The sequence below is a fragment of the Haliotis rubra genome, unplaced genomic scaffold, assembly GCF_003918875.1.
Source record: "Haliotis rubra isolate DU_JTF1 unplaced genomic scaffold, ASM391887v1 Scf588, whole genome shotgun sequence".
NCBI lineage: Eukaryota > Metazoa > Mollusca > Gastropoda > Lepetellida > Haliotidae > Haliotis > Haliotis rubra.
In genome coordinates this window covers 27,312-86,768 of record NW_025767288.1, presented here as the reverse complement: position 1 = coordinate 86,768, position 59,457 = coordinate 27,312, and the positions used below count along the sequence as shown (strand labels likewise).

The 59,457-nt window shown below is 40.5% G+C and overlaps 3 protein-coding genes and 2 long non-coding RNA genes across 5 annotated transcripts; 3 read left to right on the top strand and 2 right to left on the bottom strand.

The window, feature by feature from the left end:
* Positions 1-1,213: 1,213 nt before the first annotated feature.
* On the top strand, positions 1,214-9,375 carry LOC124254941 (cell adhesion molecule 2-like). The gene is made up of 6 exons (XM_046688781.1): positions 1,214-1,256; positions 3,784-3,905; positions 4,624-4,789; positions 5,746-5,913; positions 6,803-6,934; positions 8,832-9,375. The coding sequence occupies exons 1-6, from the start codon at positions 1,214-1,216 to the stop codon at positions 8,906-8,908; spliced, it is 708 nt and encodes a 235-aa protein (XP_046544737.1). The 3' UTR covers positions 8,909-9,375.
* Positions 9,376-14,941: 5,566 nt separating this feature from the next.
* Positions 14,942-21,023, top strand: LOC124254948. The gene is made up of 3 exons (XR_006892585.1): positions 14,942-14,955; positions 15,637-15,641; positions 20,870-21,023. It is a non-coding gene; the product is annotated as an uncharacterized LOC124254948 (long non-coding RNA).
* A 192-nt stretch (positions 21,024-21,215) lies between these two features.
* Positions 21,216-22,965, bottom strand: LOC124254946. Its single transcript, XR_006892584.1, has 2 exons — positions 22,920-22,965; positions 21,216-22,311 (listed from the first exon to the last, which is right to left on the bottom strand). It is a non-coding gene; the product is annotated as an uncharacterized LOC124254946 (long non-coding RNA).
* Positions 22,966-24,942: 1,977 nt separating this feature from the next.
* Positions 24,943-38,766, bottom strand: LOC124254945 (probable lysosomal cobalamin transporter). Its single transcript, XM_046688785.1, has 13 exons — positions 38,694-38,766; positions 36,892-37,068; positions 35,774-35,837; positions 35,194-35,294; positions 33,223-33,290; positions 32,499-32,587; positions 31,614-31,687; positions 30,610-30,744; positions 28,707-28,915; positions 26,733-26,835; positions 26,528-26,632; positions 25,612-25,752; positions 24,943-25,053 (listed from the first exon to the last, which is right to left on the bottom strand). The coding sequence occupies exons 1-13, from the start codon at positions 38,751-38,753 to the stop codon at positions 24,958-24,960; spliced, it is 1,422 nt and encodes a 473-aa protein (XP_046544741.1). The 5' UTR covers positions 38,754-38,766; the 3' UTR covers positions 24,943-24,957.
* Positions 38,767-38,989: 223 nt separating this feature from the next.
* LOC124254961 (DNA primase large subunit-like) lies at positions 38,990-52,341 on the top strand (the record flags this gene model as incomplete). Its single annotated transcript, XM_046688801.1, has 9 exons — positions 38,990-39,221; positions 41,138-41,247; positions 41,580-41,674; positions 41,891-42,011; positions 45,188-45,274; positions 45,792-45,929; positions 46,953-47,096; positions 49,285-49,467; positions 52,215-52,341. Coding segments are annotated over exons 1-9 (1,162 nt in total), but the record flags the coding sequence as incomplete, so codon positions are not given.
* Positions 52,342-59,457: the final 7,116 nt, after the last annotated feature.

Here is a 59,457-nt window from a genome sequence, read left to right as displayed (position 1 = left end):
GGGTAAAAGATTCATTTAATGTATTTTTTTTATTCGAAGGAAACATGCTCATGTATGCTTACTTAAACGTGACATAAAACAGATCGTGTTTCCGTAAGCCGGAAATACGAGCTGGTTTTGTGTTTTTATTACCATTTTACGGAATGTGACTTTTATCCATGTGTGTGTGATTACATACGCTACACAAAGCGGTTGAAGAATAGCCCGTTGTTTCGTCGTTATAAGGTCAGCTAGGATCGGGCGTTTGAGAAGTATATTTTCGATAGTAGAAAAGTATAGAACATGCGATTAGATTGGAATCTATAATTCCAATTTCAGAAATACACTATAGCTATTTGACGGGCATCATTTCGATACAACGAATTTACACCTGCCTCTAACAGAAAACGAAACAATGAAGATCGGGGTTAGAGTTGGTCTTCAGCAACAAATGCTTGTTGTAAGAGGCGTCTAACAGGATCCAGTGGTCAGGCTCGCTAACTTAGTGTATCCCAATTCGTAGATCTTAGACTAGTGTGTCATACAGACCCTGAAACAAATATATCCAAGAAAGCCCATGTAAGTCTTGAATATGTGGTAAATCTTGATTTCCACAGTTTCAGGAAATGAAGAAAGTCTCAGGGCTCATTTTCATTATATACTCATGCCAATAATGGTTGTTCAAATTCATATGTTCTTTACCCAAAATACCGGTTCTCAGAAAAAATATTGCAATATATATCGTTTGAAAAGCGTATTGCGATATAGCGGTATACCGGTAATACCGTGCTGTCCTTGTAGTTGTTTGTCTAAATGTTTACTTAGGTTTAAGATCGCCATCTTGTCACCAAAATATATTTCATACACAAATAACTCAAGAAAAGTATCACTTTTATCCTAAAATATACAGAGAAATCCAAACATGTGTTCGTATGTCTTTTAATAGCTACGTGAATCAGCGCGAACCCTTGTCAAAAATATGTTGTTAAATAATCACTCGGGAAATTATTTTCGTATGATCGTGACAGAGACTATGCTTATTAGCTAATTACCCTCAGAACAGGGTAATTACTTGAATGAATAGCTGTAGCTTGTCCCCATCGAGCAGACACACCCATGTGCTTATATCATGTGCCTGGACACGGGAGGGTATATAATAGCCACGGGCACTGGTCAGTTTACAGTTGACCATAGTCCTCTCTCAACAACGGGTCAAGCTACACCAAACAACATGATGACGCTGTCCAGTATCATCGTCGGTCTTGCGATTGTCCACTGTAAGTGTATAATGGACTTGAATAAGCTTGTTTGATTACCTTGTTCTCAAATTATCTTATTTCTCTGCTGTCTTGTTACCAATTGTTTGTCTGTTGTTGTGTTGTCGAGGTGTCGTTGGGCACCATTGAGTAATCTCAGCTCTAAGACTATGGTTTCTCTTTGGTTATGAGAGGCGGTGAGGTAGCGTAGCGGTTTCAGCGTTCGCTCGTCACGCCGAAGACCCGAGTTCGATTCCCCATGTGATGTACAATGCGTGAAGCCCATTTCTGGTGTCCCCCGCCGTGATATTGTTTCATGGAATATTGCTAAAAGCGGCGTAAAAATAAACTCACTCACTTTGGACATGAGATTTATGATTTCTGTAGCATTAAGAGTCCCGTTGCCCAAATAACGAGGTAACCTACTACCCAGTTGCCCTTTCACCAAGCTGCACTGGTATCTAGTTATACCCTGATATCAGGCTGCTCATGAAACCGGTTGCCCCTTACCAGATTGTATCCCGCTGCCCTGCTATCATGTTTTGTTTGTTGTTTAACGTCGCCATCAGCAATATTCCCCCTTACCACATTGTATCCCGCTGCCCCGCTATCATGTATTGTTTGTTGTTTAACGTCGCCATCAGCAATATTCCCCTTACCACATTGTATCCCGCTGCCCCGCTATCATGTATTGTTTGTTGTTTAACGTCGCACTTAGCAATATTCCCCTTACCACATTGTATCCCGCTGCCCCGCTATCATGTATTGTTTGTTGTTTAACGTCGCCATCAGCAATATTCCCCTTACCAGCAATATTCCCCTTACCAGATTGTATCCCGCTGCCCCGCTATCATGTATTGTTTGTTGTTTAACGTCGCCATCAGCAATATTCCACCTTACCACATTGTATCCCGCTGCCCCGCTATCATGTATTGTTTGTTGTTTAACGTCGCCATCAGCAATATTCCCCTTACCACCATTGTATCCCGCTGCCCTGCTATCATGTATTGTTTGTTGTTTAACGTCGCCATCAGCAATATTCCCCCTTACCAGATTGTATCCCGCTGCCCCGCTATCATGTATTGTTTGTTGTTTAACGTCGCCATCAGCAATATTCCCCCTTACCAGATTGTATCCCGCTGCCCTGTATCATGTCCCGCAATATTCCCCTTACCAGATTGTATCCCGCTGCCCTGCTATCATGTATTGTTTGTTGTTTAACGTCGCCATCAGCAATATTCCCCTTACCCGCTGCCCCGCTATCATGTATTGTTTGTTGTTTAACGTCCCAGCAATATCCCCCTTACCAGATTGTATCCCGCTGCCCGCTATCATGTATTGTTTGTTGTTTAACGTCGCCATCAACCAATATCCCCCTTACCAGATTGTATCCCGCTGCCCCGCTATCATGTATTGTTTGTTGTTTAACGTCGCCATCAGCAATATTCCCCCTTACCAGATTGTATCCCGCTGCCCCGCTATCATGTATTGTTTGTTGTTTAACGTCGCCATCAGCAATATTCCCCCTTACCAGATTGTATCCCGCTGCCCCGCTATCATGTATTGTTTGTTGTTTAACGTCGCCATCAGCAATATTCCCCCTTACCAGATTGTATCCCGCTGCCCCGCTATCATGTATTGTTTGTTGTTTAACGTCGCCATCAGCAATATTCCCCCTTACCAGATTGTATCCCGCTGCCCCGCTATCATGTATTGTTTGTTGTTTAACGTCGCCATCAGCAATATTCCCCCTTACCAGATTGTATCCCGCTGCCCCGCTATCATGTATTGTTTGTTGTTTAACGTCGCCCTTACCTCAGCAATATTCCCCTTACCAGATTGTATCCCGCTGCCCCCAGATTGCTATCATGTATTGTTTGTTGTTTAACGTCGCCATCAGCAATATTCCCCCTTACCAGATTGTATCCCGCTGCCCCGCTATCATGTATTGTTTGTTGTTTAACGTCGCCATCAGCAATATTCCCCTTACCACATTGTATCCCGCTGCCCCGCTATCATGTATTGTTTGTTGTTTAACGTCGCCATCAGCAATATTCCCCCTTACCAGCATTGTATCCCGCTGCCCCGCTATCATGTATTGTTTGTTGTTTAACGTCGCCATCAGCAATATTCCCCGCTATCATGTATTGTTTGTTGTTACCAGATTGTATCCCGCTGCCCCGCTATCATGTTTTGTTTGTTGTTTAACGTCGCCATCAGCAATATTCCCCTGCCCCGCTATCCAGTTTGCTATCATGTATTGTTTGTTGTTTAACGTCGCCATCAGCAATATTCCCCTTACCAGATTGTATCCCGCTGCCCCGCTATCATGTATTGTTTGTTGTTTAACGTCGAACTCAGCAATATTCCAGCTATATGGCGAGGATCTGTAAATAATCGAGACTGGACCAGACAATCCAGTGATGACGTTAATCATGACGCTGTCATACACCCGAATGTTATGAACTCCTTACATGGCTGAAATATCATTGTACTCGAAACTGATAAAACTGAATCCGTAATGAAAAATGTTTCTTGCTTTTTGCAGCAAGTATGGCCGCCATATCGTTCTCCATTGCCCCTTTTAACACAACTGCCGGGGTAGGGCAGACAGCCACCCTGGCATGTATCGTCGCAGGGAAAACCTCAGAATCCGTAAAATGGAAAAAGGTATGTATGGCATGTTGTAGACATTTAGTCCCGGAAATACAATTATCGTGGAGCCGAGAACAACCATAGAGCAAAGTCAATCTAGACTTGCCAAATCATTCTAGACTTGAGTAGGATTCCTATTTAATTCATTCTCTTGGGTCTGGGAGACAAGACTTGGCTTGTTGTTCCAGTACATCTAGGATCTTACCTTAGGCATTGTCAGTTATTCACGTGTTTATATATACGACGTTCCCCCACCACTCCTTACCTAAGATCACTCCAAGGTGTAGATGTGACGTGTCTATTCTAAAGTTAGGTTATGCAACTATAAGCAACTCAAACGAGCACTAATTCGTGAAAGAATCCTGTGTCAGCGTAAGATCACTCCTGTGTCAGCATGACGAACGAACATTTTAACCAGTAGGCTACCCCATCGTCCCTTTCTATGTTGGGTGAGTGAGTGAGTTGAGTTTTACGCCGCACTCAGCAATATTCCAGCTATACGGTGGCGGTCTGTAAATAATCGAGTCTGGACCAGACAATCCAGTGATCAACAGCATGATGACATGTGTTAACCAAGTCAGCGAGCCTGACCACCCGATCCCGTTAGTCGCCTCTTACGACAAGCATGGGTTACTGAAGATCAATTCTAACCTGGATCTTCACTGTTGATGTAACTGCATTTGACCCTTGATCGAGAATTAATGAAATAATAAAATAATTTTTTTTATTGCAGACAGACAACACCCCGTTAACTGTTGACACCACCGTGGTGGCTTCCAGTCGGTACCAGGTTGTGGGGGCGTATAACCTCACCATCTCCACTGTCACCACATCGGATGAGGGGGGCTACATCTGTGACGCTGGGACATTGTCGAAAACTGCATACCTCAGCGTTGTCGGTGAGTTGTATTACCTGAATGCGTGCCTATGTACTAAAACGTAGCAGCAAAAGCAGCAGCAGAAGCAGCAGCAGTAGTAGTAGTAGCAGTAGTGAGTGAGTGAGTTTAGTTTTACGCCGCACTCAGCAATATTCCCGCTATATGGCGGCGGTCTGTAAATAATCGAGACTGGACCAGACAATCCAGTGATCAACAGCATGAGCATCGATCTGCGCTATTGGGAACCGACTGTAGTAGTAGTAGTAGCAGTAGCAGCAGTAGTAGTAGTAGTAGCAGCAGCAATAGTAGTAGTAGTAGTTTGTTTGCTGTCAAACACCACACTCAGCAATATTCTAGCTATATAACGGCGATCTGAAAATAATGGAGTCTGGACCAGACAACCCGGTGTTCAACAGCATGAGCACCAATTTACGCAATTGGAATACCATGACATGTGACAACCAAGTCAAACCTGATCCCCTGATCCCGACAAACATGGGTTACTGAAGACCTATTCTAACCCCTGATTTTTACGGTCCCATAGCAGTAATGCTTTGATGCTGAGGCAGGCAGGGAAACAACAATTACCTCCCTTTAACGTTTTTTTGGGTATGACGTTGCCTGGGATCGAACCACCTCCGTCATAGTGCTTAAATGTTTCTCATTGTGGCGTCAAACAAATCAAAATTATTAGCTTCCAGGTACGATTGGAATGTAACATATGTTATATTTGGTATTACACTTTCTTAGTAAAGTACAGATTCTAGTACGTTTTGGGTTGAGTCCCATCCGGGATTCGAACCCACACCCTCAGAGTCAGGCACCTAATCGCCAGTACACTTTACTAAGAAAGTGTAATCCCAAATATAACATATGTTACATTTGACCCCTTTCTAAAATGGCATTGTGTATTTCACGATTGGAATAGCATAACCAAAACAAACTCGCTTACATATTGGCACACTTCTTTGTTGCAGATCTGCCAACTAACGTGAGCCTTTACTGGAGTAACCCACCAGTCCCCGGGCTGCTGGCTAACCTGACGTGTAAGGCAACACACGCCAGCCCCGCGCCGAACTTCGCCTGGTATAAGGATGACCGCCTGTACACCGTGACGCCTGTGTACTACACCACGGGTACAACAGGTAAAGTGTTTAACATTTAACGTGGCCAGCGAGAGCTCACACCGGTGGGGTAGCCTAACGGTTAAAGCGCCCGCTCGTCACGCTGAAGACCCGGGTTCGATTTCCCACATGGGTACAATGTGTTCAACCCATTTCTGGTGTCCCCCGCCGTAATATTGCTTGAATAGTGCTAAAGGTGACGTAAAACCATATTCACTCGTTCATGCTTCTGATCTCACAAAGAGTCTTTGACTGTTTTGGTGTCTATTTTTTGTGTTGGTAGGTTTTAACACCGGTGTTCCATTACGACGTAATTAGATAACGTGTTACCTTAGATCTTCCAGTCTCTTGGTATCGATCGATGACTTCTTTTAAATACATGGAATTTCATTCATCTGCTGACAATACATGACGATCTGAAATGTTTCATACACACGCATACTGCCGTTGTAAGTAATGGTACAACGCCGTCCGTACCATAGTAGTCCTGACGTCACTTACAAGAGTATATTAATATTTATGTCTATCAGAGGCGGTGGGGTAGTCTAGTGGTTAAAACTTTCGCTCGTCACGCCGAAGATCCGGATTCGAGTCCCCACATGGGTACAATGTGTGAAGCCCATTTCTGGTGTCCCCCCGCCTTGATATTGCTGGAATATTGCTAAAAGCGGCGTAAAACTAAACTCACTCACTCTATCTATGAACTTTAATGCCGACTGAATGTCACTTTAATAAAAAATATACTACTCAAAAAAGTTAAAGAACACCGAATTTGTTCATCCGAATGAAATGGATTTGTCATGGCAAAAAACAGATTGTGTTTTGAGTAGTCTGTTTAGTTTTGTGTAGGCAGGTAATGTATATCGCAACTGCTTCTTAAACCTCACTCGTCATACACTCACTGTTACAGGGTACGTGGATGCTTACAGCGTGTTGCCAGTCCGTTTGACCACCACTGACCAGTCCTCCAGATTCCGATGCCAGCTGGAGTACACGGGACTGTCCAGGGCTATGGAGGCCGATCTGGTCGTGGTTCTCAGCAGTGAGTTTATATACATGTTCTTGATTTTAGAGAAACGTATGACATATTCGAACGTTGTGGAGTTCAATTAGAAATATTTGGGTTTAAGAATACGATTACATGTACCTTTCAAATCGTTAGCATTTTATTTTTATAATTGCGTGTACAGTGGAATCTGTCAAATCCGGACTCTGTGTAATTCGGTTTTCTCCATAATCCGGACTACTCTCCGAGTCCCGGCAATACTAAGAAAGTGTAATCCCAAAAATAACATATGTTACCCAACAATCAACTTGCTATGTATTTTAGGCGTTCCTTTCAAAGCATCTGTATCTGTGTAGCATATCTTAAATGGCATGATGACATGGCTCGTTGTTTCTACTACTGTCTTTGCCATACCTGTGGCTTTGATTCCGAGATCAGCCCACAGTATGACCTGATCATGGCCCATGCCTCATGACAATTTTACGGGGCGGTGGGGTAGCCTAGTGGTTAAAGCGTTGGCTCGTCACGCCGAAGACCCGGGTTCGATTCCCCACATGGGTGCAATGTGTTAAGCCCATTCCTGGTGTCCCCCGCCGTGATATTGCTGGAATATTGATAAAAGCGGCGTAAAACTAAACTCACTCACTCACTCATGACAAATTTACAATTCTTTGGAATAGGCCCATACCAGAGACTGTATACCCAGTCTGAGACAAATTCCTGCTTACAAACCTGATCTTGTCCTTTTGGATAAATCCATTGAATTTTCTGTCACTTTGGACAGCAATGTGATTGGCAAGATAGAAAAGTATGATAAAACGGGAGACCTCGCCTTTGAAGTGTCTCGTTTGCATCCCAAAGCCACTGTCGTCAGGCTCGCCGTTGTTCTCGGTGCTCTTGGTTTTGTACCTTCACGCCCAGAACAGGAGAGTGCCCGGGTTCTCCATCGGGAGCACAGCTCTTTGGACACTTTGGGTAATGCAGAAAGCTGCAGGGTTGGGGAATCTCCATATTCTCCGGAACGTTTTTGGTGGGTTCGACAAGGCAGAGCTTCCTGGGACAAGTCCCATTCGATGTCTAGGGTGCTTATAGAGGGGGCAAGGGTACTGAAGCTGATGATAAGCCTAACCAGCCTCACTGTGCCAGAAAACAATATCGCCACGATCAAAGGTAGACACCCTTTTCCCTCACAGGGGTGTGATCTCAGATTTCCAACCTCATATGTAATAAATACTCGCGTAAAATATATTTCATTCAACATTTTAAGCGCCACTCGTGGCATATCAAATCTTTTTTCGCCTCCATTACCCCTGCCAGCAACCCTATTTGCGCTACAGTTTGCCTGTGGCCAGAACCACCCGGCCTCTCTCTGGAGCATTTTTTAATCTGTAAAAGATAATAATATTCAGAGGTACAGATAAGCTGCGTATCTGCGTAAATTACGCAAATATGTATGTGAAATCTCACTTCCTATTAAGACTATTGCGTACAGGTACGCTTGAATGTTTGTAAATACTCAATAAATTTCATCTTACATGCGTACACACAAAAATGTCAGATCGTAGCTTGCGTACGGGTGGATATATAAAATAACTGAGGAATATTGAGAGGTTCTATTTCAACATATGAACTTGGCAACTTGCAGTCTTTCTTATAGTTTCTCATATTACAGATCAAATATAGATAACAAACACGTAAACCAACATTTAACCTTTATTATATTTTAAAAATTAATGGAAAATGGCAAAACACCCAACTGAGTTTAAGTGAAGTGGGTTCAAAGTTTTTGGTTACTCAAAGGAAAATTAGGATACCCAATTGAGATGAACACAAGCGAGTACATAACTCAGTGACCCAAAAAGTTATCTGTAACTCTGAAATATTAAGAAATGGTACTAATGTATATTTTCATGGGGTCGTGTCTCTTTTACAGGCGAAGGTCACATCCAAACCAGGAACATCTTTGTCATCGTGTTTGGAGTGTACTTCTCATTCCTCCTGTGGCAGTAACCGGGTGTTATGCGCATGCGCAATAAAACCAACCAGCAGACGACATCCGCGAGGTATCCATGGCAACACGATGTCGGAATAAATAATCGATCAGAATAGATATGGAAAGGGGTGATAATGAAAATATGGTTTATTTTAAGTTTCACAAGTAAATTTTAACTTAAAGTTTGACAGTTGTCACGGAAGTCTACAACGTAAACCGATCCTTCATCCACATACCCACCTGCTGTGACTTCTATATTTGGCAGTACACGCACGTCATCAGTCGATAGTACATGTTTGTTTTATCTCACGTTTAGTGTTAATTCGTCAACATATTTTCGTTTCGGAAGTGGCGTCATCAGCTCCATTTCACTTACGTCCAACATCATCACGAGTATATCACACATCTATAAGCAGAATCAATAAGGCAGAGAGTTTTTATGGATATCAACTTCTTTATGGGGAGGTGGGGTAGCCTTGTGGTTAAAGCGTTGGCTCGTCACGCCGAAGATCCGGGTTCGAATCCCCACATGGGTACAATGTGTGAAGCCCATTTCTGGTGTCCTCCGCCGTGATGTTGCTGGAATATTGCTAAAAGCGGCGTAAAACCAAACTCAGTCAGTCAGTCAACTTCTTTATTATGAGGAACACAACGTTTCGGGGTATATCCTTACTCCTTCATCAGGTGAATGAATGGTATGAGACAGAGAGCATATATATGTACATGTAAGAAATACTGAGAAACGTCGTGTTCCTCATAATAAAGAAGTTGACATCCATAAAACTATGTTCCTGATTGTGTGTGTTGACATCCATAAAAACTCTCTTCCTTGTATAGGGCGGTGGGGTATAGCCTAGTGGTTAAAGCGTTAGCTCGTTACGCCGAACTCCACATGGGTACAATGTTTGAAGCCCATTTTTGATGTCCCCCGCCGTGATATTGCTGGAATATTGCTGTATAAAAAGTGGCGTAAAACTAAACTCAATCAATCAATCTCTTCCTTATGTGCATCACTTCTACAAAAAATGCCATTCAAAGACCAGATTCAATTGGATTGATACAAAGAACGGTATACGGAAATCGGCCTTTCTTGAAAGTGTCAAAATCAGGAATAACGCACAGTGCTGTGTCTGGCGATACTACGTGCAGCACGTGTAAACCTATGTGATGTTTTTAGTTATGTTTTACAGTCTTCATTTCATTTAAACATATTTTATTCACAAATGTGAATTGGGATTGGGAACAAGTTATCCAACTACCTGGGATGCTTTTCGTCAACACTTATCTTTGATCTAACATTTGGTATTAACATACATATGTATATGATCCACTACTTGTTAAGGTTATAGAAAGGACATATGATCGACGGATAATCAAGGACAATCTGGACATGACAAGAGACTGTCCACTAAATGACGCCATCTTCAATGAAAATGTCACCGGCTCGTGTTGCTGCCTATGACCGGGTGCGCCTGCACCGATTTAGACGTCTGTGATATGATAATAGTTGTAGTTTCCAATCTATTATTCAATGATAAATAGCCATGTCTAATATATATATCAACCCTAGAATTATTTCAATAATTATCCTATTTCAAACGATTCATTCGAATAAGACTCCATCTTTCCAAGACAAGCGTGTCCTGTGACCATATCAATAGATACTAGTAGGATACCTATTTATAGCATGCCTGTGATGTATATCAATAAATATGATGATCTACATTACATTTCTGTTGTTGTTTTGATCGTTTTATATAAGTTGAAATAGTGGGTGATTTGTGCTTTACACAGCTGTTAACAGTATTCCAGTTATGAGTGATTGAGTGATTTTAGTTTTACGCCGCACTCAGCAATATTCCAGCTAGATGGCGGCGGTCTGTAAATAATCGAACAATGGAAAGAGCCATCGAACAATGGAAAGAGCCACTATTCCTTCCGTTTTCCATGTGAAAAGACAGATTTAGGCAGAAGAAATGTTCCGATCATTGTCATTATTGTACTGTGAAGCATTTCCAGTCAGGGTCATCTCAATTTTCCTTTTTTTAAATCTTTAATCCTCGCAAAGACACGAGGGACTGTGTGTGACCCCCGATGATATATATAATAGTCAGTGTATCAAGTTGGTCAATATCAGGATATACAGGTTCTGAAAAACATCATAGTTTTAACCATCTGATAAAGTGTCTGACAGTCAGACCGAGCCAGACCAATACAGGTCAACATTTATATATATGTATAATAGTTATTTACTTCCTCATACATACACGGAGATCCGAGTTAGAACTGATCTTCAGCAACCCATGCTCGTCATAAGAGGCGACTAATGGGATCAGGTGGTCAGGCTCGCTGACTTGGTTGACACAGATCGATGCTCATGCTGCTGATCACTGGATTCGATTATTTACAAACCACCGCGATATAGCTGGAATATTACTGAGTGCGGCGTAAAACGAAACTCACTCACTCCTAACGTGCTGCAATTTGCTGTGCAGAGTTGCATCTGTGCAGGTGTGCTGGGAACCTGGCATTATGGGGTTGTATCTCTGATTTGACCTGGTATGTTTCATAGCTTATCAGCACTATATTCATACACGCGGGTCTAGTAGCAATGTCTGCAGCCTGTTTCATTATTTCATTCCACATCAAACTGACACACTGTGATGCAAGTGTAACTGTCACTCACTAATTCATTGGTGGGGTAGCCTAGTGGTTAAAGCGTTCACTCGTCACGCCAAAGGTTCGATTCCCCACATGAGCCCAATGTGTGAAGCCCTTTTCTGGTGTCCCGCTCCGTGATATAGCCAGAATATTGCTGAGTGCGTCGTTAAAAAAACAATCAACCAACCAACATCCGGACATTTGGGGTCGCTGATGCATTGTTACCAGTTGATTATTCTCTCCAAGCCATGCACCTTTTCTAACACAACCCTACATTTCAAACCGAGAACTCACCCTGGGATACTTTATTACAATCAGACAAGAACTACCGGGGATATTTTCAAATAACGGCATCTGATGGGCATCCACCCTTCCTAGTGTCCCACTGATTAGGCAGCCTGGTTCCCTGGGTCTGTTGCGCCTGCGCTAACGCTCCGACACTGAGCATTAGCGCAGGCACAACAGACCCAGGGAACCAGGCAGGTGATGATAATGTTGAGGGAGGTCACCCATTTTGTTCTGGGGAGCTAGGTGGGGGCAGGGGGTTTTCAGCAATTTTGTACACACGTACTAGGGGGTCAGCAATTTTGTACATAAAAATATGTTTAAAAAATTTAGAAATTATGGGAAGGGGATGGGGTGTCATTGATTTTGTACATGACATGCAAGGGGGTGGGGGTGTTTTGTACATAAATTTTTATTTTGTAGGGTGTTATTATTGTGTGTTCATGTAATTCACATTGTACATGCTTCTCCATAAAAATCATCACCACCCCACCCCCTAGCCAGAAACTATGAACGGTCCTTTAGACCAGAGACCATATAATAGATTATATTATTAATTATGAGAGCTCTGCTTAGACTGTTGGCTGGAAACATTAATCGCTCTGGATCAGTGGCCCTTTAAACACATCCACATATGCAGACACGCAAGCAACAGTGTTTCCGTGAGAAACTATTTTCCAAAGAATCAGTTACTGTAAGTACAGGTAATCAGTAGCGCGAATAGGGTTCCGTAAAAGAGAGAAAATTGACCAGTCTTCCTATATGTGAGCGATAGGAAGACCGGTAATTTTTCTCTCTGTTGCGCAACCTTATTTGCGCTACAGTTTGCCTGTGTACTAATAGGTTCTGCTAGTCGCGGAACTGTCAACCTTGAAATAGCATGTGTCCTGACATGCGTTCTTAGATGTCAACAACTTCAGCTGTTCAACAATATTTTGTCATTTTTGAAACCACATCTACCATCTACTCTACATAAATGTTGAGTCTATACCTATTAAATACACTTGAGTAAACATATGTCGCCTTCAATGTGTGCAATAACCTTACAAACCACAGTAAATTAACACATGTGTATATTTTTCGCATAAAATGTGCTCACATAGATTGGTCTGGTGGTGTACTGGTGCCTTTTGGTAGTTTTGGTATTCTGAATAAAATATTTTTGGCGTTTCCATGGCAACAAGTTTGACTTAGACTGAAATTGGTGGTAGTGCTCTTTTCCGGAGCAGAACTCTAAAACCGTTCACTATTTCTTCACCAAACTTGGCACATAGATTGGTCTGGTGGTGTACTGGTGCCTTTTGGTAGTTTTGGTATTCTGAATAAAATATTTTTGGCGTTTCCATGGCAACAAGTTTGACTTAGACTGAAACTGGTGGTAGTGTTCCTTTCTGGACCAGAACTTTAAAAACCTTTCAATACTCTACTTCCACTTTTCTATATACACATCTAAACAATTGACATAATCATAACTCGTAGACATATTCATGAAGAGTATTTTGCCATTGCGGGGATATTGATGACTTTGTCTTCTTGTTATACTTGATTTGAAAAACAAATTCCGGGTATTAAAACTGTGACTGTAACATATTTTATTAAAAAACAAAATTGAAATTGAAATTTACAGTCTGGGAGGAACAGACAAAATGTGAATATTAACACTGCCGGAAAGTTTAGTCACCATGACTACGCCAAACAGGATTATATATAGGTGTTACAATGCCGAAAGGATGTAAGGTGTGAGCTCCCACGGAGTCTTGAAAATAACTTGTAGTGCATCGCACTACCTCCCGAACAGCGTCTTCTACACCGATGACAAATGCCAACTCGGGAGAAGGATGAGAACCGTGGTGGTCTTGTTGAAACCCTAAACAGTCCCCACGTTTAACTTCAACACTTAAAGGTCACATGCAACGTAAAACACAACTTTGCAGATTCTGATACCTTTCGGTATGGACTTACAGTAACAAATGATTAAATCGGAGTTCAAACGATTCAATAAATTCACCCCAGCTGGGGTGAAAAGTGGTTTCAAAAGCTGTGCGCTGCGCTGCACTGCTCTCATGGCGCATGCGCGGTGAATAGGTTCGCACAGCTTATATGTGATTATAAGGTAACCTCCCAAAACCCCTACATCCCATAACCCATACATCTCCTGCCATTTACTTATTTCAAACAATGGACCAGCCCAAACACTTAGCAATTGAGAGAATGATAACAAAAATATTTTAACAAAAGTTTAATGATATTGAACTTGAGGTTTAATTCTGGGCTGTAGGGGTTATGGGCTGTAGGGGTTTTCTGAAAGAGCTTGTTTTGGAGACACTACCCAGCCCCTTTCAGATAACGTAATCATAAGGACATAGCTTGTTCCCTCATGTTTTCACTTCATACATCATACATTTTTCATATTGTGATATATTATTGCGAATGCATATTTTCATATTGCGATATATTGCGATGCGAAAGCATATATTGAGATATGTATTGCAATATATTATAAGTTGTTCACTGGTCACGAGGGCTCATGGGTTGATGTACCCTCGATGTTTGTTTATGTTCCCCATCGATTCTTTCAGGGAACATAAACAAACATCGAGGGTACATCAACCCCTGCACCCCTCGTGACCAGTGAACAACGTATTTATCTTACAGAAGACCTTAATGTTAATTTTGAATTGTTTGAAACACGGGTACAAATCTTTTTGTAGCCATCGCTAGATTTTGCTGACAAGAAATACAGATTTAGGTTTATCTCCCTTCCATCGATTTGCATTCGCAAAACATCGGTAATTTCCGTACATCATACGTGATTCAATGTAATTCGAGATAAAGAATTACTACCACGATGTACCAAATGAGTTGCCATAGACAGCGGGGTAACATTGAAATGTTACTCGCTTGTAAGCGGGGTCCATTGAAATAATAGAAGAGCGCTCAGCCAATCAGAAAGCGACATTTATGTGTGAGGTAAGATAATGCAAGATGTTTTTGTTAATGCTCGATCAATACGTATCGTTTTCATGTGTGAACCGGTAAACTGGTTATATTGCGCAGCCCTATTCAAACTAAATATTGAATGGTCACACAAATGTCAGCTCTCAATATATTGTAAACAGTACCAGCTTGAATATCTGGACACAGTTTTTGAAAGATTAAAATGGGGGTGTCCTTGAAAAACAGCCCCCGTCTAAATGTAAATCAAACAATACAAATCTTTGAACATTGATTATGACGGGTAGTCATTAAATACTATACTGAACATATATGACATTATCTGAGGGCATGCCATTATCCAAGAGGTACCAAATGACAGATCGTTTTTCATTTTTTGCAATTTTTTAAAGAAATACTATACCCCAATGTGTTGTGATATGTGAAATTTTGGGTATGGCTTAGCTAATAATTTCTTCAAAATAAAATGGAAGCTTTTCAAACATTGGACATCGCGAATATAGTTAGGCTGACTACTTTTTGAACGCCCCTCGTAAATATCACCCAAAATCATCTCATATTATTTATCTCAGTTTACTATCTCCAACACTCTTACAACTGATATTATTACGATTTGCAAAATGAATTATTAAACCCTAATAACAACAGCACAATCTTAATCCCTTCTCATCTGTATACTCTATGCAGCTCACACTGTATACTTCACCCTGCAGTATCTCCTTGGGTCAGTTCATTATGCCAGACAGGTAATGGCTGGGTGTTGTTTTAACTAATTGTAGGGGTACTGGGTTGTAGGGGTTATGGGATGTAGGGGTTTTGGGAGACAACCTTATAAGGTCGTGAGCAGGAGTAGTCTAATCTTGGTTGTGTACACAAACAAATTAATAGTAAATAATCTACTCGTTACATAAAAGAACCTTGTTAAGGATCTAGATCTACTCAGCTATGTGTCAACCAGTGAATCGTTCGACATTTCAAGACGGAAAACCTTCGCTGGCGGTGTGTACTCGGAGTAGGCTTTGATGTGAGCCATTTTTCTAATGTTTTGACTTTTGTTGATATTTCACAGGCGTAAGCTTTTCATATGTTATGACAGTAGATTACCGATTTAACTGTTCATTTGACTATTTCACCACACGTTCTTCTTCGCGGAGTCACTTTCTCAGTTCGATACTAAAATGCAACGTCATTAGTTAACATTGTCAGAATTTCTAGGATATAGATATGCCTCTGTAACAGACAAAACGCAATGTCTGTTTTATTGACACCTACGTGTCTGCCTGCCTGTCTGCTAATGACAATATGCAATACACAACTTCGATCACTGACCTCATGCAATTTGAACTTAACACCAATCAGGCTATACACCATAAACAAAACGCATTGCTTTATTGCTCGTGCACCCGAGTTCTGTCTCTGTCACATTATGTAATTACACAGACAGGCAGGTGTGATACTTTACACATGACATGTTATGATGTCTGTTGATTGCAAAATGTTATGCCAAAAAATGAGCATGTATTTACAAAACCCATCATCTCTATACACACACAATGAGCCCTGAGTGTATCAGCAAAGAACCAGCCAATGAAAGGCTTCGTTACACTTCAGTGCACGCCCACCCGCTCTGACTGGGTGCTTTATTTCGAGGGAAGTAAACCCAAGTACAAAATATTGCACTTTTGATTTGCGATTGTACGCTTATAATTTTTGATTATTTGTTTTTTCCTAATCAGCAATGTATATTATATGTCATGAATAAGTGATTATTGTGTTTAATTATGTTTGTTTTTGCATGTGATCTTTTAACACTATTTTGTTTATTTGTTGTGTAATGCCGCACCCACCAATATTCCAGCCATATGGCGGCGGTCTGTAAATAATCGAGTCTGGACCAGACAATCCAGTGATCAACAGCATGAGCCTCGATCTACCACGGTAACAGATACCAGTGACCAAGCCACCAAGGCGTATGCGATGGAACATCCTGCGTGATCCCCACATTATCACAGATCTGTCAGGCAGTATGATGGTCCATGACAAGCTCACGCACCCGCTGCCAAGACGAACACGACCTCTGAATGGTCCGCATGGACCCCTTTCCACAAGGCGATCTTATCGTTACTACAATTTTAAGCTAATGTTAAAGTAAGGGAGTTACCTTAGCGCTAAAATCGCTTTGAAGAACCGGACCCTGTTTCACAAAGTGATCGTAATCCTATGACTGTCGTAGCTCTCAAGGGAGTTACCTTAGCGCTAAAATTGCTTTGAGGAACCGGACCCTGTTTCACAAAGTGATCGTAATCCTATGACTGTCGTAGCTCTCAAGGCTCTCAAGGGAGTTACCTTAGCGCTAAAATCGCTTTGAGGAACCGGACCCTGTTTCACAAAGTGATCGTAATCCTATGACTGTCGTAGCTCTCAAGGCTCTCAAGGGAGTTACCTTAGCGCTAAAATTGCTTTGAGGAACCGGACCCTGTTTCACAAAGTGATCGTAATCCTATGACTGTGCTCTCAACGCTCTCAACACTGTTAAACCGGACCCTGTTACACTTGATCGCTAAATCCTATCGCTGTTAAGGGAGTTACCTTAGCGCTACAATCGCTTTGAGGAACCGGACCCTGTTTCACAAAGTGATCGTAAAATCCAATGACTGTCGTAGGTCTCAACGCTGGTCGTAGCGCAACGGTCTTTTGTTTGATTGATTGATTGTTGTTTAACGCCGCACTCAGCAATATTCCAGCTATATGACGGCGGCCTGTAAATAATCGAGTCTGGAACAGACAATCCAGTGATCAACAGCATGAGCATCGATCTACGCCCTTGGTATACGATGACGTATCACCCATGTCAGCGAGCCTGACCATCCGATCCCGTCCCTCTTACGAGAAACATGGGTTACTGAAGAACAATTCTTACCGGTTACTGAAGACCAAATATTTATGTAGGCTTCACCAGATATATGGTAGTCTTTTTGAGGGTATTCGTAAGTTATTGATGTATCAAATGTCCTTCAAAGGAGAGAATCTGTGTGGAACTTCTGATAAACTCAAAACAAGAGTCATCAGAAGATGACATATCCCCCCGGCCCCCACATCTTTGAAAGAACAAATCATCTGACAGTTACTTAAAGTCTAGCTTGATTTTAGACTAAGTGCAAATCGTTTCCATGGAAATCATGAAAAAAATAAATGACAAAAATCTGCAAATAGCAAAAGGCACCACTTTAGGATCTGCCTCACATATCTGCTAAGTTTTGCTGAAAGATATTAAGAAGTTTTCGCGTTGTGCTCCGGAAACAAAACCTACCCCTCCCTTTTGAGACTAAGTCCAAATTGTTTCCATGGAAACTGAGAAAATAATAAATCACAAATATCTGCAAATAGCAAAAGGCACCACTTTAGGATCTGATTGATATATCTACCAAGTTTTGTTGAAAAATATTATACGGTTTTTGAGTTGTGCTCCGGAAACGAAAGCAATGATTACTTTTTGAGACTAAGTCCAAAATGTTTCCATGGAAACCAGGAAAATTAAAAATGCCAAAAATCGGCAAATAGCAAAAGGCACCACTTAAGGTTCTGTTTCATACATCTACCAAGTTCTGTTGAAAAATATTGAACGGTTCTTGAGTTATGCTCCGGAAACGAAGCCCACCCCTCACTTTTGAGACTAAGTCCGAATCGTTTCCATGGAAACCGGGAAAAGTAAAAATGCCAAAAATCTGTAAATAGCAAAAGGCACCACTTTAGGATCTGATTGATATATCTACCAAGTCTTGTTGAAAAATATTTAACGGTTCTTGAGTTATGCTCCGGAAACGAAACCCACCCCTTCCTTTTGAGAATAAGTCTGAATCATTTCCGTGGAAACAGAGAAAATAATAAATCACAAATATCTGCAAATAGCAAAAGGCACCACTTCAAGATCTGCCTCACATATCTGCCAAGTTTTGCTGAAAGATATAGAGAAGTTTTCGAGTTGTGCTCCGGAAACGAAGCCCACCCCTCACTTTTGGGACTAAGTCTGAATCGTTTCCATGGAAACCAGGAAAATTAAAAATGCCAAAAATCTGCAAATAGCAAAAGGCACCACTTTAGGATCTGTTTGATATATCTACCAAGTTTTGTTGAAAAATATCAAACGGTTCTTGAGTTATGCTCCGGAAACGAAAGCAATCCTTACTTTTTGAGACTAAGTCCAAAATGTTTCCATGGAAACCAGGAAAAATAAAAATGCCAAAAATCTGCAAATAGCAAAAGGCACCACTTTAGGATCTGTTTGATATATCTACAAAGTTTTGTTGAAAAATATTGAACGGTTCTTGAGTTATGCTCCGGAAACGAAAGCAATCCTTACTTTTTGAGACTAAGTCCAAAATGTTTCCATGGAAACCAGGAAAAATAAAAATGCCAAAAATCTGCAAATAGCAAAAGGCACCACTTTAGGATCTGTTTGATATATCTACTAAGTTTTGTTGAAAAATATTGAACGGTTCTTGAGTTATGCTCCGGAAACGAAGCCCACCCCTCACTTTTGGGACTAAGTCTGAATCGTTTCCATGGAAACCGGGAAAAATAAAAATGCCAAACATCTGTAAATAGCAAAAGGCACCACTTAAGGATCTGTTTGATATATCTACCAAGTTTTGTTGAAAAATATTGAACGGTTCTTGAGTTATGCTCCGGAAACGAAGCCCACCCTTCTTTAAGACTAAGTCCAAAACGTTTCCATGGAAACCGAGAAAATAAAAATGACAATAATCTGTAAATAGCAAAAGGCACCACTTTAGGTTATGTTTGACATATCTACCAATTTTGGATGAAAAATATCGAACGGTCTTTGAGTTATGCTCCGGAAACAAAATGATTACGGACGGACGGACGGACGGACGGACGGACAGACGGACGAGGCGACGACTATATCCCACCGCATTACATGCCGGTGGGATAAAAAGGGAATGGATATTATTCATGTTCATCTGTTTATTTCAAATCATAAATAAACACGAAAAATGCACCACAAAATGAATAAGTATGGCCCCTCATTCTTTGCTGAATATTACACATGTAACAAAGGTGCTGTATTTACACCTTCTTAAGGGAAATCACTTCCTATTTCTTTAAAGGCAAGGGTAACATATTTGTTTCATACCAACAAGAACATCAACAATTTTACAAAGTATAACAAAATATTTTTAAAAATTAGTTTTGATTATACACCTTTTTTCCTCTGTGAAGATATTTGGAAAAAGCATTCTCAAATCAAGACATGTTTTTTGTTTATTTTGTGTATTCAAAATAATTCAATTGACAAAAAGGGAAATAAACTGAAAATTCTTAGATATATAAGCATAGACAAACCAAAGGGCATATTCTTTAACCTTTCATTTGATGTTCAAACAGCTCTTCAAGGAGTAGAGCTAATAAGGTTTAAGTCAACTTGACTATACAACAAACATGATTCATGAGTGAGTTTAGTTTTACGCCACTTTTAGCAATATTCCACCAATATCACAGCGGGGGACCCCAGAAATGGGCTTCACACATTGTACCCATGTGGAGAATCGAACCTGTGTCTTCGGTGTGACGAGGGAACGATTTAACCACTAGGCTACCCCACCGCCCAAACATGATTCATGATATATGGTTCATTGGAAATATTCTCATTGGAGTGAGTGAGTGAGTATGGTTATAGTGAGTGAGTATGGTTATAGTGAGTGAGTATGGTGAGTATTGCTGCTTTTGGCAATATTCCAGCAACATCGCCACCCCTTCTCATTGGAGCTGTATATGTATTTGACACATGCCAGATATATTAGTAATCATATATGTGGGGTCAAAAAAATCATATTCAAGATCTGAATACATATATGCCCAAGATTTAGCCAGAATGTTTGGCACACTCGCTTCAGGGTAAGTTTGTGGCCTTGGACAATAGTATCAGGAGGGTTAATAAAGTTGATTTCAATCACTATGAGTATAGTTCATGAAAATGACATGTGTCAGTTTCCACAACAGTGACACACTGTTTCAAAGAAATAAACTGTGTACATGTACTTTATAGATATCCCAAGGAAAGCGTATTGTAAAAGCAAGTCTATATGACATCCTTTTTTCATGCACATGGTCTTAAAAACCATGTTCAAGCCATGCTATTACATACTTATATAGGTACAAAATTCTACAGTTCAAGGTTTGCGATAAAGTTATGTATTTCGATCTGAAATTGAGATAAGCCGTTAAATTCACATATGTATTATATGGTGTGGTGGTAGGGGCTAGAGAATAGGTTGCAAATATTAGGATATTTGAGATACTGGGGTCTGTATGTATTACACAGTATGTACAACATCACAATAAACATTTATGTACATTGACCAATAAATTTACACATTTACATTGTAAACCTTTTATCAAGAGAGTTTGTTTTTTTGCCGCACTCAGCAATATTTCCAGTTATGACCACAATATTTACAATAATTGAGTATGGACCAGATAATCAAGTGATTGACATGATGAGCATCTATCTATACAATTGGGATACAATGACCAAGTCACTGGATACAACCAAATAACCAAGCCAAACCACCCGATCCTATTGGGTTCTTTGGACCTTCTAAAGACCAACATTAAGAGAGTGAGTGAGTGAGTGAGTGAGTGAGTTTAGTTTAGTTTACGCCGCTTTCAGCAATATTCCAGCAATATCATGGCGGGGGACACCAGAAATGGGGCTCACACATTGTACCCATGTGGGGAATCGAACCCGGGTCTTCGGTGTGACGAGCCAATGCTTTAACCACTCGGTTAACCAACCAACCCACATTAAGACAGGAATGAACACGACGGAGGAATATGTTGTACTCATACAAAACAGAAACAACCCTATGCACCCATGACAGTAATTTTATAAACTTAAATATGACAGTTAAAATTCTATAAGAGTTTGGCAATGTTTGAGCCGCACACTGATGAGTCTCTTAAACTGAAACATCTTAGCCAAAGAGAAGGTCTAATGATATTAAGAATCTCTCAGTCATGAGTGCGATAGAAAGAGTGTAACTATCTTTAGTCATTAGTCATTACAAAGTACATTGAATCATATCAATGAGGACATAAACAAAAGTTAGAGCAAATATAAATAAATACACGTCACATATATACACACTACAATCCTAATTTGTTTTTGTGCTCGAATATATTTTTTAGAAACATTACCAAATATATTTCTTAAAATTCTTCGTTCAACTAATGAAAGACACAAACTGATTTGAATCAAAACATAAGCAGTGATATAGATCCCAAACTGTGCATCTTTCTTTTTCGTGCATACTGTACATTGAAGATGGAACCTTAATACATACATCAGTTGAACCAAATCGTATTCTAAAACACATTGTGTCTAGCCCCGAAGCAGGTCTTCATCATCACTTTCATCAAAGTCATCCTCGTCAATTTCCCCATCGATTGATGACTTTCTCTTCTTTATCACAGCAATTATGAATCCAAGGACATATATCTAGAAAAAGACGAAGCAGATATTGTAATATTTTGCAAGATGACCACACAAATCAACATATATTTTTCTGTGTATTCAGGCATGAGATAATCAAACAAAACAAAGTCTGGGTCTGAATCTCATTCGATGTGTTTGGTGAGGTGAGGTGAAATTGGGTTTAACGTCAGTGCTTGAGAATATTATTTGTGCCATCATACGTTACGTTACACTGCGTGATTGGTATATTTCAAAATTGGCTGCTTGTACTAGCCCAGACTTAAGCTGATTTTATAGTATGCATTTTAGATACTGAGATACATCATGCCACAGTGAAGCATGAATATGCCACACAGAGACACATATTACTGACTCCGTCCTGGTGGCGGTTTGTACCCAATAATCTGGACCACGCGAGCAAGGACCAGTGATCCATACAACGCTTTTGGTTTGATCTATCGAACCCGTTCCGCTCTCCGCTAACGCTTGGGAGGCGGTCAGATCTTCTTAGGAAGACATAGAGAGAAAGTATAAGAGAGAGAGGAAGGGACCAACTTATGTGATCGTTTTGAATGATAAATTAAAGTCTGTACACATTTGAAACCTCTGGTTTGAAACCTCTGTATACTGACCCCAAGAAAGACCCAAGTGCCCCAGTAGTAGGTCAGCTTCTTAAGAACCACATCTTGAGAAGAACCGTATCAGAGAGAGCCATCCTCGAAGGGAATCCTCTGAAAAACAACATGCAGTCATTTTAACCAAGGTTCAGCATTATAGTCTGTTCACATTTGAAACCTTTTGAGACATTTTCAACCTCTGTCAACACTTTTACCCCAAGAATAGAAACACATATAACACATACGTAGTATGGTTTCACGCTCAAAGCAACCAGCAACATCATAGCAGGGGACACCAGAAATGGGCATCACAAGCATACCCATGTAGGGAATCAAACCCGGACTTTGGCTTGATGAGCGTCTACCGACCATCAGAGGGAAATAACTGTTAGCTATATCACTGCACTGGGAAAATGTTTGCATTGTGATTGAGTGAGTGAGTTTAGTTTTATGCCAAACTCAGCAATTTTCCAGCTATATGTCGGCGGTCTGTAAATAAGCGAGTCTGGACCAGACAATCCAGTGATCAACAGCATGAGCATCGATCTGCGCAATTGGGAACTGATGACATGTGTCAACCAAGTCAGCGAGCCTGACCACCCATTCCTGTTAGGCTTTGTGATTGACATTAATATCACTATCACTGCAAGGTATTTTTATTATGTATTAGTTTCTTGTAAAATCGTAACTTGACATGCTTTAATAAATATAGGGCCTTTTAAGGGCAAATCACTGTCAGTTAGGGCCTTTTCAAGGCTAAAATGAATTTAGGGCCTTTTAAGGTAAAAAAGTCCAAATATCAAGCTGTGCAAACCCTGAAATACCACTCAGTCACGTTAGACACTCTATATTGCAAGTGAACACACACATTATCTGGATTACTATCCTTGCCATAAGAGACTATTAAATGTTTCCATGGTCAAAATGTTGCTGTTTATGACATCAATGGGGAAGTGTTTTTAAAGATGGAATGCTGGAATCTGGAAAATGCACTATGTGAGGTAGGATGCTTACAAAGTATGGTGGGGAGACTAAGGCTTCAACGAGTCTATTTTCTTGACCAGTTTAGGGGGTGACAGGTCTGGACTCAAGTCCAGCTAAACCCGACTCATGCTCAAGTACTCAAGTACCCATTGAAGCCCCAGATGAGATGCACTGAAGTGTCGGTGGAACCTGAACAATTGTTAAACTGTTGTTCGCGCACACTACACATCTACCACGCAGTTTCCATACAGTTTCCATACAGGATTCTATTCAGCCATCGTCACGTCCATGCCAGACTGCTAATGTTTAAACAACCTATGTGTAAGCTGAATCAGAGGGCCATTTAAATGTCAATGTCAAGAGTATGGGTCCAAAATAACAGCTTACATCCTGTCAGTATTAGATCAGTGTTTTACCTCGACTCAAAACAGGGGCCCCTAATTATTGGTTTTAAGTGTCCTTGCAGGCCTTACGTGGGCCCTGTGAAGTAACGGTGTAGAGACCTGTATGTTTTGATCATTTCTTTAGAGCCTGGAATGAATTTTTATCATGTGGGCTGATGGGTGAAATGATGCAAGAAATTGCTCTGAGAAAAACAATCAAACACTTAGCAAAGTCATAGATGTGTTGAGGGTACAGTGAAATAATATTGCAGTGATTTTTTTATGTTTGTACTGGATGCACATTTGCATGTTGGGTAAAACCCTGCTTAGATATAGACTAATAATGGGTTTTTTAATTGAGTGAGTGAGTGAGTGAGTGAAGAGTGAGTGAGTGAGTGAGTGAGTGAGTGAGTGAGTGAGTGAGTGAGTGAGTGAGTGAGTGAGTGAGTGAGTGAGTGAGTGAGTGCCGCTTAAGCAATATTCCAGCAATATTACAGCGGGGGACACCAGAAATGGGCTTCACACATTGTACCCATGTGGGGAACTGAACCCTGGTCTTCGGCATGAAGAGCAAACGCTTTAAGCACTAGGCTACCCCACCGCCCTTTCTCTGAAGAGGTAAACCTGTATGACCTGCCTCATGTCAGGTTTTCATTCCACATTCTGCTGAAATACTGTGGTATAAGTCATTCCAGACTTCCGCCATTACACTCACCTGCCACCTCCATGGTACACTGATGTAATGGAGTAGATGTTGTGTTTGATCCTCCAGTCATGTTGCCCTGGAAACAGAAATGGTATTAATGTTTCTTTTCAAGCATCAGTGTGAAATGACGCCTCTTAGACCCGCCACTCAAGCCCTGAACCCCATGATTGAAAGGGATCCAGTATTAAACGCTACGAGATTAATATATGAGTGAGTGAGTTTAGTTTTACGCCGCAACTCAGCAATATTCCAGCTATATGGTGGCGGTCTGTAAATAATCGAGTCTGGACCAGACAATCCAGTGATCAACAGCACGAGCATCGGTCTACGCAGTTGGGATATGATGACATGTGTCAACCAAGTCAGTGAACCTGACCACCCGACCCTGTTAGTCGCCTCTTACGACAAGCAAGGGTTGCTGAAGATCAAATTTTCATGGGTGATTAAGATATGAATTGATACAGGATTAAACATAAACTGATACATGCAAGTGTGTATCGTGTACCATCTGAGAATGTAACTGAGGATAACTAATGACAGGAGAAAGTCCCCCTGAAATACAAGCATGTGTTACAAGGGACCAATTCAATTTGAAGAGAAGTCATAGTGTGAAGGAAAACAAAAATTGACTCACATATTTCTGACTGCCAAAGGTGGAGTACTGTGGTGTCAGCTCATACACAATGATGTTGATGGCCAACACGATGAACATCAGTATCATGCACAACATCAGCAGGCCCTGGGGCCGTGTACGACGGGGACGGATCTTGTACATCTGATACACCAAAACATACTCCATTGTCTACATTATAGGAATTCGAAACAGGGAGAAATCAACATAATTTCTTGCATTAATGATCCTTTTGCTGAATATACAAAGACACATAAGGTAAATGAGTAATGTTAATATCTTACTCAAAATATTACTATGACTTTTGCTTTCTATAGTTTCTGAGACACAGACACATTTACTATAATGAAAAGTGGATCCTTTCACATTTCATTGGAAGATATTTTCTATTTAAATTTTTCTGTAAGTTTAGTTTTGAAGGAACTACTGTAATTTAATGACACAATGTTGTGTCTGAATGTTGTGTCTGAATGTAGTGGTGTTCCTATTAAATGAAATAATCGAATATTGGTCGCACAGTGACCAAACGACCATTAATCACCTTTTCTCATAATCGAACACAAACAATTTTAGAACTACTGTTTTAGTGTTTGAAACACTTGATGATGGAACATATCTTAGAAGTTGTCTGGGTCTGAAAACATGTTTAATTCTTAGAAAACTCTCTTCACTTACTGAAAAGTCATGACTGAATATTTCTTGAAGATTCTGGGAAGTTTATGCTCCTAATATTATTAGTCATCACTTTAAAGTAGCAAGTTGCATCGTTTTACATTGGATGTGAAATTTGCGAATGAGTTTCTAAATAACATTCTGAATGAATGTTGTGTCTGAATGAATGTTGTGTCTGAATGCATGTCATGTCTGGATGAATGTTGTGTCTGAATGAACACATGAACATAAAGGAGGAGACGCTGACCCTGATCCACAGGAACCAGATGCCGATGTTGCGGATGCCCGACATGGAGCAGAAGACGAAATACACGATGATGCCCGACATGAGGATGTAGTCCAGAGGGAACACCTGCAGAACGACAGTAGATAGTGTCAGTGACGTCAACGTACAAGGAAGTAACACTTCATATGGTAACTGACAATCAATGTCTGAGTGTGATGTACCGTACCATCTGACAGAAGACCAGTGCAATGTCTACAGGGTTGGGCAGCTTCCTCTGAGCCAGGGCGTAGCCAATCTTGTATCCTTTACTGTGCATGGCTTTGTCAATACTGAAAAGAACACCATTCAGTGCTGTAATACCTATTTACCCCTTAAAAATAGCACTAAAACATTGCTGTTTACTAAGAATAGTGAAGGGAGTTGGTGCTGGTTATCACTCTGGGGTAGCCTAGTGGTTAAGCATTCGCTCATCATGCCAAGAACACGGATTCGATTCCCCACATGGGTACAATGTGTGAAAACCATTCCTGGTGTCCTCCACTGTGATATTGCTGGAATATTGCTGAAAGTGTCGTAAAACTAAACTCACTGGTTATCACTCACAATACTTGTAGCTCAGTAATCAATCAATAATTGATGAAACCCCACGACAGAACTTATAACGAGACACAATCAAAACACTGTGAAAATGAAACAGGCACCGATTAATACTACGATCAAGATGATCAAGGTTATTTCCTAGTTCACCTCTCTGTGTTGTGTATCTTCATCTTGTGGGTTTTTAGAGGCTTAAGAACAATCGTTACTTGCATGAATAACTATAAAACATGTCAGCTTACAGTCAGGGCTACAGATAAGGCCGCGATGCATGGCGAATGTAATGCCTCAAAATCAATTAAGTACGACATAATATAAGATTTCAAGCGATAATGTACGCACACAAATACAATTGTATGCGTCTAACATTTAGTTTCCGTGCATCATGCAAATGGAAATCTATTTCGATAAATACTTGTCAAGTTTCTTTTGCGAAACATGATTTGACACATGAGGAAACCCCGACAGTAGGAATCACTTGTACTGCCATGCAACGATATGCGTCACTATGTTTCGTTTGCCTAAAACTACACTGATCTTATTTATATCGGACCATAGTGATCGATGAATCGTAACGACAAACCATGATCACCAACTCGAACACACAAAAACATGTCAGGACTCCTTCAAAATTCTCAGTACACCTCCACTTGCAATCAGATGTGTAAGTACACCGCATTTAAAAGTTATCTGGAGCCCTGACATAGTCAAGTTTATCTTAACAACAACAATCAGAATATTCACAATGTCTGTGACAAACATAACAATAAGAAATATACTTCTAAAGTTTAATTTGATGTTTCATTTTTTCTGAATATTGATTAGTCTCATTAATCATTCCTGAGGATTCACTGATTGACTGATCATTCGATCAATTGTCCAGCAAGGGAGCTGAATGTCTTCCATAATACAAGTTTCAGTCAACAAATAACAGGTGAGGTGATCTGATTGGGTTAAATGATGCGTTCAAGATTTTGCACTAGTGTGCGTTGAACTGGAGGTATGGGTTTATTGCTTGCATTTGGCTTGACTTATTATTATTTCAGTTGTCTTCTGAATTTAACATGGATTCCCCACTTAGACACCAAACAGTCCTTGTTTTATCCCTGTATTACCTATCTTTCTATTGGCATAAGAGCAAGTGAGTTTAGTTTCACGCCGCACTCAGCAATATTCCAGCCATATGGCGGCGGTCTGTAAATAATCGAGCCTAGACCAGACAATTTAGTGATCAACAGCATGAGCATCGATTTACGCAATTGGGATACGAATGAATGACATGTGTCAACCAAGTCAGTGAGTCTGACCACCTGATCCTGTTAGTTGCCTCTTACGACAAGCATGGGTTACTGAAGATCAATTCTAACCCCGATCTTCACAGGTCGGTAAGATAAGACAGGGGATTGATCCACTAAGGTCTGTTCTTAGTTTAAAGGCAACCATTAAGTATGAGAGTCTTTCTGTTAACTGGCTTTGTAAAGTGGTCTGTCAGATATCTGTATAACAAAGCATATATCTTATATCAAAGCAACCCGTCACGGGTATGACAAGTAAATCATATTTATGATGAGTACAACTTGAGTCCATTATGAGTTGAACCTACTTGGTGAGCAACAGTGAGATGAAGATGAGCAAGGCCACGAGAAGAAACAAAAAGCCAAACAGCATCTCAAACGGACGTAGCACCAGCAGACATTTCCGTATGCAGCTTCTGTCATTGGCCTCCAGATGGCGCAGCTGTCTTTCCATCAAACGATCCTGCTCATCAGTGTGTTGTTGGTCACGATTGCCCAATCTTTTGCGACTTGAATACTGGAATAAAATTTCATCCATGAAATATTTCTGCACTATATCCCTTTGAAATAGTACTTGGAAATCTGGCAAATGGTACTTTAAAATCCAGTATGCTATTTGTTAATGCGGCATTCGGAAATATTTCAGCGATCCTAAATAGTTTCATCTGGACAAGACAAGCCAGTGATTGATGTGGTGAGCAAGCAATCTCCAGCATCTTATCAGCCAAATCACTGAGTGTGACCTCAAGATATATTTGATGGTCTCTTATGCCGATTACAGATCCCTGGGGACCTATTATTGCCCACAATTCTCTTGGATAATTGAGAATCTGGGAAACAACTACATGCAATAATTTACAGGAAACAGAATATTGCATCCTTTATTGAAAATGGATGCAAATAATTACCACTAAGACATTATACTGTTTGGGGATAATGAAAAGGCTTGGCTGTATGAATTATTAAAACTAATCCACATGTACAGGCTGCACGTTTCAGTACTAATGTTTCTATTCTCGTAAAAAATGAATTCAAATGTCAACACTGATTACCCTTATGGATTTCAGTGTCCAGAATACAGTCATGCCATTTTTATCTTGCTGCTGTGATTACCCTGGCCAGTAGGAACCCTACAGTAGGAATACAGCCATGCTGCTGTGATTACCCTAGCCAGTAGGAATACAGCCATGCTGCTGTGATTACCCTAGCCAGTAGGAATACAGCCATGCTGCTGTGATTACCCTAGACAGTAGGAATACAGCCATGCTGCTGTGATTACCCTAGACCAGTAGGAATACCAGCTGCTGGAATACAGCCAGCCAGCAGCCATGCTGCTGTGATTACCCTAGACCAGTAGGAATACAGCCATGCTGCTGTGATTACCCTAGACAGTAGGAATACAGCCATGCTGCTGTGATTACCCTAGCCATGCCATGCTGCTGATTACCTTGGCCAGTAGGAATACAGCCATGCTGCTGTGATTACCCCATAGCCAGCAGGAATACAGCCATGCTGCTGTGATTACCCCTAGACAGTAGGAATACAGCCATGCTGCTGTGATTACCCTGGCCAGTAGGAATACAGCCATGCTGCTGTGATTACCCTAGACAGTAGGAATACAGCCATGCTGCTGTGATTACCCTGACCAGCAGGAATACAGCCATGCTGCTGTGATTACCCTAGACAGTAGGAATACAGCCATGCTGCTGTGATTACCCTAGCCAGTAGGAATACAGCCATGCTGCTGTGATTACCCTAGCCAGTAGGAATACAGCCATGCTGCTGTGATTACCCTAGCCAGTAGGAATACAGCCATGCTGCTGTGATTACCCTAGCCAGTAGGAATACAGCCATGCTGCTGTGATTACCCTAGACCAGCAGGAATACAGCCATGCTGCTGTGATTACCCTAGCCAGTAGGAATACAGCCATGCTGCTGTGATTACCCTAGACAGTAGGAATACAGCCATGCTGCTGTGATTACCCTGACCAGTAGGAATACAGCCATGCTGCTGTGATTACCCTGGCCAGTAGGAATACAGCCATGCTGCTGTGATTACCCTGACCAGCAGGAATACAGCCATGCTGCTGTGATTACCCTGGCCAGTAGGAATACAGCCATGCTGCTGTGATTACCCTGACCAGCAGGAATACAGCTATGCTGCTGTGATTACCCTGACCAGCAGGAATACAGCTATGCTGCGGTGATTACCTTTTCCTTGATGGCCTGTCGTCTCTCTGCTCTCTCCACCCTTTCTTCTCTCTGACCATGTACTTGCATTTTTTCCTTCTTGGCACTCAAGCGGCCCTTGATGAGGTCAATAGGTAGGGCAGACATCCCATAAGCCTGAAATTTGGAAGAAATACAGTTGAATTTGAGTGCACTGACAGACCTCCAGGGTGTTATTGTTTAACATAACACTCAATAATATTCCAGCTATATGACGGCAGTCTGCAAATAATCGGGTCTGGATCAGACAATCCAGTGATTGACGCCATGAGCATCAATCTAAGAAATTGGGGTATGATGACATGCATGACCCGTGAGTGAGTGAGTGAGTGAGTTTGGATTTACTCCGCTTTTAGCAACATTCCAGCTATATCATGACAGGGGACACCAGAAATTGGCTTCACACATTGTACCCATGTGTCGAATTGAACCCTGGTCTTCGGCATGATGAGCGAACGCTCTAACACGGAACACGGTAGACTGATACCTACTCACGTCTCTGACTTTGCTGTTTCAGACTTGCCTACCTCTTTTAAAGAAAATAGTAAGATCAACTAAAAAATAAAAGTAAGGCAGGTGTATTTGATAGTAGGGCATGTTACTGTCAAGAAATAAAGAGGAAAAACATAGCTGGTTAAAATCTTAATATAGCCTTTAACAGTCAATTAGTCAAATGTGGTGCCAGTCTAATTGACGTTTATAAAGTCTTTCACTTTGAAATAAACTTTACAAGCACTGTAAGATGCAAAGATTATTTATTTATAATGTTTTGATGCGACTTTCTGTTTTCAGTACTTTATGTACCATAAATGACTCTGTAAATAGCATGGGCATGCCTATATCTAGTATTCTACCACTTACTTGTAGAAGTTGTAAGGAATTTCAGTATGATCGTAAGATCGTAATTATGCACCAAAAATAGTAAGCCTTACGCTCAAATAGTAAGGATAGGCAAGTCTGCAGTTTTGTAATTTCTTTCCACGTACCGTATACATGATGAAGGCCATCATTCCCAGCAGGCTCAACACACTGATGATAAAGGACAGAGAGTCTTCCAACCCTGTTAGAACACACAATTGATCCAGAGTGAGTGATGAAGTAAGGTCGACAATGTGAAAGCTACAGCAATATCACAAAAATCAAAGCCAAGAAATCAAACAGGCAAAATCACACACAAATGATCTCTACACAGTATGCTTGGTTTCACACAGCACATATATTTCTGGGATTATTTTGGATTTTACATAAGTGACCAAAAGTATTTTGCTAATTCTAATTTATTTTAATAATTTGCAAAAAACAGTAATATTCATAAAGACCATATGAATACAAAATGCCTGTTAGAAAGTGGTCAAATGCAACATGTTATATTTGGGATTACACTTTCTTAATAAAGTACAGATTCCAGTACTTTCTGAGGTAGAGGTCAATGCTACACAACAGTAGTGGTGTTCTGATGAACCAATCAAAGACAGGTCACAGTGACCAAACGACCAATCAATTGATCACATTTTCTCATAATCAAACACGAACGATTTTTGAACTAATGTTTTAGTATTTGAAACACTTGATGATGGAACAGAAGTTGTCAGGGCCTGAAAACGATTTTAATTCTTAGATAATTCACTTCACTTATTGAAAAGTCATGACTAAACATTTCTTGAAGACTCCATTTTACATTACAGTTTCTTAATAAAACAAACAACAACAGAGAACCACATTATACTTATCATCAATAACAACCTGAACAGGAAAATATGAAAAATGACACTAAGCAATTGTTTATATGATTACTCGTTGGTAATGAACCAATTATCAATTGTGAGATTTCAACCAATTCCCAACACTACCCAACAGACAAGTGATCTCACCATTGCTAGCCAGGTCCTTGAAAAGGGCTTCTATCTGCTTCCACTCAGTAGAATTAGCGTTGGGAGTGCCCTTGGTGGGAACAAAAGCACTGAAACATAGCAGGAGAATAGTTATATTAATCAAAGCACTAATCAAAAACAAAGAAAATGTCCAGAGTATCCATAGAAAATCAGTACTTGCTTATAAGGGACCATAAGGGAGGGGAGAGGGAGAGGGAGAGAGAGAGGAGAGAGAGAGAGAGAGAGAGGGGAGGGGGAGTCACCCATTTTGTTCTAAGGGGGGAGGGAGGGTGGGTCATGTACTAAAGAGATGTGGGAGGGAGTGTGTGTGTGTGTGTGTGTGTGAGTGTGTGTGTGTGTGTGTGTGTGTGTGTGTGTGTGTGTGTGAGAGAGAGAGAGAGAGAGAGAGAGAGAGAGAATTATTATAAAAATTATGCTTAAAACATAGCAGGGGGTAATAGATTTTGTACATGACATAGGGTGTTTGTGTGTCCCACTTACTTTGAACTTAAATTTTAGGGGGTTGGGTTTGGGGTGGTGAGGCTGGGGTGGTGGTTCACATTGTACATGCCCTCCATAAAAATCATCATCACACAAACCTAGCCATAGATTATGAACTGTCCCTAAATGATTCATGCTCAAGTTTACAAACTAGGGAACATCAGTTGCTAGTTGGTACTTTCAATTCCAACCCCTAAATAATATAACAGAAACATATACCAACCCAATCAACATGAGAGTAGCGACGACCAGGATAAACACAATCAGGTACTTCAGAGCTGTACAGCATCTCTGAATATATAAGTTCATTTACTAATGAATCGCTGAACATCATTGTACATTTACATATGAATTTCCATCATAGACATGTTTGGACACATATTTCATCATCATAAACCAAACATGTGAAGTAGATCTAGGTGGGGATGAGTGAGTTTAGTTTTATGCCACACTCAGCACTATTACAGCTATACCGTGACAGTCTGTAAATAATCGAGTCTGGGCCATACAATCCAGTGATCCAACAGCTTGGGCATTAATCTACACAACTGGAATACGATGACATGTGTCAATCAAGTCAGCGAGCTTGACCACCTGATCCCGTTAGTCGCTTCTTACGACAAGCATGGGTTACTGAAGATCAATTCTAAACCTGCGGATCTTCACGGGCGAGATCTATATGTGGGAGCAGAGAAGAGGAGAGTTATTTGAGGGGGAAAGCCAATACCATTGATTAAGGATCATCGATTACAAATGGATCGAATGATTAAACAGGGTTCTTCCTCATACTGGAATTCTGCATATAGGACACCTTTGACACACATTGATTTACTCGACACAGAGTCCACAGTGTCATACTTTTAATACTGAAAAACACTAGGGCTGTAACGAATACACTATGTTGCGAATATGATATGTATCACGAATATTGGGTAACAAATACGAAGAATTATTCACGAATACAATGACTGATGCACAATATTGAATGCCTATGTTGACAGTGTTAATTTGTCACAGCAATAACCAGTCATCTCATGACACTCAAATTTGGTATGTAATAGTTAAGTTGACAGTACCATGTGCGGCCTTGGCAAACTAACATGACTACTACAAGGCTAGTACATAATGCATTCTTGCATATCTCATTTTGAAAAAGGGCATAAGGGTTCAAGTAAAACACACTCCCTTAAAATTTTTAAATATTCATGAATATTCGGTTCTGGTGACCACAAATAACGAATTGAATTCATGAAGGGCTACGGTTCGATTCACCGAATATGCGAGTGAATCGTTACAGCCTTAATAAACACCACACAAAGCAGTAGTACAGCTATATCAGGCCAGTCAGTACAGAATCCTGTGTGGATAAGTATTAGGATAATCTAGTGATTGATATCATGAGCAATTTCTACAGCTGTAAAAACATGCCACACAGTCCCAGAGCCTGATCCCCTGATAAGTTAGTGCCTCTTATGATGACAATACAAAGCTGGGGACCTAATTTAACCCGTAATAAGTGATAACATACGATAAGATACTGGCTTTCTTTATTATCTTATCACGGATTCACTGGTGTTGCTTCACATGTACTTCTATAGCTATCTGTTTCCTGGTTTTTCATTACCCTGATACAGGCGCAAGACTATACACAAAATATTGTGTTCCTCAAAATACAGAAGTTGACATCCATAATTTTATACCTTTATGGAGATTTTGAGCTCAAACTTGGCACCAAATGAGTGCTTTTAGATAAATAAGGTCAAGATAAATCCATTAATTGTTTGGTAGTCATGATGAATCGCTGCTTGGGAAAACCTGTATGGAGACGTGTAAACATGCACAGTGAGGCCTAACAAAATGTTGTGGTTCCAACTATCCAACCGACACTTGAATTCTGGTGCCGACCCTACTTTTCTAAGCAGAATGAATAAAATAAGCTTTCAGGTACCATTGTTTTTCCCCGGCGCAGACAGATATCGGTCATTCTGATAGAGACAGTCGATATGATGGCCGCAAGCTTGATCGAATAAACAATTACACATTGATACATGTGTTATTAGTTTGTACTTTCCTTCTAAAAATAATATGTAAAAAAAACCATTCCTACCTACCTACCCTAAATTTTAAAGAGGTGTAATCGAACCACAACATTTTTTTTATTTGGCCTGACTGCAAGTCTGCAGGAAAGACTTACACTCTTGCATGATGTAGGGGTAGCCTCATCTTTCTCCTCATAGAAGAAATAGAAGAAGGGTAGCAAGATGAACAGACAGAACGTCACGAGAGCATACAGCGCTGGAAATGAACAAGATTTGGGTCATTAGATCAAGTATAAACAGCAGGCTGCACACCTTTCTCTCTTTGAGCGATTTTGGGGAAGCAGTGAGCCAAGAATATGTGTGGCTTTGCTCAGAGACTCTTAATGCTTTGCTCGTTTGTTCTGAGCATTTCGAAACTTTGATGCACAGTAAATGACGTGCCTTAGACAATCTGGCTGCTGCTGATCCTAGATCTAATTAGATTGGTTGGTTGGTTGTTTAATGCAGCACTAAGCAATATTCCAGCTATATGGCAGCAGTCTGTAATTAATGAAGTCTGGACCAGACAATCCAGTGGTCAACAGCATGAGCATCCACTTGTGTTATTGGGATGTGATGACATCTGTCAACCAAGTCAGCAAGCTTGACCACCCACTCCTGTTAGTAGCTTCTTATGACAAGAATGAATGGTGAAGGCCAATTCTAACCCAGATCTTCACGGGTCACATCACTTACTGTAATAGCCATAAAGGACTGAATGCTCAATTGAAGCTCGGGAGGCAGAGTCATTAGCCCAATCCTTTAATATAAAAAAAAAAAAAACCCATCATTGTTCAACTCATAATTCTACAAAAACATGTAATTGAGATTGATGATAAATTTGTCATACATCTTGTTCATTTAATCAGACTTTTTGAGAATAATAATACAAATTGAAAACAATTCAGATAATATTTTACCTGCAAGAATAATATTGATAAACATGATGATAATGAAACATAAAATAGAAAAAGTGCTAAAAAACTTCAATATTATAAAATTACATGACTTGTATTCTGTGATAAATAAACTGAAAATCATTTGGAACTATTCTCAGTCAACAGTCACGACATTTATAAAAAACGTAATATACTCAGCTTAATATGTTAACAATTTTACCCGATTCATTCCAACATGTACAATGCATTAAAACAGAAATGATGTTTCAATTTCTAACCTTCCCAACACCATGTGTATTTTTTAATCAAATATTTCCACCACTTTTCTAATCAAATACTTTCATTAGATACAGGGGCTATGGGATAACCTAGTGGTTAAAAGTTACCTCAACATGCCAAAGGCCTGGGTATGATTTCCCTGCATGGGTACAACATGTGATTCTTTGTGAAGCTGATTTCTGGTGTTCCACACTTAAATATCGCTGGGAATTTGCTAAAATAAAACCCAACTCACTGACGGAGAGTGAGTGAGTGAGTATGGTTTTACACAGCTTTTAGCAATATTCCAGCAACATCACGGCAGGGGACACCAGAAATGGGCTTCACACATTGTGCCCATGTGGGGATACAAACCCGGGTCTTTGGCTTGATAAGTAAATGCTTCAACCAGTAGGCCACCCCACCCCACAGACTGACGGAGAAGGCAGGTGAAAGTGATGCATTTCTATAACATTTACCACCTTGGTGCTGACAAACCTAGAAACATGAGGGACAATGGGATTCAAACCCACTATCATAACCTTCTAGCACTCAAAAGGGATACATACTGGGGCACCTGTGTTCCCCTGGGACAAACACACAAGCCTTTAATAGCATCATCATAATATCATACAAGTATAATGATAATAACGTCACCTTGAATGATCCATCAGTTGTTTTCATGTAGGATACAAGGAAGATGTCAACGGGTACAATGGCCGACGTCAGCAGGGTGATAGTCAGAGCAAAGATGGTGGCCAGGGTTGTCGACAGCTCACTGTCATATTTGCTCATATAATAACGGATGTATATTGCCGAAAACAACAGCGTCAGCTGAAATAAACATCAGTGAACATTGGTGAAGTAGTAATTTTTTAGTAGGTGAGAGAATGCTGTTTATAGGTTTAGTACACAAAAGTCCAGCTTTCTCATGTTGTATTCCACAAAGCAGTCTTAGCCCTATGATTTTCATAAGTAATGTTAATACATGGCAGTGTTGACTGTCTTAGCACTAAGATTGTATTGTGAAATAGGAAATGATGCTAAGTGTCACTCAATGAGTTGGGTCACTCCAAATGATCAGAGAGCATTCCAGCTGATCCTAAAGACAATCATAATACTTGTCTGTATGCCCTAGTCTAGAAACATTTTTCAGGAACCAGTGGAATAAACAATATGGGCATCTGGCAAGCCAATGGCTTTTAGGTTGCTGTTGATAATATTTATTCTTTCTCCCATTAGATTTTAGTAAAAAGGTGTGACTATATGTTCATCCGTCTTACTGTCCAACTTTCCTGATCAACTAAGCAGTAAATAGTAAGTTGTAATTTCTAAAACACAGTATGATTAATGAAAAGATTCTAATCATTACCCAAAGAATGGGGTGAATAGGAGAGATGACAGGCTGTGTCTGGGAAAATGATTTCTATACTCTACTCTTCTTACATATATCATTAGAAATTTTACCTGTACACAAATAAAACCTTTTTTCTTGTGACCAGTTGTAACCTGCAACGCATACAGTGACTGCTCTAGGCTCCTGAATATTGGAGTCATCATGACACTTAATGTCTTCAAGAAAGTCTCATGCATATTATAAGGGGTTTTAATTTACAAATTATGAGAATTGGATTTATTGTCACATCGACCAAACAGCAAAATTATTGTGATTATTTACAACACATATTGTGTAAGATCCGCAAGATTTCTGTGTCAGAGCAATCTCTGGGCATTGGCACAGAAAGTAGAGCTCCAAATTCCTATAAATATGTAAACATGTTCTGTGCCAAACAGTTCACAGACCAGTGTATCATACATATGCCAAAGTATTCTACTTCAATTTAGGTAAAACTTAAGTCTGCACATAAGAACCATTTTGAGATGTTGGAAAACATTGTCATTGCCCAATATTTCCACTGGCAATACAGTTTATGGGCCAATGAACCCGCCAATTCTAAATATAATCTTCACATTATGATGTAACATTTAAATTCATTATAGGGGCATTTTCAGTTCAATAAAAAGGTAGAATGTTGTACAAAAATAGGATTCGACTTTAAATTTGTACCAAAATAGAAAAGACCAATGTTCATATTGACTGTATTCAGGAAATGGCAGCTTTTGAATTTGAACGACCGGGGAACGCACAGCGAGTTGAAAAGTAATGTGAAACCAACGAATACGTCGTTTGGGGAATTATACTTCTACTGACGTTCCCTACGCCGGTCTGGTATCTCTAACCTGCTGAATCATGTGCAGATATACATATCGTAGAAGAGTGACGTCCATGTCAAAGTGACATATCTTATAAATATTGCAGTACGCATCTATCACTGTCTACCTAATGCGTCTTCTTCAAAGATATAACATGTTTATAAGTTTTGCAGCATGTCACTAATATTAGTTGGTGTAGCACGATTTGGCCCTTCTATTGTTTGTGATATGTTCTTAACACTTACGACAATAACAACAACAAAGGGAATCCATCCTGCAGCCAAAACTGCACTTGGGATCGCCATTTTGTTTTGTTGGTGTCACATGATAAACGACCATACTATTTGATAGGGACTACTCTTACTCTACTTGAATGAATTTCATTTTCAGAGAAAGACCGGTTATATATTTATTCCCCTAAATTCGGAATACGTAATACGGATTAAAATGTAAAAAAAACCCGAGATAGATGCAAATACAAAGTTTTATTTTGTAATGTTTTTCAAAGGGGCACGAATAGTTTATAAGAATATACGATGTTACTGTCCCGTAAACCGGAAGGGAATCCCCATTGAAAATAAATTGGCGGGAGTTTCTTCGTGCATGAAACTTGGATATGGAAATCATTAAACCAAGACAGCGACGGGCAGGTGGCATTAAATCAGAAGTCAAACAAAAATATGCACACCCACTTCAGTTTTACTCAATGCCACCAGAGGAGACGATTTCTCTGCAGGAATTTGAAGAGTTTGCTGTCGAGCGCTTAAAAGTGAGTGCTGTCACACTCTTGAACAGACTGGAAGGAATCAGCTGGTTGCCCTTGTCTGTGCATGATTTCTTGACCGCTATGACTTACAGCCAGCTAACTCTTTTCGGAATACACTTGTTCTCGTAAACTAACCAGTAGAAAACAGCAATCATTTGTACGCACTATTTTTCAAAGATCTACATGTAAATAAGTACTAGTTTATGTAGGTTAAAATTCAATAAACCATAATAATTAATATATAGAATCGAGCAAGCAAAAATTTCGAAATATTTTTATCAGTGTATAATGCTTCCCCTGCATATGAAAAACCAATGGATTTGTCATTTATGTCCACATAGGTTTGTTGTAATTAAGAGACAAAGTAGTTGATTTTGTGTATGCAAATGCCAAATGAGGCCCCAATGACCCCAAGCTTCTGTCCGGTTACTGTTGAGATTTTCCATCAAGCCCCTTAAATTGGTAAGAGTTCCTCCTGTTCCCCCATCCCAAATAATATTTATAAATTAATATATACCTTTAACGGGCTGCTGAGGTGTTATGTTTGTGTAGTATTTTGTATTTTGTAATTTTTAAATTTACATATATATTTTTGTCATTCAGTAATTTGCACCATTACATAGAAAAGTGTTTTATTAGTATTTTATTTTTCGAAGCGGTAATAATGCATTACACTAGACACGTCAGTCAGTTGACACGGTTCGGTCAATCTTGGGTCAATGCATTCTGTTTATTAGGATTACTAGTAATTCAAGGGGTTAGGGTTAGGGTTTAGGGTTGGGGTTGGGGTTGGGGACCTAATGCAATATAGTAGGTACATGTCCGGTGGTTCGGTCAATGCATTCTATTTATTAGGATTATTTCAAGGGGTTAGGGTGAGGGTTTAGGGTTAGGGTTAGGGTTAGGGACCTAATCCAATATAGCAGGTACATGTCCGGTGTGAGTACCATTTGTTTTCCTTTTTGCATTTTAATTACAAAAATTCACACAAAAACGGGAAACCAAAAACGTCTAAAGTACATAATGAAATTGGTTAATGTAGAAATTTTTGGCTAATGGAAATTGGTCTGGAATGTGCACTCAAGCCTCTTTCACACGCAACATAAAGTAATGATTCGAAGGCTAACTCACCCGAGTGCCGTCACTACACATGCTCATGTCTCCATCGTTCCTTAGTGCGATCCACATTATCCTTACAGTGTTCCCTACATCAGCTTTTCTGTCACAAAATCACGATTTATATAAAAGCGTCATTCATGCATGCGTGAAATCTCGTCTGGCGGCCTGGCGTCAACAACCCTTTTCAGTTTGAGGCATATCGGCTCATTCCAGCCACCGTTAATTTGTAGATTACGGAATGGGACGAGTGTGCCAAATGGCATCGGATCCATTCGGCAATTGTCGGAGAATAAAATCCGATACACCAAGTCTACCCGTAGCATTAAGTAATTGTCCGTGACCTATTGACTCTTTCCGTTCATTTCGTGGCGTGCCGCAGGAATGACTTTCGATAAATAAATTATTAACAAAACTTTACACAACAATTACTAGAGAACTCACAAAAATGACTAAAAGTCCATAATTTAAGTTAGGTTTAGGGTTTGGTTTAGAGTTAGGTTTAGGGTTGGGGGAACGGAAGGAACTCTTTCCGAAATAGACATAGAAACCTTTTTGTTTCATGTGTCTTTGTAACTATCTAATGTCAAAATATATTCCTGGAATATTGCTATAATCTTTGGAAAACTAAACTCACTCACTCACTCAAAGATAGAATTCTTTCATTTTAGAACAATGTCTTATTCATAGCTAATGTTACTTAAACAGTAGAAATATACACATGGTGGCCAGAACCAAATTTTCTTATTTGTCCTGGTTGTCCGCATTTTTGTCAAGCCCTGTTGTAGTGCATCTTTACTGTTTCAGTTCTGAAGGCTGTTGAGACTGCCTCTGTCCGGCATGTTCGAGGATCAGCTGAATATATTGCGTACTTGGAGAAGGAGATCAAGAACACCAAGTTCAAGTCACTATTGAAGGTAGCAATGTTCTGAAAGCTTTCTCATTAGACCCGGGTTAGAATTTGTCCTTTGTCATGCTATGTTTGCCGTAAGCAACCACTAACAGGATCAGGTTGTCAGGCTTCCAGATGTCCTTGATACATGTCGTCATATCCCAACTGCGTAGATCAATGTTCATGATGTCAATCACTGGATTGTCTGGTGCAGACTCTATCAATTACAGATTGCCTTCATATTGCTGGAATATTGCTTATTGCGGCTTTAAACATAATAATTTACAAACAAAGCAAATGAACATGTCATGTGTTTCCCAAACTTATTTCTGTCAACCATGTGCTACTTTCCACAAGGTGTCTTATGGAGGTGAGGTGAAGGAGGATGAAACGGATGCACGTAGGCTGGACCACATGTCTCACTTCATCTTGAGGCTGGCATATTGCAGATCGTAAGTTTAAAAGAAACAAACCTAACATTGAAATTAAGACATCATAATAAGTTGCTGTTTTTCAACATGGTTTCATTGATATCTCAAGAGGTATTGAGCTAAACAAATAATGTATATGTTTCTTTTGTGACAAATTAGTGAAGTTCACAATTCCCAAACTGTTTGATAGTTCATTCATCAAACAAAGTCCATTCTGTGGTTTGATTATGTTTTTAGAGAGGATTTGAGACGATGGTTTCTGCAGCAGGAGCTAGACCTTTTCCGTTTCCGATTCCAGCGAGAGAATAAAGATTCTCGTCTTTCTTTCCTGAATATCAACAATCTTGGCTACAAACCAGTAAGTGCTAACTCTGAGTGTTAAATTTTTTTGAATAGATGTTACCGGGCGCTTTGGTGTAGCCATTCTCTTCCCACAGAGGTTACTTGTCATATCTTCCTACGAACCTCTGTTCTAATACGACCATATTTCCCGGTTCTCGTAAAATCCCCTAGCGGCACAAGATCGCAACACGAATTATCTCCCTTCTTTCTATCCAATCAGAACTCGTGTTACATCGACTTAGATTCAACTTGACTAACACAAGCAAATGTGGGGCCACAAATATCCCCCATCTGCCGGGGACTTGTGTTGATATTACACACAAGACGTTTAATGGCTAGCTTGTCCGTTGTCAACGAGGGCGATGGAGACGCCACTGATCCGCCATAACATGACTGAGTTCTGTCTAGAAGAAACGTTTGCGCATCGCGCAGGGGAAGAGGTTTAGTTTTCTCGAAGCATACGGAAATTACCGAGGCCTTGCGAATGATCACTTTTGAAACAACGTCGCTGATTGCACAACTAAGTCTGATTGCCTCCAATCACGAGTCTTGAACGCTCACACCATAAAAGGGCCGTATTAGAACAGGTTACGTAGGAAGATATGACAGGAGTAACCTCTGTGGGAAGAGAATGTGGTGTAGCCTGGTGGTTAAAGCATTTGCTCATAACACCACAGTTTGATTCCCAGCATTGTTTCAATGGTGGAGGCCTTTTCTGGTGCCCCCCTGTGATCTTGCTGGAATATTGCTAAAAGTGGCGTAAAACCCTACTCACTCAGTCACTATAGATGTTACAGTTCTTTGTTTGTCTCAAGAGAAGAGGTTACAGTCTTCGACAGACAGCACTCATACCAACCAATGTTTAGCTTACCCTTGACTTGAATATTTAACTGAGTAATAGTGATACAGGGCTCCAGTGTGTGAATTATGTATATTGAGTCAACATTAACTATTGCCAGCTCTTCTTGAGCTAGTCTTACATTGATTGAGTTTAGTTTTATGCCACACTCAGCAATATTACAGCAAAATCTGTAAATAACAGAATCTTGACCACACAATCCAGTGATCAACGCCACAAACCTTGAACTATCTCAACTTAAGCTGAAAAGATTCTGTACAAGTAAATATTTCTCCAATGACGGAAAGAGTTCCTTACGTAACGGGGGTATATAGCGTTCATTCTGTCCGTCCTTCCGTCCTGAAACTTTGTCCGGAGCATATCTCTTAAAGGTCACATGCAACCAAAAAATCAAACATAATTAAAACACAGTTATCACTTCTTCATGACATATAATATGCATTGCTGATTATGAAAAAACAAATAAACAAAATTATAAGCGAATAATCGCAAATCAAAAGTGCAATATTTTGTACTTGGGTTTACCTCCCTCGAAACGAAGCAGCCGGGATACCGCACCCAGTCAGAGCGGGTGGGTGTGCACTCAAGTGTAACGGCTGGTTCATTAGCAGATGACGCCTTCATGGCTCATTGTGTGTGTATATATAGAGATGTTGGGTTTTGTAAATACATGCTCATTTTTTGTGTATAACATTTTGCAATCAACAGACATCATAACATGTCATGTGTTCAAGTATCACACCTGCCTGTCTGTGTAATTAGATAATGTGACAGAGACCGAACTCGGGCCATAAATCAATGCGTTTTGTTTATGGTGTATAGCCTGATTGGTGTTAAGTTCAAATTGCATGTGGTCAGTGATCGCAGTTGTGTATTGAATATTGTCATTAGCAGACAGGCAGGCAGACACACAGGTGTCAATAAAACAATACATTGAGTTTTGTCTGTGACAACGACATATCTATATCACAGTTAGAAATTGTGTCAACGCTAAATAATGACATTGCTTTTAAGTATCGAACTGAGAAAGTGTCTCGGTAAGAAGAACGTGTGGTGAAATAGACAAATGAAATTATATAAACAGTTAATTTACTGTCATAACATATAAAAAGCTCGCGCCTGTGAGATATCAACAAAAAAATAGCTCACACCAAAGCCTTCACCGGTATTCACCCGACAACCCGGCTTCCAAGCTGCGCGAACCTATTTCTCTGCACATGCTATGAAGGCAGCAGCCCAGCTTGTTGAAACCGTTTTCCCCAGAAAAGTCTGGGGAAAATTAGTGAAAACGCTTGAATTTCGATTTCGCGCGTTTTTTTTCGTCGCGTTATTTTTCAACTTTATAAGTTGAATTTGCATTTTTGACGATTTGTTTCGGTATGTCCATACCGAAAGGTATCAGAATCTGCAAAGTTGTGTTTTACGTTGCATGTGACCTTTAAAGTTTACATGCTAGGTTCACCAAACTTCACACACATGTTAATCATTACCCATTGATGTGCCTTTTGCTATTTTAATTTTTTTTTCAGAATTTTGTTTTTTTGCTGTTTCCATGGAAACACGACTTTGTGCCAAATGTGTTTGATGGTTTTGTCCACCGCATATCTCTTAAAGTTTACATGTTAGGTTCACCAACTTCACACACATGTTAATCATTACCCATTGATGTGCCTTTTGATATTTTAATTTTTTTTCAGAATTTGTTTGTTGTTGTTTCCATGGAAACATGACTTGGTGCAAAATGTGTTTGATGGTTACCTGGCCACAGCATATCATCAAAACTATACATGCTAGGTTCACCAAACTTAATACACAAGTTAATCATGACCCACAGATATGCCATGTGCTAGCAAAATAACAATCTTCATCTACGTCCACTTCATTGTGTGCAACAAGTTCAATTGTATGTCAGGTTTCCATGGAAAACACAAAAAATAATGTTTCCATAAATTATTACTGTAATCAGTACATGGCAAAACTATTATCTAACATGTATATAAAGTTTAGTAGAGTCAAGGAGAAAGTCTTGTGAGCTGCTGATCCTTGTCACATTATATATATCAATATCAGTCATTTCCATGTCCCAAAGTGGGAAGCTCATGTGAGTAGTGCTCACTTCTACACTTGTTGTGATGAGCAAACACTATAGTTTAGTCTATAGTTTATAGTTAAAAATTAGGTGGGGGGTACGTAAGGAACTGTTACCCCAATGACTAATGTCTGCTGCATGTGTGATGAAAGATTAATAAGTTAGACCAAATTTTCTTCTTCTAAATGTTCGAAGATGTCTGTTCCCTTATCCCTGTATTTGAAAGCTAATCCATTGTGAACAGATTCCTGATGAAGAAAAGAAAGAAGTGTTGCCATACCTCGTGGCTTGTGACACACCTGCCCGAGTAGAGGTCAATGAGTACTATAAGGTATGTGTTCATCTTACGATTCATAGCACAACAGATTACCAGTCTAAGTAAACTTAGGCTCAGTATTATTCGTTACACTGCTATACTAAGTCTAACGAAACCTAGTAGAAGGTCGCGTCAGCTAACCTTTTGGACTGACCAATCAGAGCTTACCACATCGCGAAAGTTAACACCTTTACCTCAAAAACTCAAACGATTCTGAATGCTATTTTCAGCATGATCGCTTCCGAGTGATACACGCAATGAGTAAACTATACTGACTCAGTATAGCAGTGTAACGAATAATACTGAGCCTAAGTTTACTTAGACTGAACAGATGACTAAAACATGGCTCTCAGCCTTCATCTTCAGCCACCGTGAATGAGTTTCCCTGTTGCGATTGACATTGTTGGAGACATCTTTGACATGTGTCTGCCTACTGACAGAACAGTTGATAATATATTACCTTTTTCGTAAGTAAGCATTTTGGGTAAAACTGAATATATGTTCTTGACAAGTTGCTTTACTCTTGTCACAGGTTCATTTCACTGAAGCTCTGGATTTGGTGCGAGGAAAGAGAGTTTACTTGGAGCGAGGCTTTGCATTTGTTGCCCAGGAAGATCTGGTGTCCATTCTGCTGTCCGTCTACAGGACCAGACTGTCACATGCTCTTGCAGTAAGTTCAACTGCTTTACGGGGCGGTGGGGGAGCCTAGTGGTTAAAGCGTTCGCTCGTCACGCCGAAGATCCGGGTTCGAATCCATACATGGGTACATTGTGTGAAGCTCATTTCTGGTGTCCCCACCGTGATATTGCTGGAATATTGCTTAAAGCGGCGTAAAACCAAACTCACTCACTCACTTACTCAACTGCTTTACAGTTCTAAACAGGTTCTGATTGACGAATGTGGTACATACGGTTGTTTGTGGTTCTTTAATATTAACCTCTCTATTGTATTTGTTTTAATATGAACTTATTTGCCTGGAACATGTGGAAAAAATATGTGTCATAATTAAAGAGGTGCTGAATGAGTAAGGATAAGCCATATGGATTCTAGGTGAGGTCAGCAATTTTGTACATACATTCTTTTTAAAATTATGCCTTAAAAATTATGGGAATGGGGATGGGGTCATTGATTTTGTACATGACATGCAGAGGGGGTCACTTACTTTGTACATACAATTTTTTGTTTTTTTTTTTTTTGTGTTTTTTTTTTGGGGGTGTCAATCACATATTACATGCTACTCCATAAAAATTTAATGTCACTGGTACCCAATTGCGCAGAACGATGCTCGTGCTGTTGATCACTGGATTGTCTGGTCCAGACTCAATTATTTACAGACCGCCGCCATATAGCTGGAATATTGCTGAGAGCGGCGTAAAACTAAACTCACTCACTCATTAAAGTTAAAGTACAAGCAAACAAATACAAATGAACAAACAGTAATCACTGTAACACTAATTCCTTATACCAGCCAAATGACACAGCTTTTATGATGGTATTTACTGGATCATTACGGGGGTGGAGGTGAGGTAGCCTAGTGGTTAAAGCAACTGCTCATCATGCTGAAGACCCGAGTTTGATTCCATACATAGGTACAATGTGTGAAGCCCATTTCTGGTGTCCCTTGCTGTGATATTGCTGGAATAGTAAAGCTAGTAAAGCTAAACTCACTCCCTATTGGATCATTACACATCAGGTGACATGTCGAGCCTTGCCGCATCTGGAGGAGGATGACCGTCTGCTGCCGATGTTGTGTGGTCTGAGCAAGCGCTACCTGGGCCAAGACTACAACAGCAAGAAGACGACTGTGGGACAGATTACAGCCGACATGATTGATTTGGTGAGTGTGTAAATCAGATAGTCCTACCAAACTGATAAACGTTTCAGAGAGTCTAGACCCTCAAAATATACACCACATGCTAGTGATGGACTGAATCCAATTTATGGCATCATCAATGTTGGTACTGTGTATCTACCTTAAATGATAAAGTTAATGGCTTGCAAATTTATGCTGGCAGGGATCTATCCAGGATTCCAAATCAAGTGACCTTGTTACACAAACTGGGGAAAAAATCGTGTTTTTCAAAGTTTGGATTTTAAAGATTTTCTTACCATCATAAATTCCAATAAATTGGAAAATTGAAAGGAGGAATTGTTACTGCTGTTTGCTTGCAGATTGGGGTCCAAATGTCATCTTTGAAGGAGGTCTATATATCTCTGTCGATTTTCCGTCACTCACTTAAATAGGTCATGAAATAAGCTCGAATAGTAATACAGGGAAAGAGACCTTTCAAACTTTCCCACTAGACCACATGACCAGTGAGTGGACAATAATTAGTGGTCCTGTCTGTACTTCACTGGTCAAAGACTGCCTCCATGGTGTAGTGGTTAGAGCACCCGCCCGGAAATTCGCGGGTTCGATCCCCAACCGCGTCAAACCAAAAGACGTTAAAATGTGGTACTTGTTGGTCCCTGCCTGGTGTTCGACATTAATGGGTACAACAAGGACTGGTCAGCTCGGAGTTAGTATAATGTGTCTGAGTTTGGTATTCATGCTTAACTGCGGCATGGTATCTCAGTGGGCTAACACTATAAAACCAGCTTCAGTCTGGGCTAGTACAAGTATCCGCACATACACATACACATACACACACACGCACGTCATCATATGAGCGAAATATTCTCAAGTACGACGTTAAACCCAATTTCACCTCACCTCACTTCACTGGTCAAAAACTAAAAATTACATAACTATCAATACAAAATTCACTGGCCACCAGGACCACTGCAAATGTACCATTTAGTGGTCCTGATGAATTTTTACTAGCCAGGGACCACAGGACCAGCGTAAATTGCACACACTGGTAAAACCATTGAAATTTAAAAACTTGTCAGCAAATGGCAGGACTGTAGATTTATAATTCCTTGTTATATAGTTTTCAGTGATGGATGGTAAGCTGAATAATGTCATCACAAATTGAACTGCAGCTGCTTGACATGTGATCTTGCTTACATAAAGTCCAAAGCATGGAATTTGAGATAAGGCATATGTGATCCCATTTACATCCCAAAGCTCGTGATGTCAGTGACTCAATTCTGTGCTGTAGGTGTTTTTTATGTCTCCATTGGGTTTTTCCCATTTTCAGCCTATCTGCTTTGAGCAAAAAAGTCTTGCAACAGGAGAACCAACTCTATATTCCATTCTGTGTGCACCAATAAGCAAATCAATTCACAAAGTCTTGGAATTTTTTCTTGTTTCTACAGCAAGAGCCATGTACCTATGCTTTTGTTCAACCTTCCAGTTGTATTGAAGTAAAACTTTGGTCCCATCATACGCTTTCTTTATTAATTATTATCGGTTGTCTGGAACCTCGAATAACTCAAAGTATTTGCAAAGGTCCCATCAACTTCAACACTTTGGAGTCACAATATGGCTGAAATACTGTTGACGTGACTTAAATTAAACCTGCTCAACACTGCAGCATTTTGTGAAATGTCAAAGACAAATTCCTGTCAAATAAACCATAAATGGTTCAATCCCTAAAGAGTTTCTAGGGCTCGATTTAGTGCTTTGTTACTTGCACTGGTGCAACCCAATATTACAAAGTGCAACCTAGTTATTTGTCTAACTTTCACCAGGTGCAAGTCAATTTTGAGAAATAAATCAACAATAAATTGAACATTATAAGCATTTTTGTGTCAGCTTATTTGCTATCTAAGCTTTGAATAATTCAGTAGCACATTTCTTTCATTACATATTGCGATAAGAGCAGTGCAACTGGAATTTGGCTGGTGCAACTAGGTATTTATCTTTTGTTGCACCTGGTGCAAGTAGGTTAACATCTCTTGAATCGAGCCCTGGTTTCATAAAAAGAATAGAAATTGATTGGTTCTGCATGTTCCTTGTGCTGCTCACCAATGCGTCATTTTGTAAAATGTCAAAGACCTTAATTCCTGTCAAATAAACCATTGCTGGTACCCAGCATAAAAGAAAAGAAATTGATTGTTTCTGCTTGTTCTTTGTGCAGCTGTCTCGGACATCCTTCCCTCCGTGTATGCAGCAACTCCATCAGGGTCTCCGTAGCAACCACCACCTGAAGCATGGCGGCAGGATGCAGTATGGCCTCTTCCTCAAGGGAATCGGTGTGTCTCTGGAAGAAGCCATGAAGTTCTGGCGAGCTGAGTTTGTCAAGGGAATGGATCCGGATAAGGTGGGTTGTTTTGGTTGAGAATATCTGTGTTGATCATCAGTTTGATTCCCAGAGTTGTCTGCTCCATACTGTTACATCCATTCTGTTCAAAGTAGTTCTAAACCCAACACTGGTAGCTGGGGTGGGGTGGAGCCTTGTGGTGAAAGTGTCCACTCGTCACACACGATCCTGGGTTTGAAGGCCTGGGTTTGATTCCCCACACCTGGGTTTGATTCCCCACACTGGTAGCTGGAGCCTTGTGGTGAAAGTGTCCACTCGTCACACCGAAGGCCTGGGTTTGATTCCCCACACTGGTAGCTGGGGTGGGGTGGACTTTGTGGTGAAAGTGTCCACTCGTCACACTGAAGGCCTGGGTTTGATTCCCCACACTGGTAGCTGGGGTGGGGTGGAGCCTTGTGGTGAAAGTGTCCACTCGTCACACCGAAGGCCTGGGTTTGATTCCCCACACTGATAGCTGGGGTGGGGTGGAGCCTTGTGGTGAAAGTGTCCACTGTCACACGAAGGCCTGGGTTTGATTCCCCACACTGATAGCTGGGGGGTGGGGTGGAGCCTTGTGGTGAAAGTGTCCACACTCGTCACACAAGAGCAAGGCCTGGGTTTGATTCTCCACACTGGTAGCTGGGGTGGGGTGGAGCCTTGTGGTGAAAGTGTCCACTCGTCACACCGAAGGCCTGGGTTTGATTCCCCACACTGGTAGCTGGGGTGGGGTGGAGCCTTGTGGTGAAAGTGTCCACTCGTCACACCGAAGGCCTGGGTTTGATTCCCCACACTGATAGCTGGGGTGGGGTGGAGCCTTGTGGTGAAAGTGTCCACTCGTCACACCGAAGGCCTGGGTTTGATTCCCCACACTGGTAGCTGGGGTGGGGTGGAGCCTCAGGGTGAAAGTGTCCACTCGTCACACGAAGGCCTGGGTTTGATTCCCCACACTGGTAGCTGGGGTGGGGTGGAGCCTTGTGGTGAAAGTGTCCACTCGTCACACGAGGCCTGGGTTTGATTCCCCACACTGGTAGCTGGGTGGGGTGGAGCCTTGTGGTGAAAGTGTCCACTACCGTCACACGAGAGGCCTGGGTTTGATTCCCCACACTGGTAGCTGGGGTGGGGTGGACTTTGTGGTGAAAGTGTCCACTGCGTCACACTGAAGGCCTGGGTTTGATTCCCCACACTGGTAGCTGGGTGGGGTGGAGCCTTGTGGTGAAAGTGTCCACTCGTCACACTGAAGGCCTGGGTTTGATTCCCCACACTGGTAGCTGGGGTGGGGTGGAGCCTTGTGGTGAAAGTGTCCACTCGTCACACCGAAGGCCTGGGTTTGATTCCCCACACTGGTAGCTGGGGTGGAGTGGAGCCTTGTAGTGAAAGTGTCCACTCGTCACACCAAAGGCCTGGGTTTGATTCCCCACACAGGCAAAATGTGTGAAGCCCATTCCTGGTGTCCCTGTTATGAATATTGCTAAAAGCGGCATAAAACCTGACTCACTAACTCTACTTTAGTTGCTGAGCATTAACAGTACAATATTACAGAAGGACACACCGTTCATATTTCCATACCTAGGTCATGATATGATGTATAGTTCCCTACACCAACAATAATACAATGCCCAAATAAATTTTAAAGAATAAAAAGGTAATTTACATGACAACCACTTACCTTGATGCAAAAAGTCCTTTAGCAATCTAATGGTGATAGATGTTTAAACATATCTAAATATACCGAGTGGGCGTTGGGGTAGCCTAGTGGTTAAAGCATTCGCTTGTCACTCAGAAGAGTGAGAAGCTCTGGAACATTGCGTAAAACTAAACTCACTCACTCACTAAATATGATGAGGGACAAAAATGAGGAAAAACACTTATTGAAGTGTCCCTAGATTTTTAGATTTTCAGCCAGTGCAATTTTAATATAAAGCTTGCAAAGAAACCTTTTGTGTCATGTGTCCCTTTAAATTTCCATCATATAAGGAACACTCAGATCTCTGAAGTCTGTGTCATGTGTCCCTTATTTATTTCCATCAGTATATATAAAATCTCAGATGTCTGTGTTGTGATTTTACATGAATTAATGACATTGCTGTGAAACACAATAGGAACATGTGCACATAATGTTGTAGCACCCACAGTTTGGTGACATTAAGCCCAAGAATACTATTAATAACATTGGGATTAGTGATGTATTACATAGCGGAGACATACTGAGTGTGTTCAGAGGTCAGTGTAGTGTGAAAAAGTAAGGTATAGACAAACTTGATAACAACTTCTTTTATTTCATAAGTGCAACATTGTCAAGCATGAATGTCTATATTCTACTTTCCAACTTCTAAAATACCACTCAAGGAAGAAAAAGTAAGTGTTTGTTCCACAAACTGGATTATTTACATGTACTCGTGCATATGGACTTAAGAGTGAGTGAGTTAGTTTTACACGCACTCAGCAATATTCCAGCTATATGGCGGCAGTCTGTAAATAATCGAGTCTAGAACAGACAATCCAGTGATCAACATCTTGAGCATCAATCTGTGCAATTGGGAACAGATGACATGTGTCAACCAAGCCAGCAAGCCTGACCACCCGATCCCGTTAGTTGCCTCTTACAGCAAGCATGGGTTACTGAAAGTTCATTCTAACCCGGACCTTCACGGGTAGGATTTTAAGATAAGGTAGCACTTTTCAATGAGAAGTTCACTGGTTTATGTTTTTATACAGTTATGTGATGGTGAAAAATATTGTACAATAACAAGAAACTTGTTTATCATCAGTTTGACAAGCAGTACTCATACAACATCCGCCACAACTATGGCAAGGAAGGAAAGCGAGCCGACTACACCCCGTACAGTTGTATGAAGATCATCATGTCAAACACCCCTGGACAAGGCGACTCACACGGTGAGACACAGATAGGTCACTAGGCTGTGGGAGGTTTGTATGTGTCACGGTGAGACACAGATAGGTCACTAGGCTGTGGGAGGTTTGTATATGTCACGGTGAGACACAGATAGGTCACTAGGCTGTGGAAGGTTTGTATATGTCATGGTGAGACACCGATAGTTCACTAGGCTGTGGGAGGTTTGTATATGTCACGGTGAGACACAGATAGGTCACTAGGCTGTGGGAGGTTTGTATGTGTCACGGTGAGACACAGATAGGTCACTAGACTGTGGGAGGTTTGTATATGTCACGGGGTGAGACACAGGTCACTAGGCTGTGGAAGGTTTGTATGTGTCACGGTGAGACACAGATAGGTCACTAGGCTGTGGGAGGTTTGTATGTGTCACGGTGAGACACAGATAGGTCACTAGGACTGTGGGAGGTTTGTATATGTCATGGTGAGACACAGATAGGTCACTAGGCTGTGGGAGGTTTGTATATGTCACGGTGAGACACAGATAGGTCACTAGGCTGTGGGAGGTTTGTATGTGTCACAGTGAGACACTGATAGGTCACTAGGCTGTGGGAGGTCTGTATATGTCACGGTGAGACACAGATAGGTCACTAGGCTGTGGGAGGTTTGTATATGTCATGGTGAGACACAGATAGGTCACTAGGCTGTGGGAGGTTTGTATGTGTCACGGGATGAGACACAGATAGGTCACTAGGCTGTGGGAAGTTTGTATGTGTCACGGTGAGACACAGATAGGTCACTAGGCTGTGGGAGGTTTGTATGTGTCACGGTGAGACACAGATAGGTCACTAGGCTGTGGGAGGTTTGTATATGTCACGGTGTGAGACAGAGGGTCACTAGGCTGTGGAAGGTTTGTATATGTCACGGGGTGAGACACAGATATGTCGCTAGGCTGTGGGAGGTTTGTATATGTCGGCGAGAGGCAGATAGGTCACTAGGCTGTGGGAGGTTTGTATGTGTCACGGTGAGACACAGATAGGTCACTAGGCTGTGGGAGGTTTGTATATGTCACGGGGTGAGACACAGGTCACTAGGCTGTGGAAGGTTTGTATGTGTCACGGGGTGAGACACAGATAGGTCACTAGGCTGTGGGAGGTTTGTATATGTCACGGGGTGAGACACAGGTCACTAGGCTGTGGAAGGTTTGTATGTGTCACGGGGTGAGACACAGATAGGTCACTAGGCTGTGGGAGGTTTGTATGTGTCACTGTGGCACACGCAAAATTAATGCGATTAACGCTTCAGAGCCTGGTTGTTCAAAAGCCTGTTAAATTTTAAAGGATTGTTAACTAGTCTTTAACGGATCGTTAACATCAAACTCTGTTAAGACCATGTTAACTCACCAAAAGGGGAGGGGGTACATTAGCTCACCTGTACTACCCATCAAAAGTTTAGACTCACTTAAAGCACTCACTATATGTTATGCATATACATATGGTTACATCAAAGATTGATTTCTCCACTAACTTGGGGGAACCAACTGCACACCTAATGCAGATGAATTGTACGAGGATCATGCATCAAATTGCTGAAAAGCATGTGCAAATATCGTACATGTGAACTGATGTGTTTTGGTGTAAAGTTTAGTTAAGAATTCGCCAATATTCACTGATTTTCATCATTTATTGAACTCGTGACAATAATCTTTTTAACATTACGATTTTGTTTTGCAATACATCAGTTCATGTGTAAACAGTACCTTTAAACAATATGGAATATTTTGCACAATTTAGTTCAGAACAGCTGACTGAAGTAAGTGGCTACATTTACACTAGTGAGTTTAAGCTTTTGATGGGTAGTATATTTTCCCTCGTGATGTGTGGCGAACAGTCATTGAATCTCTTTAGATACATATGTGGATGACTTAAAATTCTATGTTACATGGACAGTATTTCTTCCATGGATGCATGAAAACATTGGATATGTACACATCTCCAGAGATAGATATGCAATTTTTTCAAAGGGTGCCATAAGGCACCAGACAGATAATTTAGGTGTGCCTTTGTGCAAATAAATGTGATCCAATTTATGTTAAAACGTCACAACAATTATGTTATTTTAATTCATTGTTTAATAAATCAGTTAACATCATAGAAACCTGTTAACTTGAGAGCTGAATTTCCTGAACACGACCATAGTTCAGAATACAAGAATAGTTCAGCTTCATTTGTCCTGGACCCATATACTAACCCACAAAGTGTAATTTTGTGCTATGTGCACTGGTATTCAAAATGCCATGTTAATTCACGCCCATATTTAGCTGTGGAATTGAGAGTGCCGATGATAAACAATTTGATTGGTGCAAAATTAGGTTTTGAATCATTGAGTTGGTCGCATTTATTGCATTTTAATTTAAATGAATCATGGATAGTATTATTTATATACTTTTAGTCATGCTTCCTTAAGTGGCATTGGGGGCGGTGGGGTAGCCCAGTGGTTAAAGCATTTGCTCGTCACGCCAGATTCGATTCCCCACATGGGTACAATGTGTGAAGCCCATTTCTGGTGTCCCCTGCTGTGATATTGCTGGAATATTGCTAAAAGCGGAGTAAAACCAAACTCACTCACTTAGTGGCATTTAGAAGCTGGTATGATGAAGAGGAACACTTTTTATGGATAAACAACTTCTTTATTGCAGTGGATGCGACATTTCAGTGTAGATCCTAGCAGCCTCATTTGCTTGATAACGGTGTTAGGATCTACACTGCATCCACTGCACTAAAGAAGTTGTATATCCATAATAGTGTTCCTCTTCATCTTTTAGTCATGTTGCCAGTGATTACAAACAATATTTCATGGCATGCAAATTAAAGCTGTATTTGATCCTGATCTCTCAGTAAAGAGGAAAGTAGGTTTAAAATGTGAAGAGATTTGGTCCACTAATCATGTTTCCAATGAGGAGATTGGAGTCTCACTGCTTCTGTTCAGCGTCAGATCTAGGGAGCAGCCCGGTATTTAGGGGACAAAACAAAGTTTGGTGGGCTGAAGTCAGTTCCAATGAGTCTGAACTAGTGGGAAGACTTGGTTAAATCGTTCTCTCATCAGCTGACCCAGGTTCTGATTCCCAACATGGGTACAATGTGAAGCCCATTTCTGGGTGTCCCCCGGTAATATTGCTTCCTCACTCACTGAGGGGAATCCATAATAAATATGGCGTGGCCAACTCTATAACAATTAGTTCAGCCTAGTCCAGTGCATGTTGTTGTACAGGGCTTATTCTCCGAAGCGTTCGTCCTAGTATTCTTAACTGAGTCTGTGTAAGAATGGTTAGTTCGTGGGGGCTACTTCTGACGTTCGAGAATAGCCCAGTGCATCGATCATCGATCGGTGATGGAAATAACGTTCAGTCTTTTTTGTCTGTCGGGGAAGCAAATTTGTATGCTGTATATCAACCCGGTGTTCAGTTGACTTTCCAATGTTAGTTATGTTGTTTATTTAAAAATCAACAAAGAAAATCAGTGGAAAAGTTATCAGGGCAAGTGACTTACATGTGTACGGTAACTAGCAAAGTTATTTTCACCATCCTTCATCCCCACCCAGCTTGATATATTGTTGGTAAGTTTTCTTTACCCTGGTTGTCCGACTGTGATTGTGCTGAGACAGAAACTATTGCTGCTGTTGATGAGGTAATATTGATTTGTGAATGTCAAAACTCAAAGAAAAAGCTTGAGCTGCACCCTGTTCTGAGAGAAATAATTCTGTAAATGCATTGGCATGTAAGAGTGATTTTAACATAACTTCTGGAGGGACTTGTCATCCATTATTCCAAGTTGTAAATTATTCTATATATCTAAGAGATACAGTTCACTCTACCCACATGTATAGTGTAGTAAAGTCAGCATTCTGGTGCTTTAACTGTAATACGAGGGGCGATCAAAAAGTATGTAGAATCACCAAGAAAACGATACAAATACAGTTATTTTTATGTTTTATTTTTCTACATATTATCTGTCAAGCTCAAGCGGGCGGTGGAGTAGCCTTATGGTTAAAGCGTTGGCTCGTCACACCGAAGACCCGGGTTCAAATCCCCACATGGGTACAATTTGTGAAGCCTATTTCTGGTGTCCCCCCGCCGTGATGTTGCTGGAATACTGCTAAAAGCGGCGTAAAACCAAATTCAGTCAGTCAGTCAAGCTCAAGCAATTTGGTTTTGCTATGTTCCAGTCTCACAATCCCCATTTTGTTTGACCTTTTATCTTGGTACCCTCAAAAAAGGCAAAATTTACAATAAATGCATCAAAAACTTAACAGAATATGCAAGAAATATTTTGTGTGTTTGAGATTGATAGAAGTCCCCTAGAATCACACTTAGATATTAAAGTTCATAAAAAAGCCAATTGAAATTATAATTGCTTGTTAAAGTGACTCCCCCCTTCATGTTGACTGAAAGAGCTTGTTTTGGAGACACTACCCATCCCCCTTTCAGATGACGTAATCATAAGGACATAACTTATTCTAATGTTTTCACTTATTCATACGTGATGCCAAGGGTTCAAACTAAACACTGAGCAGTCACACACAAGTGTCAAAAGCTCACAATATATTGTAAAATGTACCAGCTTGAATATCCGGACACAATGTTTTAGGAAGATTGAAATGGGGGTTTCCTTAAAAAACAGCCCTCGACTAAATTAAGCAATCCAAATCTTTGACTGTTGATTATGACGGGAAGTCATCCAATACTATACTGAACATATTTTATATGATATACTCTGAGGTCTTACCATTATCCAAGAGGTACCAAATGACAGATCGTTCTTAATTTTCTGCAGTTTTGTTACAAATATTATACCCCAATGTGTTGTGATGACTAATATCTCGTTAACCACATTACCCACATATGTGAAATTTTTGGATGTCTTGCTAAAGATTCCTTCAAATTAAAATGGAAGCTTTTCAAACATTGGACATCGAGAATACAGTCTACATACTTTTTGATCGACCCACGTAGTCCAGGGCAAAACTGAACATGATTACACTATGCATGGGGTAGAGTGAACAGTATTTCTTTTCTATGAGGGACGGTGGGGTAGCCTAATGGTTAAAGTGTTGGCTCGTCACACTGAAGACCCGGGTTCGAATCCCCACATGGGTACAATGTGTGAAGCCCATTTCTGATGTCCCCCGCTGTGATGTTGCTGGAATATTGCTAAAAGCGGTGTAAAACCAAACTCAGTCAGTCAGTCTTTTCTAAGATGCCAATTTTTATACATACGACGATTAATCTAAGGCACAAAGCATAAAACAATGTTGTTGTGACCTAAATTATGGTTATGTAATGCAACAGTCAGGTGATAGAGTACTGTTGGCGCACATGTCTTTGTATCCCAGTTGTGTAGACTGATGCTCATGCTGTTGATCACTGGATTGTCTGGTCCAGACTCGATTTTTTTGCAGACTGCCACCATATAGCTGGAATATTGCTGAACGCAGCGTTAAACAACAAACAAACTGTCAGCACCATGATCTTTTGGCAAAGCATCTTAGAATATCCTAGTCATTTTTATCTGAGAAATGTAGAAAATTGTGTGTTTATAATCACAGGTTGAGCTAGATCTGCAAACTAATTCTGTTGTTTTGAATCAAAGTCATGTCAAGTACAATGGATGACATCTTGTTTTCGTTGCAGCAAATTAGAATAATAGTTAAATAGCTGGATCGAAGAATGACACTGGGATATGTACATGGTTTGGTCAACCTTTCGAAGGTCATTCTTTGGAAATTTACTGAAACTTGCCTAGATATATTTTTGTAGTTGGAATTACTTAGAAGGGGAACATTTGACCGCGTTGTCTTTAGTGCTGGAGCAATTGATTGAATAATCTGTCAGTCGATTGATTTTGCTTGCATCAGCGATTATCGATGACTTCGAGAGTCTAATCGATATTCATAAAAAATGAAACATCAAATTAAACTTTAATAGTATGTAGCTTATTGTTATGTTTGTTAAATCAAGAGATGAACAATTCAATATGGCTTCCTGCCTCAGAAAACAGAAATGTAAACAACATACTTGCGTGCCTGTCTCAACAGGAAGTATCCTGGATCGTCTTTGTCATATCATTAATTGGTGCCTTTTTTGTTTGCACAATATTATGTTTGTGTCCCCTTTAGTGGTGTTTCGATTAATTGAAATAATCATAGATTGGTCGCAGTGACCACATGACCAAGCAATCGTTCACATTTCTCATAATCAAACACAAACGATTTTGGAACTACTGTTTTAGTCTTTGAAACACTTGACGATGGAACATATCTTCGAATTTGTCAGGGCCTGCAAACTTGTTCAATTCTTAGAAAACTCACTTCACTAACTGAAAAGTCATGACTGAATATTTCTTGAAGACTCCAGGAAGTTTATGGTCATGATATATTCGTCATCACTTTAAAGTAGCATGTTGCATCATCTTGTACATATCTGTACTTACAAACTTGATAGGAAAATCTGAAAAATGACGCTAAACAATTTTTTTCGATGATTGTTCGTTGGTAATGAAGCAATCATCAATTGTGAGATTTCAACCAATTCCCAACACTAGTCCCCTTATTGCCCACATGATTCCATAGACTATAGATTGATTACTGAGCTCCGTTTATACATCAGCATACTGTGGTGAATGATACTCAGCACTACAGTCCGTTTGAGACAAAATGATACCGATGAATTGCAATCTAACACAAAGACAGATAGACATAAAAGAATCAAACCAATGCGAACGAGAAGAAGGAAGTTCAAGCGTCTATTCATCCCGCTATCAACCGTTACGACTGTAGAAGTATCCCATACTAAGATCTCCTGGAGAATCAGAGCGGTGACCCTAAGAGCCTATAAAGCAGCAGGGTTAGAGCCTCCAAGAGCATCAAACCCACATGAAGCTAGAGCATTGGCCTCGACACTCGCCCTACATGGAAACTGCTCAATATAATATATATAATGGAAGGCTGCTTTGGAAGTCAGACTCTGTTTTCGCTAATCACTACCTGAGAGACATCTCCACAGAAGACGTATCAGGGATACATCAGTTCGGCCCTCTAGTCGTAGCGCAGCAACTCACTATGCCGGCCAGACGATGAAGAATCTCACCCTTGTCACGTAAGAC

What these genes read in the sequence shown, in the direction of transcription:
- LOC124254941 (XM_046688781.1), top strand. Translation starts at nt 1,214, where the DNA reads ATGACGCTGTCCAGTATCATCGTCGGTCTTGCGATTGTCCACT. An exon ending in CTACACCACGGGTACAACAG is followed by an intron (nt 5,914 to 6,802) that starts GTAAAGTGTTTA and finishes TCACTGTTACAG; the next exon opens with GGTACGTGGATGCTTACAGC. An exon ending in TCTGGTCGTGGTTCTCAGCA is followed by an intron (nt 6,935 to 8,831) that starts GTGAGTTTATAT and finishes TCTCTTTTACAG; the next exon opens with GCGAAGGTCACATCCAAACC.
- LOC124254945 (XM_046688785.1), bottom strand. Translation starts at nt 38,753, where the DNA reads ATGGCGATCCCAAGTGCAGTTTTGGCTGCAGGATGGATTCCCTTTGTT. An exon ending in GCTACTCTCATGTTGATTGG is followed by an intron (nt 32,588 to 33,222) that starts GTTGGTATATGT and finishes GCTATGTTTCAG; the next exon opens with TGCTTTTGTTCCCACCAAGG. An exon ending in GACAGGCCATCAAGGAAAAG is followed by an intron (nt 28,916 to 30,609) that starts GTAATCACCGCA and finishes ATTTTATTCCAG; the next exon opens with TATTCAAGTCGCAAAAGATT.